Source organism: Amblyraja radiata, chromosome 10 (assembly GCF_010909765.2).
Source record: "Amblyraja radiata isolate CabotCenter1 chromosome 10, sAmbRad1.1.pri, whole genome shotgun sequence".
Lineage (NCBI taxonomy): Eukaryota > Metazoa > Chordata > Chondrichthyes > Rajiformes > Rajidae > Amblyraja > Amblyraja radiata.
Genome location: NC_045965.1, coordinates 45,469,391 through 45,541,479, shown reverse-complemented (window position 1 = coordinate 45,541,479; position 72,089 = coordinate 45,469,391). Strand labels below are relative to the sequence as shown.

Below are 72,089 nucleotides of genomic sequence, written 5' to 3'. Positions count from 1 at the left end.
ACTGAATTAATTGTGAAGCCCAAGTAGTCCATGATTGTGGATGGCTTCAACTTAGATTTATCTGGATGTAAGACAATCCCAGGGTTTCGAACAACTGTCGAACGAATACGCCACAGTCGTTACAGACTTCATAAAGAAATGTGTGGAGGACTGCATCCCTACAAAAACCTTCCGAGTGTTTCCCAATCAGAAACCTTGGATGAACTTTGAGATCCGCACTCTCCTGAAGTCCAGACACAGGGCATTCACCTCCGATGATACAGTGGCCTACATGAAGACCAGATACGACCTTGGTAAGGCCATCAGAAAGGCCAAAAGGGACTTCTGCTCCAAACTGGAGGACGAGACAGATGTTCGGCAGCTGTGGCAGGGTCTGAATGCAATCACCTCCTACAAGGCAAAACCAGGAGGCAGCTCGAATGCCGGTGTAACATCACTCCCTGACGAGCTCAATGCATTTTACGCACGCTTTGACAGGGAGAATACTGATGTGCCTTCCCGATCCCCCATTCGCTGCGATGGCATTTCAGTCTCAGTCACAGAGGCCGATGTCAGGAAATCCTTCAGAGGGGTGAACCCCCGAAAAGCACCTGGTCCTGATGGTATACCCGGCCGTGTTCTAAAAACCTGTGCGGACCAACTGGCGGGAGTTTTTACGGACATTTTCAATCTCTCACTTCTGAGGTCTGAGGTCCCCACCTGCTTTAAAAGGGCATCAATTATACCGGTGCCCAAGAAGAGTAAGGTGACATGCCTCAATGACTATCGACCAGTGGCACTAACGGCGGTGGTGATGAAGTGCTTTGAGAGGTTGATCATGGAGCAAATCAACTCCTACATCGACAAAAACCTGGACCCACTGCAGTTCGCGTACCGCCACAACAGATCAACGGTGGATGCGATCTCGCTGGCCCTCCACTCCGCACTGGACCACTTGGACAACAAAAACTCATATGTCAGGCTGTTATTCATTGATTACAGCTCGGCATTTAACACAATCATCCCCTCCAAACTGGTTACCAAACTCGCAGAACTGGGTCTCTGCGCATCCCTCTGCAACTGGATCCTCGACTTCCTCGTCCACAGACCACAGTCTGTTCGTATTGGTGGAAATGTGTCAGCCTCAATAACAATCAGCACGGGAGCACCTCAAGGCTGCGTGCTCAGCCCCCTGCTGTACTCACTCTATACCCATGACTGCGTAGCGAACCACAGTGCGAACTCCATCATCAAGTTCGCTGACGACACCACTATTGTGGGGCGTATCACTGATGGGGATGAGTCAGAGTACAGAAGAGAGATCGAGCAACTGTCCATATGGTGCCAGCGCAATAACCTGGCCCTCAACACCAGCAAAACCAAGGAACTGATTGTGGACTTTGGAAGGAGTAGGAGGGGGACCCACAGCCCCATTTATATCAACGGGTCGATGGTTGAAAGGGTCAAGAGCTTCAAATTCCTGGGCGTGCACATCTCTGAAGATCTTTCCTGGTCCGAGAACACTAATGCAATCATCAAAAAAGCACATCAGCGCCTCTACTTCCTGAGAAGATTACGGAGAGTCGGATTGTCAAGGAAGACTCTCTCTAATTTCTACAGGTGCACAGTCGAGAGCATGCTGACCGGTTGCATCGTGGCTTGGTTCGGCAATTTGAGCGCCCTGGAAAGGAAAAGACTACAAAAAGTAGTAAACACTGCCCAGTCCATCATCGGCTCTGACCTTCCTTCCATCGAGGGGATCTATCGCAGTCGCTGCCTCAAAAAGGCTGGGAGTATCATGAAAGACCCACACCATCCGGGCCACACACTCATCTCCCTGCTACCTTCAGGTAGAAGGTACAGGAGCCTGAAGACTGCAACAACCAGGTTCAGGAATAGTTACTTCCCCTCAGCCATCAGGCTATTAAACCTGGCTCGGACAAAACTCTGATTATTACCAACCACTTTCTGTTATTTGCACTATCAGTTTATTTATTCATGTGTGTATATATTTATATCATGGTATATGGACACATTTATCTGTTTTGTAGTAACTGCCTACTATTTTCTGTGTGCTTAAGCAAAGCAAGAATTTCATTGTCCTATACAGGGACACATGACAATAAACTAACTTGAACTTGAACTTGAACTGTTTGGTAGCTGATACAGCTGACGTAGTCAATTCCATGGTCTTGCCTACTATTAAGATATCATCAAGATATGCCATGACAATATGTTTTTGTCTTCTGAATATTGCCAGAGCTGGTTTTAGTATCTTGGTGAATAATCTTGGGCTGATGTTAACCCATTGGGTAACGCTTTAAACTGCCATAGCTCCCCATCCAGGTAAATTTCAGGTATTTGCGATGATCCTTGTGAATGGTACTGAATAGTAAACATCTTTAAGATCAATGCTTGCCATGAAGTATCCTTTGGAAATTAATTGTTTGGCAGTAACAAACGTTTCCATTTTGAAATGTATATACTTAACAAACATATTTAGTGAAGTTAAGTCAATGATGATGCGACATCCACCATTTTTTTGGGGGGGTTTAGTGAATATATTTGATACAAATTCCAAGGGTTCATGTTTTGTTTTCCCAATGATACCCTTTGTAATTAGTCTCACCAGTTCAGCTTGTCCCTCTCGTTTTTCTTTAACTGAGAGGGAAAATACCCTCTGGGGTGAATGTTGAACTGGTGGCAATTTTTCTAGTATGAATTGTATTTTGTATCCACTAATGCCAATGAGTATATACTGATCACTCGTGATAGACTCCCATGCTTCTTTAAACAGGTGTAATCTCCCCCCTGTTAGTATTAAGCCCCTACTTTCTATACGCTGGTAGGAATCAGACCCACCTACCTCCATGGTTATGGGTATTTCTTCTGTTTCCTGCTGGTCCAATTAGTCTTGCACGTTGTCTGACGTGGCGGTGATGTTGGGGGGTGGCGCATTTTCCATGGGGTCCGCTCTGGGCCCTGGTCTAAAGAAGACTTCCGGTGATAGAATGCGGACCCCGAGCTTTCACCAGTCCCATATGGTAGACGTCGACTGGTGGACGCGATGGGGTGCTGCTGCTTGGGAATTATTATTTTTGGTTTGCTCGTCCCGGGGCCTGCCCTCATGAGACCGAAAGTTTTTTAAGGCCTCTTCCATATCCTTCATATGCTTTGTGAGGTTTTTGCCAAAGAGCAGTGGGTCTGGCTCAGTGGCTGGGGTTTTGCACAACCCCGCAAATTTAGGATTTTATGGCAGATCTTATGATTTGTTTACGAAGGTTGTGGTCATCTCCGTATCTGTCCACGGAACGAGCAAACGATGTGATGGCTACCGTCAGGAGCCTGAGGATCCGCTGCAGTTTTAGCTCCTGGTTACGAATATTTGCCCCAACGTGCCCCCAGTTTTGGCTGTTTACAGCCGGCACTTTAAGGGACTCACAGTTCTCTGGAGCTGTATACGTTTCTAAGGCCTCATTGACCACCTGCTCCTGTAGGGGCCTGTTGGAGAGGTGGTTAATGTTGGCCGCTAGTTTGGCCTTTAACAGCCTCCTGCACGTGGGGCTGCCACATAGCGGTCCACCACACCCAGCAGCTCTTCCTGTTCCTGCACCCCTTGCATACTCCTGACATCTTCAGCCAGCGTCCCCTCTTCTTGACCAGCCCAGTCCTGGTCACCAAAGCTACCCTCGGGTAAGGAGGAAGCAATGGACAGTGCACAAGACACTGTGGAGGGAGTGCCTGAACTCCACCTGCGAGAGCGCCCCTCACGAAGCGCGTCTCGCTGGAGCTCCTGCTCCAGGAGCCGCTCCAAGCGACTCAGGCGGCTGTCTCCCCTCCCCGTGCGGGTGGAGAGACGTCCCCGTCCGACAAGTCGGAAGCCACCGGCCGGACGCTTCTTCGGTAGCTTTATTTCCAGCCCGCTGCTCAGGCGCTAGCGGGCTGGGGTCGGCACGGTGTCGGGGATAGCGGAGCGCCCGGTAAGCGGTCCTACCGCCTTGTTGCTGCCCCCCCCAGATGGAACGCTCCTCCGTGGAGTTGAGCGGGGGACAGGTTTGTCCAAGAACCTTTCTTCTCTGCCTGAAAGCAGAAGGCTCCCTGTGAAAGAAACCCCGACCTCAGGGTACTTACCTGACGGTCCGTTCTTTCACCTGTAGCGGGAGCGCCTGACTCCTGATGCGGCTGCTGTTGCACTGCTGAACGCAATGCCGCGCATGCGTGCTGAGCGGGCTCTTCACGTAGTCACTCACGTGACTCCGAAGTAAAATTCCAGATATTCACCACTCTCTTTGTGAAAAATGTTTTTCTCATCTCGGTCCTAAAAGATTTCCCCCCTATCCTTAAACTGTGACCCCTTGTTCTGGACTTCCCCAACATCGGGAACAATCTTCCTGCATCTAGCCTGTCCAACCCCTTAAGAATTTTGTAAGTTTCTATAAGATCCCCCCTCAATCTTCTAAATTCTAGCGAGTACAAGCCGAGTCTATCCAGTCTTTCTTCATATGGAAGTCCTGACATCCCAGGAATCAGTCTGGTGAACCTTCTCTGTACTCCCTCTATGGCAAGAATGTCTTTCCTCAGATTAGGAGACAAAACTATACGCAATACTCCAGGTGTGGTCTCACCAAAACCCTGTACAACTGCAGTAGAACCTCCCTGCTCCTATACTCAAATCCTTTTGCTATGAATGCTAACATACCATATCTCTGACTTCAATATTAAAATACCATTAAAGGGTTTAAAGCTCCCCTATTTTTAACTCAGTATTTCTCTTATGATAACAGAAAATAGTAATTGAATTAAATTAAGAAAATGTTTTGTAAACAAAAGAACATAGCTATAAGATGTATTTCTCTACTGCCATGCAGGCAAACAGTTTTCATGCTTAAACATAGAAACAAAGGACTGTACATGCTGGCTAATACACAAAAGGACACAAAGTGCTGGAGTAACTCAGCAGGCCAAGCAGCATCTCCGGAGAACATGGATAGGTGATGTTCTGGGTCGAGACCTTTCTAAAGAAGACGCAAAATGTCACCTATTCATATTCTCCAAAGATGCGGCCTGAACCTACTGAGTTACTTAAGCAGTTTGTATCCTATTGTGCATAGACAGACAGAACCTATTCTATCCTAAACTCTATGGCAATATAGATGCAGACAGCCGTTAGCCACATGGCACAGTTCTTAAAGGAAAACCAACCAATATTACAGTGTTCGTTATCTGCTGAAGGTTCTCACATGGAACATTAGCACTTCTTTCTAATTCTGATGGTTGGCAACTCACCTGCAGCAGGCAACATGTTACAAGGAGTCAAGTGCTACCGGGAGAATGATGTAATTGACTGTGAGGGAATGGAGTTTGGAGTTGGGGATGAAGACCATGACTTTGATCTTCTTGATGTTAAAATGGAAGAAACTGTTTCATTCATGGCTGACATCAGCCAGGAAGACCAAGGAAAAAAGATGGCGATGGTTCAAGAGAAGTAGCACTGAGGAACAGATGGGTGATCACAGCGTTTAGTTGGGACAAGATCCTTGCCTCCGGGTAATGATGCCAATGAGTAGTAAGTACACTAACAACATGAGGAGACCAGGGAACGGTGCTCAGAGAATGCCAGTGGGAAGAAAGAAGATATTTCAAAATTCAAGATTCAAGAGAGTTTATTGTCATGTGTCCCAGATAGGACAATGAAATTCTTGCTTTGCTTCAGCACAACAGAATATAGAAGGCATGAATACAGAACAGACCAGTGTGTCCATATACCATTATATAAATATATACACACATGAATAAATAAACAGATAAGGTGCAAATAAACAGATATTGGGCTATTAATGTTCAGAGTTTTGTTTGAGTTGAGTTCAATAGCCTGATGGCTGTGGGAAAGAAGCTGTTTCTGAACCTGGACATTGCAGTCTTCAGGCTCCTGTACCTTCTACCTGAAGGTAGCGGGGGGATGAGTATGTGGCCAGGATGGTGTGGGTCCTTGATGATGGTGCCAGCCTTTTTTGAGGCAGCAACTGCGATAGATCCCCTCGATGGAAGGGAGGTCAGAGCCGATGATGGACTGGGCAGTGTTTACAACTTTTTGTCGTCTTTTCCACCCCTGGGCGCTCAAGTTGCCGAACCAAGCCACGATGCAACCGGTCAGCATGCTCTCTACTGTGCACCTGTAGAAGGTAGAGAGAGTCCTCCTTGACATACCGACTCTCCGTAATCTTCTCAGGAAGTAGAGGCGCTGATGTGCTTTCTTCATGATTGCATTAGTGTTCTCAGACCAGGAGATATTTGAAAATAATTAGATATAAAACGTGAAAGCCAAAGGTCACTCGGAATAAATAGCTAAGAACGGGAATCATCACTTCCGTTCAAGACTGATCAGCTCGGCAATTGACATCTGTTTGATAATTTTTGCACAAGATTCTAACATCTGCAGTCTCTTGTGTCCCTGGTTGATGGTTGCTGAGGCAAGGGTAATGCCACAAGAGGTCTCTGTGGGGAAGATGTTTTCCTGCTGCTCTGTAATACTAGACCCACAGCTCTATATTGCAACATGCCTGAAAGACGTAGAGACTGGTGGAGCATCCAAACCTATCAATGACTAACTAGGCCATTGCTGGAGGGTATAGCAGGTGTTCTAGCACAACTTTGAGCCTGTCTTTCTGTTGCTTCTGAGTTTGCTAAAGCATGATAGATATTTCAGGGGATACGTGGTTATTTTAATTTAGTTTAGTTTAGAGGGAATGGGAATTGTGGTCAAGGGCTTGCAAGGTTTGGGAACAGGCAGGAAGATTCCGTTTCATGGGGGTAAATCACAGCAGAACAAGGTAATAACAAGTATGGTTGCCCTGGAAGGGATGACTGAATGCTATGATACGATATGATACGATAAAACTTTATTTATCCCAGGAGGGAAATAGATCTGTCAACAGTCATAAAACACAAAATACATGAAACATGAATTTAAAGTGACGTGGAAAGGATTGGGGATGTGCAAAGATTGGGGAAGGGGGGGTGACGATGGGAAGTGGAGTCAGTCTACCCCACAGAAAGGGGAGGAGTTGTAAATGTTGATAGCCGCGTTCGGTACTACATCTTGGTGGAACCAGTCTGTTGCTGAAGATACTCCTCAAGTAATATGCTCAGCTGCTCAGTGGACAACATATTCTAAACGCCCTATGAACTGCCCCAAAAGGAGACACAATGAAAAATGATCCCGCTACCATGCATTATCAATGCAGGAATTGATCTGAAAGGATTTCACTTGTGAAATCAACTTGGAATCCAATAATATTGAGAAAAAAAAAGTATTGTTTCTTTGAATTTCTAAGCCATTATCTCTTCAATATTTTTATACATCTATTCCCAGTGAAATGTCCACAGTGTGATATGAGTCCAAGGCTAAAAGCTACTACAAATCACAGACATAGCCTGTTTCTGGTCTCAGCCATGTCATTTAGGAGAAACCCTAAAGAAAGGAAATAAAATAGAGCAAGAATTATTTTGGGGTCATTCTCTTGTTACCTCCCCAAGCAATTGATTACTTAAACATTAATAAAATAAACTGCAGATGCAGAATATCTAAAATAAAAGCAGAAGCTGGAAACACTTAGTAAGTCACAAAGAAAAAAAGACGGAGTTAATGTTTCACGTTGAAGATACTTTTTCCCAGTTCCAACAAAGATCTCAAACATTAGCTCCTTTTCTCTTTCCATAAATGCTGACTGACGTACAGAGAGTTTCCATAATTTTCTGTTTTTATTTCAGTTGATTACTCATGTCAGGGAATTTTGGTTCAGTTCAGTTTAGTTTATTGTCACGTGTACTGAGGTACAGTGCAAAGCTTTTTGTTGTATGTTATCCAGTCAGCAGAAAGACAACACATGATCAGAATCGAGCCATTACAGTGTATATATTACGGGACGACAGATGGCACAATGGGCTGAGTGTTTGGCTGGCAACCGGAAGGTAGCCGGTTCGAATCCCGCTTGGAGTGCATACTGTCGTTGTGTCCTTGGGCAAGACACTTCACCCACCTTTGCCTGTGTGTGAATGTGTGTGAATGTGTGTGAGTGATTGGTGGTGGTCGGAGGGGCCGTAGGCGCAGATTGGCAGCCACGCTTCCGTCAGTCTGCCCCAGGGCAGCTGTGGCTACAGAAGTAACTTACCACCACCGAGTGTGACTGAGGAGTGAATGAATAATGTGATGTAAAGCGCCTTGAGTATTAGAAAGGCGCTATATAAATCCCATCCATTATTATTATTATTATTATAGACACATGATAAAGAGAATAGCGGAATAACGATTAGTGCAAGGTTAAACCAACAAATTCCGATCAATGAATTGTCTGAGGGTCACCAATGAGGTAGATAGCAGCTCAGCACTGCTCTCTGGTTGTGGTAGGATGATTCCGTTGGGAAGAAACTGTCCCCGAATCTGGAGATGCATTTTCACACTTTGCCCGAGTGGCCTAGGTGCGACTCGTCTGTTATTATGATGCTAGCCTTGTCGAGGTCATGGAAAGTTTATATGGAGGATGCTAGAAGTGATAGAATGTACAATTAATACCTTAGAGTAACACAACTGAACTTTTTTAAAAGGCGTGCAAATAAATATGTACAGAACAATAATCTATGAAAGTGTTGGATTAATTTTATCCTGCATAGAACTTTATCAGATTTCCCCCTCTTTCCCGAAGATACCAATGAACATAACAGACTGTTTCTCAAATGAAAACGTCAGATTCAATGACAAGGCCCTCCATTTACTTATTAATAATAAAATGGAGGCATATAACATGGAAGTGAAAAGATTCCACATGACGTTGAATCTGTTAAAAATTCATGGCAGCTATAAAAGGGATAGAAAATAGTGATAATACCAAAAACAGAAATGTAATCCAGAAGAATATAATAGAGACAAGAAGGAACCATAAGGAACGAGGAAATAATTGCCACTGTGCCTTGCCAACCCAAATATGGGGAAGTGTATAGTGACAACTAGTTGCTAATGATATATGCTATATTTGGAATGAAAAAGAATAATCTAATTATCCAGGATTTTCTGTCGTATATTACATAAATTGGAATTGTCAAAGAAAATTGCAATAAATAACAGAGCAACGATGTCTTAGAAATTAGGCCATTTAATTTCTAAGGCATATTAATTATTTCACTTGTAATATAATATACTTATGGGTCCAAGTAAGGGATGCAAATGAAACTATAAATAACACTGCTTTTTGAAGTGAATTGCAGGCACAAACTTTGAACAATTATGTTGTCAAAGGAAATCAAAGCAGAGATATAGTTGAAAAGTCAGAATCTGTATTTCTGAACAACTTTCAGTCTCCTAGAACTTCATAGAAAGTATTATAAGACCTGGCAATGGTAGACGAGCTCTTTTCAATTCTAAAAGAGCATGAAAGTTGTAATAATATGTTGAAAATTGGGTGGTTTGGTTGAGTTAAGAGAGCCTTTGAAGAATGCTTTTATTTGTTTGAAAAATATTCAATAGAATATGACTGCAAAGCGTGACCAGATCAAACTAAAGTAGCAAAGAGTACTATAATAGTCACATTAAGAATGCAGGTGGCTTTTGACATGAGGGAGCCCAGTAAAGAACAACATGACAAAACCCAGGCTCGGATCTTCTGTAGATAATGTAACAACAATATACACATGATTATGAAATATCTGGTTAAGAATGAGATTGATGTTATTTTGAAGATATATTAAGTTATATTACCTTTAAGATCAAATACTTTTGATCAAATACTCCTAAAAAGAACAAACATTTTTAATCACCGGTAGGATATAAAACTGAGTTTTGGTTAAATGTGGACCATTTCATTGAATCTGGTCTTATTGTTCGGCTTTTGTTTAGAGATAAAGCGCGGAGACAAGCCCTTCAGCCTACTGAGACCACACTGACTAGTGATCCCTGCACACTAACACAATTCTACCCACACAAGGGACAATTTGTGGGTTTATAGTTAAAGTTGAGTTTATAGTTATAGTTAAGGTTTCGCCTGCATATATCCAACCCATACACTTTAATTGTAATTGATTCTTCAACATAGGCAGCAAGAAGACTACCAGTAATTGAAATTGAATGTGTAGGAAAGAAATGCAGATGCTGGTTTAAATCGAATATAGACACAAAATGCTGGAGTAACTCTCCACCCGAAACATCACCCATTCCTTCTCTCCAGAGATGCTGCCTGTCATGCTGAGTTACTCCAGCATTTTATGTCTATCTTCAATTTGAAAGTGAAGGTCTTATTTAAATAAACATAAAACATTGATATATCAGGTCAAACTCACTACAAACAGATGTTAGGAAAAGTGTGTCTCAATCCCAAAGCCTGAAAAACTGGTAGCTATTAGTAAATCAGATCTTATTCAAGATATAGATGAAAAAGCTGATTGTCATCTGAGAAAACTGGCAACAATGCAACATTTGACTGAGTGTAATCAAAGGAATGTTAGCAAAGCCAAGAGTCGAAAGGAAAATCTTACCGGATTTTGACTCCTATCTGACACAACTGAAGATGCTTATGAAGATCCAGTCACTTTTCTGTGATTTCCATCTAGTGGGATGTTTCCAGTAGTTGGAGAGTCTAGGACCAGAGAGCACAGCCTCAGAATAAAAGGACATACCTTTAGAATGGAGATGAGGAGGAATTTTGTTATCCAGGGGGTGGTGAATCTGTGGAATGTATTGCCACAGACGGCTGGGTCATTGGGTATTCTTGATTAGTAAGGGTGTCAAAGGTTAAGGAGAGAAGACAGGAGAATGGGGTTGAGAGGGGAAAATTGATCAAGCATGATTGAATGGTAGAGGAGATTAGATTGGCCGAATGGCCTAATTTTGCTCCTATGTCTTATGGTTTATAGATACTGGAGACTAGTTTCAATATTGATACACACCGCGAGGAAGAGCAAGCATTGGACTATCCTGTTTAGAATACCCACATTAAAAGTGGTGCACACTCATATGAGGGAAGAAGCAAGGAGGAAAAGGGAATCTTGAAAATCAAGAACCAGTGATGTTTTAACATCCACACACCACTGACATCTACATGGAAGTATGTTTTGACTCCAGATTGGTCCAATCAGCCATCTCTGCACACTATAGACAAGATAGTCTTACTTGAGAGCAAATATTGTACCACAATGGTCCTGGGTAGGCATTGTAAGCTGGAGAGGTGCTACTGAGAAACCTGATGAAGTGTGGTATATAGTGCATCTTGTAAATTGCACTCACTTTAGTCGTAACACATAATTGGTGGAAGGAGAATTTGTTTTGTGCATTGTCAAGAGGATTATTGTGTTCCCAGAGCATTAGAAAGTGTGCAAAATTATCATAACATCTGCCCTGCATTATTCAGCAGCATTTACAAACTATTTCCGGGTCATGAACGGGTTCCGTTCTTAGACACGCATATGTCAATGTTGTCGGAAAGTTGGAAAAAACACAAAAATCACTCTATGATAATCATGCTTCCACAGTATTGTAATGAATGTCAACAAAAGCACATAAAACCATTAAGAAAGAACAATTACAAAAAGTGTAGGGAGGAAACTTGTTCCTCCAATTGCAGGTATGAACATATGTGTGTACATTGAAATACTGCATTTAATATAATCATGAGCTCAATCATAAGCAGAGGTGTCGTACGTCAGGCATTTATAACCCAGAGTTGTTTTATAATTGGAGGCTTCTTTGGATTATTTTCATATTCCTCAATTCTCTTGCTCTGAACAAAAACCTGGACAGGCTACTTAAGCAATCATTAGGAACAGTTATGGGTGAATAGAGTTGGCTCTACATAGCCTTTTACTTTTCGCCTCATCAGTCCGTGATAATAAGTCTTTGGCAGCAAGTTACAGGGTAGTATTTTATTTGTGCGGTTTTTATGAACATCAACAGCGCTGAGATTGAATTATTGCTCAATCTCTTTCTTTCCAAGGTCAGTTTATTTTACTTATAATTGTCGAACAAGTTCACAAAATGCAGTAAAAGCTGTATGACCTAGATGATGGCGATACATGACCTAAATGGCTGGAAAACCTTATGATTTACACGTTGGTAGTAGAAGTTTATTATTACTAGCAATAGATCATCGGTCAAATAGCCGATGGAATATGTACGCCAGATATTTATATGTGCATGCTAGTGAATAAATCCTATGTAAGGGCCACACATAATGTCTGCAAATTCTTGCCTCGTATCACAATTGTGGATCATACTATATTTGACAATATTTGACATTGTAAACATCTGTAATGAAAAACTTACTTTAAAAAATGGAAACATTTCCTATCTTGCTGTATTACATTTAGTCACCTGCCACTTACTGGCAAGGTGCAGGTAGTTTTCAAGAGTCGGGGTTTGGCTTTTTTCCCCAATTTTATTTCAAATTCAGGAAAATTCTTCACTTCTTATGTTTGATATTCAGAATTTTCTTTTTATTAATGATTCCTCTTTATTAAATTGCCTTTCCTATTTTCATATTGCATCCTGTTGGAGAAAAAAGCTTCTCCTTACCTCAGTTCCAAAAGGCCACCCTTCACCCTGAAACAATGCACTCCCTCATTATGTTTGACAGAACTCTCTTAACAGCCCCCTTTCAGGATGTTGATTTCTTCCATTCTTCTGTAAATCCGAAATTTTAGCCATATTTTCTCAATTATGCCTTTTAGAACAAACTCCTCAACAATCAATGTTGTGAGTCCCTGTAACAACATGCAAAGACAACTATAGTAAACTCCCCATTATAACAGACCATGGGGGAGGGGATTTGGTGTCTGTTATTGTCCATTGTCTGCTATAACTGAGTAAGGTGTTATCATTGTATAATTAGTAGCGAAGTGCAGTTGCCACCTGTACGCTGCTACCTGTACCAATACTACTTGTAACTTACTGCCAACTACTTACTATCCATGAATTGCAAAGTGCAGGAATAGCTCAGCAGGTCAAACAGGATCTTTGGAGAACATGGATAGGTGACATTTTGGGTCGAGACCCTTGTTCAGGCTCTCAGTGCGGAACTGGGCCTTGAATCCGGGTGAGTTGATGGTGTGGGGGCAGCCAGGGCTGTAAGTGACATGGGAGGCATTGGTAGGTCTGTCCACTATAACCAAAATCTGTAATAAAGAGGTCTGTTAAAACAAGGGTTTACTGTACATTCTTCCTTGGCTAAGGAGGCCAAAGCTGCCCAGGTGTGGAGTTACATCAGACCAAACAATTACATAAAAATGTCCTTGTTCTAACATGCCAAAAATAATGCAATACAGAGAAACATATATTTGCTCCATTCGTTGCTTCTTATTTCTGTTTGTTAGCTTATGATTTTGTTTTATTTTGTTTCATTTCAGGTGTACCGAGGTACAGGGAAAAGCTTTTTGTTGTGTGCTACCCAGTCAGCGGAACGACTATACATGATTACAATCGAACCATCCACAGTGTACAGCTGTTGGTGTAGAGCTTTAAAAGAGTGGAGCGATTATATTGAGTGATTGCAGATCCACTTCTGGGATCAGCTCGCAGAGAGTCACTTGGTTTAGGTAGACAGATATCAGGGTTCTTCCTGGCGTCACTATCAAATGTTTTCTCAACAATTTGCAATTGTAATAATAACAAAACTGCCAGAATTCATCATTATTGTGATGTGGAATTGCTCACTGTGTGCATGTCAAATTAATCGCAACACTCAGGAAGTTGCTCTCTGGATCAGATGATACATTTGTGGCTAAATGACAAAAGACAAAGAGGAGCGCTTAAATCCACTCCAACTGAATGATCCGTGCTTTCTCACATTCATTGATTGCCGATCACAGCAATTTCAATGTCTTTCATAAGATGGAAAAATTAACGTGTGAAACCAATTTCCTCAATCACAAAAACTCAACAAAAGCACAACTAAATGCTGGCCATTTGGGGAAGCAAACATGCTCACCACACACAGGGACGGCATCGCTGGTAGAGCTGCTGCCTCACAGCGCCAAAAGACCCTGGTTCGATCTTGACCTCAAGTGCAGTCTAAAATGGAATTTGCACGTTCTCCCTGTAACCGCATGAGTTTCCCTCAGGTGCTCCAGTTTTCTCCCACATCCCAAAGACGTGCGGGTTTATAGGTTAATAGGCCACTGTGAATTGCCATCAGTGTGTGGGGAGTGAATAAGAAAGTGAGATAACTTAGAACCAGTTAAATGGGTCATGGATTGTCAGTGCAGACTTGGTGGGCCAAAGAGCCTGTTTCCATGGTGTAGCTCTAAATCACAAACCCAAACCCATTATTCAGTTGGAAAGAATAATGGGCAGCATCCAAATCATTGTTGACCTTACTATTTGCAACAAATAGGATGCTTCTCACCAAATCATTTCCCTGTCTTATACAGATACAAAGTAGTTTAAAAGTTTGTAATGCAGATAATTACGTTGTTTTTCAGGTCCGGCAGCCCTAGCAGTGAATAAAAAGGAATTAGACTCTAGCCTAATTCAACCTCAGCCTCCAAGGGACCATTTTTATATATTAGTAGAAGATTTTATTATCTTAATTTATATTTATTTTCTACACTCTTTCTATTTTTGCCTCCTCCAGCAAATTTTTAAGCTCTATATAACTGATATTTGTTATTACTGTAACACTATATTCTATATTCTGTTCATTTTTCTCTTTGCACTACCTGCTGTACGTGTATGATTTGATTGTACTTATGTGTGGTATAATTTACTTGGCTAGCATGCAAACAAAGCATTTCCCTGTATCTCAACACATGTAACAATAATAAACCAATACCATTGCGAATACTATGCTTCATGGCTGCATTGTAAATTTATTTTTTGTTAAACAAATAATACCATCCTTATTCTCATCAGCAAGTTATGGATTGATCATTTTTCCTGCTAAATTATTATTTCTCAATGAAATGTACAAATAAATTAGAATTTTTTATTTTTTAACCTTTTAATCTAATTCACTAAAGATTGCTAAATTAATCTTGTTTTAGACTATGGTACATCATTGTTAAAAACAGTGTAAAATTCAAACATATTATGATCACTCTTCCCTGGATGGATCCCGAATGAAATTTCATGTTAGCTATGTTTCAATACTGAACTCAAAATAAAATGTTTCCTTAAGTGTTCGAGCAAACTCTTTTATCTGCAGCTGTAAACTCATCATGAAAAGAGATAAATAATTTTCTCGTGAAAAATATTGCCAAGTTGACCTGTTGAACCAGCCAAATAGGAATGGCTGATTTATATGGAAACACTGATCCATGAGCTATTGGCCATTTTACAGCAATAACAACATTTTCTTTCTGCTGAACGTTGACTTCAGGTCAGCCCAGAGTACACTGTAATCTTGGTGCTGCCCTCTCAGGTAACAAAAGATTGTGAAGGTACCTCTTCTGACATGTACACATCTGAGTCAAAAAATAAAATGCTTGAAGCAGGATACTTTTCTCTCCTCCCTCTCTCATGTCTAAATCTAAGGATCAAATCAAATCAAATCAACCTTTATTGTCATCTTGCAAAGCAACAATTGTACAGTGCAAAATAAGAAGACGTTTCCCAGGGAATACCAGAGCATCGCACATAAAATTTAAAAATTTCACACATAATAACAGTAAAAACAATCCAGTCCCTGATGAAACAGTATAAATAGTTAAAAGCAGGTAAAACCGCAACATTAAAATACAGTAAAAACAGTCATTAAAATGTCCAGGGAAGCTCATTTGAGTGGACAGTGCCAGAGTTATTAAAATGTCAGTGCCGCAGAATCAGGTGGAGTGACTGTTTAGCAGCCTCACAGCCTGTGGCAGGAAGCTGTTTAGCAGTCTGGTAGTCCGGGCTTTGATGCTACGGTATCTCTTGCCTGATGGCAGGAGATCCAGATGTGTGTGGAGGGGGTGCAGTTTGTCCTTAGCTATTCTCAGAGCTTTTTTCAGGCAGCGGCTCTGGAACAGTTCACACATAATTGAAATGCAAACTCTTGCAGATACAGGGATGGAAGCAACTCTTTAGGTGCTCAGTGTAAACCCACAGTGATATTAAAATGGGCACTGACAATTCTATAATTAAAACATAAAAGGTTGTGTTACGACTCCCGAATGCAAGTACTTCAGAGCCACGTAACACAAGTCAAAAACCAAGTTCAGGTTCAAAAAACAGTTTTAATTATTCATTGGAACACAAAACTCAAACCTGATTTAAACAACCCAGTCAGGGATATGGATAAACCGACAAACAATTTAACAATGCTCCAGCCAGCCACGCCATGGGCCGTCGAACCGGAGATTCCAAAACCTGCCCAAAGAGATACAACCCTGAAACCAAAATACACGAAAACTCTAAGGTCAGCCCTTATCCGTCCCAATTCAATATCTGTTAACAAGGAATGGTGAAAATACACAAAGTTCTATGCCATGTGGTCAGGCTTCCTCGGCCCCACACCAGCAGTCTGCTCATCAGTCAGAGTCTACGACGAAGAGATGAATCCTGGGAAGCTCTGGTATTTATACTTCAGATGAGTCACCCGTCACCTGACGCAGCTGGGCCAATCGGGTACAGGAGCCTTTAACCCCTCGATTCCAGACTCACAGCCACGAGGCCTGTACTTGGGATAGAAACAGAGAAAGGTAAGTACATAGCATTCACCAGGAGGGGGAAGCGCCTAACACCCCCACCCAAAGATACTGAATAAGTTTCTGAAAATGAACTAAAAAAACACCACCAAATTTCAGCAACTATTCAGTAACACAGACATCACTGGCGCGACAATGCATAAGCCAATACATCATCCTTGCCACGGATATGCCAGTCAAATGAGACAACCGCAAGGGAAGCGTCTCCAAAGCCTCAGAGTTACTCAGCTTTCCCTGCGTTACTGCCACAGACAACCGTGCCTCCCCCACATCACCACCCGTGTCAGGGGGCAGCACCACTGCAGCCAAAACAGGCTTAGAAGGACATAGCTCCGACCCATCAACCTCCACAGGCTCCTGCTCATGGTACTGTTTCATCATGTTAACATGACAGAGCTGAGTCTTACGCCTCCGATCAGGGGTACCAATAACGTAATCCCTCTCACCAACCTTCTTAACCACCTGATAGGGACCGCTATACCGAGCCTGCAGACTGGAACCAGGAATAGGCAACAACACCAGGACCTTGTCACCTGGAGAAAAATTCCTACTAGAAGCCTTCCTGTCGAACCAGTCCTTCATCCTAGACTGAGCAGAGGCAAGATTACCCATTGCCAGTTCGCATGCCCTCCTCAGTCTAGAGCGAAAAGTACAGACGTGGTCTAAAATACTACGTTTTGTATCCTCCTGCAACCATTTCTCCTTCAGGACCCTCAACGGACCACGTACAGTATGCGCGAACACCAGGTCAGCAGGACTGAACCCTAAAGACTCCTGCGCGACCTCACGCACCGCAAACATAACTAGATGAACTCCCTCATCCCAGTCTTTTTCAAACTCCAGGCAGTAAGTCCTCAACATAGATTTCAAAGTCTGGTGAAACCTCTCGAGAGCTCCCTGGCTCTCAGGATGATACGCACTGGAGTAACAATGCTTAATATCTAACAACTTCATTACCTGACCAAAAACCTTCGACATGAAGTTGGTACCTTGGTCACTCTGCACAACCTTGGGCAAACCGAACAACGAAAAAAACTTAGTGAGAGACTTAACAATTGCAGGGGCAGTAATTCTACGCAAAGGGACCACCTCCGGAAAGCGGGTAGTCGCACACATAATTGTTAATAAAAACTTGTTGCCCACCCTTGTCCGAGGTAGAGGACCCACACAATCAACTAGAATCCGCTCAAACGGCTCACCGACCACAGGGATTGGATATAAAGGCGCAGGAACAATCGATTGGTTCGGCTTTCCTGCCACCTGGCAAATGTGACAACACCTGCACTGCTGTTTCACGTCCTTTTTCAACCCTGGCCAAAAAAAATTCCGTAAGATGCGGTCATACGTCTTATTGACCCCCAAATGTCCACCCAGAGGACCATCATGAGCCAAACAGAGTATCTCGTCCCTATACCGACGAGGCATCACAATCTGATCAACCACGCTCCAATCATCATGCCCAGATATATCCAAGGGAGACCACTTTCGCATCAGTAAGCCATCCCTTAGAAAATACCCCTTTGCTGTGGAATCCATATCCCCCTCAGGCACTGCGCAGTCGAACAGATCAGATAAACCTGGATCACTCTTTTGCTCCTCAACCAGCCGGTCACGTGACAGTGACACCGGCACATTTCCAGACACTATCCCATCTAGAGATGGAGAAACACCCTTCACAACACAGGATCTATCATCCTGATCCCCAAAAATACTCTCACTCAGGTCCACCACATCCTCAAACTTCGCCTGGCTCTTAGCCATAGCCCTCGTGACAGCACAAGCTGCGAAGACCTTTGGATGCTGCATAGCCAATCTATCAGGACTCTGCACCATCGGAACAGCCGTCACCTCAGGAGTGACTAAAACTCTACCTCCTGCCAAGTCATTCCCCAAAATCACAGAAACTCCCCCAACGGGAAAACACGGCCGTAACCCATCAGTTACCCGGCCTGAAACCAACTCGGACTCGAGACGCACGGTATGCAAAGGCACTACCATGTCATCCATCCCGAATCCTACCACTGGGACACTTGACCCAACCGATGATTCCCCAGAAAACGGCAGTACACCATCCAATATAAAGGACTGAGTAGCACCAGTATCACGCAAGATGGATACTGGAACTCTATCACCCCCATCCTCTAGAGAAACAAAACGATTCATGATGAACGCAGAATAATTCCTACACTCATCAGACTCAGGCACCTCAGGTACGACAGGTGCCTTCTGTGCACCCACCAAAGCCACAGGCTTTGCATTTTTCTGCTTCAGAACGGGACACGACTTTAACATGTGCCCTCTCCTTCTACAATAGTAGCTCACAGGACCTTCATTAGTCCTCACATTTCCGTCAACCTTATCAGCTCGGACATCCCCCTGTATCAACGTGCTGCCACTTGCAGGCACAGAAACAGCTTTGACACTGCCGCCGGCGACACCACCACGATCAACCGGCCGTGCACCAAAACTATAGGATCGCCCAACAAAATCAGATTTATGAGTCAATACATACTCATCTGCCAACACCGCAGCCTTAGACACCTCATTCACCTTCTGCTCATTAAGGTAAGTAGTAACCCTCTCAGGGAGACAGTTCTTAAAGTCTTCCATAATCATCAAGGCCCGCAGTAGCTCAAAATCCTTCACTCCTTGAGAAGCGCACCACCTGTCAAAAAGTGCCTCCTTCTCCCTAGCAAACTCCACATAAGTCTGACTATCAAACTTCCTAAAGCGCCGGAACTTCTGCCGGTACGCCTCTGGAACTAATTCATAAGCCCTTAATACTGTAGACTTCACACACTCATAGTCCAGACTGCTTTCAACAGATAAAGACGAGTACACCTCCCGTGCTTTACCCACAAGGACACACTGCAATAGCAAGGTCCACACGTCCCTAGGCCACTTCAAGGACAAAGCCACCCGTTCAAACACTGTGAAGTACTTGTCCACATCCTCCTCACGAAATGGGGGAACCAGGCGGATGTTCTTGCTCATATCAAACTCCCGTTCCCTAGAAGAAACCCGGGAATTATCTATTTCTTTTTCCCGCAGCTGAAATTCAGCCCTTTTGGTTTCCTCCTCAAGCCGTTTCATTTCAAGAACATGCATGAGCTCTTTCTCTTTTAACAAAGAGGCAATTCTCTGTGACTCAAGCTCCATCTCCTTCAGTTTAATGACGGCCTCCATGTTCTGCACTGGCTGAACAGAAGGTGGGGGACTGTCTGCACCACCAGGCAAAACCCCAGCCTCCACCAACGCAGCCCACAACTCCGATTTAATGGAGTGTTTCTTTGAATGCTTGTCAATAGTCACGGCATAGTTCTCAGCCAGCAAAATCAAATGCTCCTTCGTACATCTATCAAACAACTCCCGACTAGGAGCCTCAACAAATTCTTTCACCTTAAATTCCATTTCTAATGTAGCCCCAAACCACCAGCTAAAACTTGGGCACTAATGCTACCACAAACAGGGAAGAAAAAACTTCCTCACAACACACAGACTTCCTCAGTCCAGAAGCCTACCAAAAAAAACCCCCCTAAAAACGTCTAGGGTCCTCAAAACTTAGGACGAGCCCCCATTTTGTTACGACTCCCGAATGCAAGTACTTCAGAGCCACGTAACACAAGTCAAAAACCAGGTTCAGGTTCAAAAAACAGTTTTAATTATTCATTGGAACACAAAACTCAAACCTGATTTAAACAACCCAGTCAGGGATATGGATAAACCGACAAACAATTTAACAATGCTCCAGCCAGCCACGCCATGGGCCGTCGAACCGGAGATTCCAAAACCTGCCCAAAGAGATACAACCCTGAAACCAAAATACACGAAAACTCTAAGGTCAGCCCTTATCCGTCCCAATTCAATATCTGTTAACAAGGAATGGTGAAAATACACAAAGTTCTATGCCATGTGGTCAGGCTTCCTCAGCCCCACACCAGCAGTCTGCTCATCAGTCAGAGTCTACGACGAAGAGATGAATCCTGGGAAGCTCTGGTATTTATACTTCAGATGAGTCACCCGTCACCTGACGCAGCTGGGCCAATCGGGTACAGGAGCCTTTAACCCCTCGATTCCAGACTCACAGCCACGAGGCCTGTACTTGGGATAGAAACAGAGAAAGGTAAGTACATAGCATTCACCAGGAGGGGGAAGCGCCTAACAGGTTGTTTGAATGCAACTTTCACTAATAAATAACCTTCCCTCTGATGATGAGATTCTTCAATAAAAAGCACGTAGGACGTCGGTAAATTAAAAGCTGTAATGCAAAGGGGGTCAACCTATAGACAATAGACAATAGACAATAGGTGCAGGAGTAGGTCATTTGGCCCTTTGAGCAAGCACCACCATTCACTGTGATCATGGCTGATCATCCACAATCAGTACCCCGTTCCTGCCTTTTCCCCATATCCCCTGACTCCGCTATCTTTAAGAGCTCTATCCAACTCTCTCTTGAAAGCATCCAGAGAATTGGCCTCCACTGACTTTTGAGCCCACAGATTCACAACCCTCTGTGTGGAAAGAATTTTCCTCATCTCCGTTCTAAATGGCTTACCCCTTATTCTTAAACTGTTCTGGACTCCCTGAAAATCGGGAAGTCCATCAGGAAGGAAACTTGATGGGATTTCACTTAATGATCTCATCACACTGACTCTGCAAATCCAAACTGTTTCCTACAGCAGACCTGAAAGTCCAATACCTAATACGCTGAAGCTTTACTTCCTGATTCTGGTGCAGGTCAGTGCTTCACTGAATTTCCTGAACATGTACTTGCCACTATATATACAGGGCTGCCAACATTGGGTGAGAGTTGGGAGTGAGAAATTGCAAGAGACCAAGCCCGAGGGCACACAGCGACTGAGGTGGAGGGGAGGGTGTGGGACAGGGTTGTCCCCCCTCCCATTGGTACGGAGCTTTTGCATTTTTCAGCTTGAAATTGTGCAATCTGGTGCATACTGTAGCGAATCTTTTAACCTACACTTGAATGCAATATTTATGCTTTAAATTGGATTAGCTATGAATAAGGTTAGGCTAAATTACATTCCTAATTACATTCCACAGTAGAGCCAGGCTCTGATCAACAGGTGCAGCACATGAATGATCTTAGTATATTCATGTATGGAAATCAGATTATAATCAAACACTTGGCCCATGTTGACCAACCTGGGTCTCACTGCACACCTGGTACTACTCCTGACCCTGACTCCAGGCTGATACATGGATAGGACAGGTTTTGGAGGGATATGCACCAAAAGAAGGTAGTGTAGCTGGGACATGTTGGTGGGTGTGGGCAAGTTGGGCCGAAGGGCCCGTTTTCACGCTGTATCACTCTATGACTACTTTATACCTCCACCATGCATGAATGCTTCAAAATCAAGCGGTTGAGTTTTATTGCCATATACTCAAGCATAAAAACATAGAAAATAGGTGCAGGAATAGGCCATTCGGTCCTTCGAGCCAGCACTGCCATTCAATATGATCATGGCTGTTCATCTAAAATCAGTACCGCTTTCCTGTTTTTTCCCCACATCCCTTGATTTTGCGAGCCTCAAGAGCTAAATGTAACTCTCCTGAAAACATCCAGTGAATTGGCCTCCACTGCCTTCTGTGGCAAATTCCACACATTCACAACTCTCTGCGTGAAGAAAGTTTGTCCTCGTCTCAGTCCTAACTGGCCTACCCTTTATTCTTAAACTGTGACCCCTGGTTCTGAAGTCCCCCAACATTGGGAACATTTTTCCTGCAGTTACAGTAAGTGAAAATCTAGCAGGCAAGCAAGATGCTTTCTCCAACCACTCCCATTTGAAGGTCACTATCTTCTACCGTTTCTACCCGGTGCTTGGTACCTACTTCCAGCAACCACTGGTTGTCCTCCAGGATGCACCAAGCCGCAGCCTGAAGGGCCTGTCGCACTTAGGCGATCTTTTGGGCGACTACAAGCGAAAGAGGCAACATTTTTGCTGTCGGAGGTTGGCGTAGGTTGTTGCGAGGTGTCGTAGGTGAATGCTAGTTAAACCAGTCCCTGACAGTCGCCTAAAGAGTCGCCTCAGTGGGACAGGCCCATAAGTGCATGGGAATAGCGTAGATGAGGGGAGCCACAACCAGCTGCGTCACTCGCTGTGCAGCCCTCTCTCCAAGTCGCCGATAGACACCAAAAGCCGGAGTAACGTCCAATTTCCTCTCTGTGTCTGTGGACCGACTCCAAGCATCAGAGGCCCATTGATCTGCGGCACTGCTCGATACGTGATTGGCTTTGTGGAGTTCAGAGCCAGATGTCACCGTGTCCTGCCACTCGGCCTTACGCAGCCCTGCTAGTCGGACAGGTTTCAATTTAGAGATACAGCACGGAAACACGCACTTCAGCCCACCGAGTTCGCACCAACCAGCGATCCCCGCACATTAACACTATCCTACACACACTAGGGACAATTTACACTTATACCAAGCCAATTAACCAGACCTTTGGGCTGAAGAAGAGTCTCGGCCCAAAACATCACCCATTCCTTCCCTCCAGAGATGCTGCCTGACCCGCTGAGTTACTCCAGCACTTTGTGTCTATTGGTTTAAACCCGCATCTGCAGTTCCTTCCTACACATGTACCTGTCCAAATGCCGTTTAAATGTCATTGGGGTAATTTCAAGTGTAGAATGAAGACAAGAGTGTTTAGTTGTCGCGTGCAGCGACATCAGAACAATGACATTCTCAGTTGCTGCACCTTAACAGACCGTTAAAGCAACAATACACAGATACATGTAAATAGATTGATTTCGTTTACTATTGCCACTTGTAGCGAGGTACAGGGAAAAGCTTTCATTGTGTGCTGTCCGGTAAATGCAAGCAAGCCGCTCACAATGTACAGATAAAGGAGAACGGGCGCAACATATATAATCAATCATACAATGGATTAATAATCAGTAATATTGAGTAATCATCGTGGCATATCAGCAGAGGCCAAAGTATTAGCATTACAATTAACGCCCCATAGTGCCGGAGACCCGGGTTCGATCCTGGTCTCATGTGCTGTCTGTGTGGAGTTTGCACGTTCTCCCTATGACCCCGTGGGTTTCCTCCGGGTGCTCCAGTTTCCTCCCACATCCCAAAGACGAGCAGGTTAATTGGCCCTCTGTAAATAGCCCCCTAGTGTGTTGGGAGTGGATGAGAAAGTGGGATAACATAGAACCAGTGTGTACGGGTGATGGTCGGCACGGACTCGAGGGGCCGAATGGACTGTTTCCACTCTGTATCTTTGAACAAATTATAATATTGAACAAATCAAGACTTACCTATCAGATTTGAACATGAACAATATTATCCCAAGGTTGCAGAGTATTTGAATGGCATTTACTGCATAATCCCTGAGGTTATTCTTTGTAAAGTGAAGGGCGAAGTTCATCTTTACATGTTTCATTTTCTGAAGTTAATTTGTATTTTATATTTATCATCTTGCCTTTGTTTATTTGTTCCCGCAATACATGTATCCAAGACTTACATTTAAAGATGAACAAAATATCAATTTAAAGACAGATATAAACTAATTTCCCCGATTGAGTTTGAATATCGATTTGTTTAACATCCTCTCTCTCTCCGTCACTCCCCCACCCGAGTGGTACTAGCTTCAAAGTCGTCTTGTTGGGTCTCATTGTGTGAGAAGGAACTGCAGATGCTGATTTAAACCAAAGAGAGACACAAAATGCTGGAGCAACTCAGCGGGACAGGCAGCATCTCTGGAGAGAAGGAATGATTGACGTTTTGGATCGAGACCTTTATAAAGGTTTCGGGTCGAGACCCTTAGAAGGGTCACGATCAGAAACGTCACCCATTCCTTCCCACCAGAGTCGCATCCTGATCCATGCTGGTCAACAGGGCGAATTTGGCATAGAGACTCTAACGGCAGCGGCGCAATGCCTCCGACGCCTCCGACGGTCCCGGGACTCTTGCACTTAGGCTGTTCTATGGCCAGAGTTGCAGCGAGCGACTCGCCAGCCCGGCAAACACTCGCCAGCCCCGACTCCCCATCCTCATCTGTCCCCGCCGCTGCTTCTGTTTCTATCCCTCCCTTAACCCCGGGTCTCCAACAGCCGCGGCCTATGCAGTTGATATTAGTTTTGAAATTCTGGTTGATCACAGAATTTCTCATGACAGAGCGTGAGAAATTTGTGATCAGCGTGAGAGCGTGAGAATTTATCAAAATGCGTGAGTCTCATGCTCAATGCGTGAGAGTTGGCAGCCCTGAATATATATAAAACACAGCAAGCATTAAATGATTAAAACCAATAAAAATATAATGTGATTCACAATATCCTATTCAGTCTAGTTGAAAGGTCTTGACCTGAAACACCAACTGTCTATTTCCCTCCATAGTTTAGTTTAGTTTCAAGATACATGTGGAAACAGGCCCTTCGGCCCAACGAGTTTGCGCCGAACAACAATCCCCGTACATTAGCACAATCCTACACACTAGGGACAATTTACAGAAGCCAATTAACTTACAAACCTGCATGTCTTTGGAATGTGGGAGGAAACTGGAGCACCTGGAGAAAAATCAGGGAGAATGTACAAACTCCATACCTACAGCACCCATAGTCAGGATTGAACCCGGGTGTCTGGCGCTTAGGGCAGCTGTACTGCCGTGCTACTGAGCCGCCCATGTTGCCTGATCCATGCAGTTCCTCCAGATGCACTCCTTTTTTTGCTACAAATTCCAACATCTGCACCTCTTCCAACATCTGTATCTCTACATTATCCATATTGATTTGATTTAAAATCTATTACATTTATTACTGCCGCATACATGTTGCACAATTATTGCTTTGTGACCAAGTATTTGATTTCACCCAATCCAATCTTAGGACTTTGCTCTTATACACTTCATATACTTCAGGATTTCATATATTTAAATGCTTAGTCTACAATGAAACAGGTTCTGAACCAACATCAACAGTTCCAGTTTCTTCAAACATGTAATTCATTAGAAATCCACAGGGCGCTGCTATTGCACTGTGGTTAACATAGCAGATTTTTAATTGTATTTTTAAACAACCATTTTTATAAAACGTACTGTCCATGGCAGGGAATTACTTATATCTAAATTATGTGTCTTAATTTATAATAAGATAATAGGATAATAGGATTCCCAGGTCTTTGTAAAATCTATAAACAGAATTGCATTGACAGTCCCATTGCTTTGGCCAGCTCCTACACACAGGATTAATCTCCAAATACCTTGACTCTATCTTGCCCCCCCTTGTCCAGCCTCTTCCGATTAACATCCGAGGCACCTCATACACCCTTCAATTCTTCAATAGCTTTCAATTCGTAGGCCTCCATTGACTCATCTTTATCATGGACATTCAGTCTCTTTACACCTCCATGCCCATCAGGAAGGTCTCAAGGCTGTCCGGGTCTTTCTTGATCAGAGACTCAATCCCTTTCCCTCTCCAAACACTCTTCCTTGCCTGGCAGAATGTCTTCATCCTCAACAGCTTCTTTTTTCACTCCTCACATTTTCTTCAAGTGCAAGTTGTAGCTACGGGCATTCGCATGAGCCCCAGCTATGCATGCCTTTTTGTTGGGTAGCTCCAGATGTACACTGGCACCATCTCCCAACTCTTTCTCCACTACATTGATTTCTGCATTGGGGCTGCCTTCAGCAACTGTGCCGAATTCATTGGTTTCCTTAACTGTACCATTAACTTCCACCCTGCCTTCAAACTCATTTGGACTATCTTTGGCATCTCTCTCCTATTGCTTGATCTACAGTATCTATCCATCACATGGGGAACTATTGTTGATTGACCTCCACTACAAACCCACAAACATCCACAGTTCTCCGGACTACACTTCCACCCACTCTGCCTGTTGCAATAATGATATCCTCTGCTCTCAATTTCTCTGTTTCCGCCACTGCTCCCAAGATGAGGTGTTCCATACTAGGACATCCGAGATGTCCTCATTCCTCATGGAATGTGGTTCCCCCCTTCTGTCATCTTCTCTGTGTCCCATAGTTCTGCTCCCACTCCCTCTCCCCCCAGATAGATCAAGCATAGTTTCCCTGGTCTTCACCTGTTCTAGCCTCCGCATCCAACATTCTCCGACATTTCCGTCACCTTCGGCGGGACTCCACCACCAGCCACATCTTCCATCCCCATCCTTTTCCACCTTCTGCAGGGACTGTTCCCTCCACAACTTCTTGGTTCATTCATCCTTTCCCACCCAAACCACCCCCTATTTAGGTTCTTTCCCATGCAACTGCAGGAGATGTAGGGCTCATTCCCATACCATTTGCCTGGCCGTCCAGGGACCCCAGCTGTCCTTCCAGGTGAGACAGAGATTCACGCTTCTTTACATCAGCGAGACCAAGTGTAGACTGGTCAACAATTTTGCCGAACATTTGAGCATGGTCCACCAAGGCTGGCTGGATGACCCTGTCACTAACCACTTTAACTCCCATTCCCATTGCCGTCCTGGGCCTTGTGCATTAGTAGAATGAGACCACATGCAAACTGGAAGAACAGAACCTCATGTTCCGCGTGGGTAGTTTGAGTAGTCCATATTAACAGCATGAACATTGAATTTACGAATTTCAGGTAACTAACCTGCAAACAACAACCTTTCCCCTTCTTCCCTCCCCTTTTTTCACCCCCCTCTCTTATCTGTTTCCCAGCTGGATTCACATTAATTTCTTCCCTTCCCCATCCGTCGGCTCTCTTCGACCTATATACCTTCCTCTGGATTTGCAATTCACATGTCTTCTATCCTGATCTCCTTATCTCAGGCTTTTGTATTTTCATCTCTGTCCTACCAATCACCCCCTTTTACCTGTTACTTGCCAGGCTTTGTCCTGCATCCACTTCTCTTCCAGCTTTTCCCCCTCCCCCCACAAGAATAAGTCGGAAGAAGGGTCTGGACGCGAAACATCACCTATCAATGTTCTCCAGAGATGCTGCCTGACCCGCTGAGTTACTCCAGCACTGTATGTCTTTCTCTGTAAGTTCTATTGTGCAATGTAGGAAAAAGTTGGGTGAGGTTACTGAAGTAAAATTACACTTAAAGCTTTCTTTTTCTGATGAGAAAGTACTTCAATTTGCTTATTGCTATGACAGCTCAATAGCAGATGCTTTCTCAATGGATCTCTACTATGCTCTGCACCATTGGATAACAGGAACACATAGATCAGACTGCTATTCATTGACTATAGTTCAACATTCAATGCATTTATCCCCTCCAAACCCACCAACCTCCAAGACCTGAAGCTCTGTACTTCCCCTTGCCAGTGGATCCTTGAACTTCTATCAGCAGTGCAGATTGGTAACATCTCTTCTTCACTGGCTATCAACACAGGTGCACCTTGAGACTGTGTGTGTAGCCTCATACCTTCCCAACAACGCCACTGTTATTGGTGGATGAGTGGTGACAAGTCAGTGGACAAAAGAAAAATAAAATACCTGGTTGAGTGATGCCATACCATCAACCTCTCGCTCAATGTCAACAAAACCAAGGGTCTAAACATTGACTTCAGAAAGGGAAATGTTGGGAAACCATGTTCCAGTTTCCTTTGGTGGCACAGCAGTTACAGTTACAGTCACAATTATTGTCACGTGTACCGAGGTACAGTGAAAAACTTTTGTTGCATGCTATCCAGTCAGCAGAAAGACAATACAGGATTCCAATTGAGCCATTTACAGTGTATAGATACATGATAAGGAATACAAAAGTGCTGGAGAAACTCAGCGGGTGCAGCAGCATCTATGGAGCGAAGGAAATAGGCAACGTTTAGGGCCGAAATCCATCTTCAGACTCATCAGAAAAAAGTCAGAATAACGTTTATTGCAGTGTAAACCCAGCAAAGTCCAATGCAGGATCGTCCAAGGGTCACCACAAAGGTAGAAGTAGCTTCGCACTGCTCTCTGGTTGTGGTAAGATGATTCAGTTGCCTGATAACAGCTGGGAAGGAACTGTCACTGAATCTGGAGGTGTGCGTTTCCACACTTCTATACCTTTTGCCTGATGGCAAAGAAGAGTTGGCAGCAACAAATTACTAGGTGTTAACAATTCAATTGATCTTTCCTGAATGTACGACATAGGTGTAAACCTGAAGCAGGTACGTCAACACCTTTACTTTTGTAGATTCAGCATGTCATTGAATACTCTAACAAATGTACTATAGAGAGCAACCTGACTGGTTGCATCATGGCCTGGAATGGCAATTCAAACAAATGTGAGCACAAGAAGTTGCAGAGAGTGGTGACACAGCCCAATCCATCATGGGGACAACCCTCCCTATCATCGAAACCTATAGGAACCGCTGCTTCCAAAAGGTGGCATCTATTATCAAGGATCACCGCTATCCAGGCCATGCCCTCTATTGCTGTATCTCGGGCAGAAGATACTGAAGTCCTACACCACCAGGCTCAGGAACATCTACTTCACTACAACCATCCAGTTCTTGAACTGACCTGCACAACCCTAATCCTACCCCAGCAACAGAACACAGGTTACCACGCCTTGCATTTCCATGGACTTGCTTTCTTTTTTTCTTTTTTTCTTTTATTTAAAAAAAAAATTTAAACTTTACCCTATAATAGAAAAAGAGAAAAGAAAAAAGAGAAAGAAGAAAAGAGTGAGGATAGTAGTGGAGTGTAGTCCGCAGTAGTTGGCGTTAAGTGAATGATAATGGTTAAGTAGACTGTGTGCTTGAAAATGTGAAAAGAAAAGAAGAAAAAAAAAGCCCCACAGAAAGGGGGGGCCTTAAGAAAAGAAAAAGAAAATAAGTAAGGAATCTAAAAAAGGTAAGGCTAAGCAAGAAGGAAAGGGAATGTGCCTAATTCATGGACTTGCTTTCTAATTGTGTTTTGCGCCAATATCTTGTTTTTGCACAACATTTTTATTTTCTCTCTGTTAGAATTCATGTATAAGTTATGTATATTGTACACTTTCATGTGCAAAGTTGATGCGCCTGTGATACTGCTGCAAGCAAATTTTTCATTGTATCTTTACCTCACCACACATATGTGTATGGCAATAAACTCAACTTGATTTGACTTCATTTGTATTGGCAGTTCTTAAAAAAAATCAACAAATGATGTCTGATGAATATTATTTACAGCATATTTTGGATTTCTAACATCTGTCGGGTTTCACTTTTGTGAATTTATTGGGTGGATAACTGTAGATAGTTTGTGATCCTGTCAGAACAGAAGGAGAAAAGATTAACTATTGAATGGTAAAACTTTTATAAATCTAATTTTGTATAAGCATTTTTTTAAATTGTTCTAATAATGATATAGTCCCAAACTATATAGAAGCAGTAGAAAGATGATTTAAGTATCTACTGGTTTAAGGAGAGTTAAGTATTAGAATCAGTTAAGCAAATGAGTGTTGAATGAACCACTATCAACTTCAATTCAGAAAGGACCTGATTCAAATGGGAATTTTACAGAAACATATAAAGTTCTTAAGGGATTGGACAGGCCAGATGCAGGAAATTTTTTCCCAATGTTGGGGGAGTCCAGAATCAAGGGTCACAGTTTAAGAATTAAAGGGTGGGCCATTTAGGACTGAGATGAGGAAATACATTTTCACCCAGACAGTTGGGAATCTGTGGACTCCACTGCCACAGAAGGCAGTGGAGGCCAATTCATTGGATGTTTTCAGGAGAGTTAGGTATAGCTCCTGGAGCTAATGGAATCAAGGGATATGGGGAGAAAGCAGGATCGGGGTACTGATTTTGGATGATCAGCCATGATCATATTGAATAGGGCCGAATGATTTACTCCTGCACCTGTTTTCTATGTTTTCCAAATCCTTGCATTTGCAAAGCTTGCTGTTCTGTTGGCAAGGTTGGGAGAACAGAAGATTCAAGCATGTTCTGTCGTTTAACTGAATCATGGCTGATCTGGATCTGAGTTCGAGTTTTTCATCTCGGTTCCCTCTGCTTTAATATCCTTGGCCAATAAAAGTCAATCTTTGTCAGATTTGAATTCTCCAACAGATAGTGGGGGAGGGAGGGAGTTCCAGACTGACAGCAATGTGCTCAGGGAGATACTGTCAATGAATTGACAACATACAGTGCTCTCCATAATGTTTGGGACAAAGACCCATCATTTATTTGTTTAAGAAGGAACTGCAGATGCTGGAAAATCGAAGGCACACAAAAATGCTGGAGAAACTCAGTGGGTGCAGCAGCATCTATGGAGCGAAGTAAATAGGCAACGTTTTGGGCCGACACCCTTCTTCAGACTGATGGGGGGTGGGGGGAGGCGGGGATAAGAAAGGAAAAAGGAGGCGGAGGAGCCCGAGGGCTGAGGGAGAGCTAGGAAGGGGAGGAGACAGGAATGGCTAACTGAATTGTGAGAATTCAATGTTCATGCCACCAGGCTGCAGGCTCCCCAATATGAGGTGCTGTTCCTCCAATTTCCGGTGTTGCTCACTCTGGCCGTGGAGGAGGCCCAGGACAGAGAGGTCGGATACGGAATGGGAGGGGGAGTTGAAGTGCTGAGCCACCGGGAGGTCAGGTTGGTTAATGCTGACTGAGTGGAGGTGTTCGGCGAAATGATCGCCAAGCCTATGCTTGGTCTCACCGATGTAGATCAGCTGACATCTAGAGCAGCGGATGCAATAGATGAGGTTGGAAGAGATCATTTATTTATTTATTTATTTATTTATTTGCCTCTGTACACCACAATTTGAGATTTGTAATAGAAAAAATCACGTTGTTAAAGAGCACATTGTCAGATTTTAATAAAGGCCATTTTTATACATTTCGGTTTCACCATGCAGAAATTACAGCTGTGCTTATACATAGTCCTCCCATTCCAGGGCATCATAATGTTTGGGACACAGCAATGTCATATTAATGAAAGTAGTCATGTTTAGTATTTTGTTGCATATCCTTTGCATGCAATGACTGTTTTAAGTCTGAGATTCGTGGACATGGGTGTCTTCTCTGGCGATGCTCTGCCAGGCCTGTATTGCAGCCATCTTTAGCTTATGCTTGTTTTGGGGACTAGTCCCCTTCAGTTTTCCCTTCAGTATTTAAAAGATCAATTGGGTTCAGATCGAGAGATTGACGGCCACAAAAGAATTGGCCATTTTATAGCTTTGAAAAACTCCTTTGTTGCTTTAGCAGTATGTTTGGGATCATTGTCTTACTGTAGCAATGTTACAAAATTTTGAGATTTTAAAAATCAAGTCTGTAATTTATCCCATCAGATAAAGCATAAAAATAAGTTTAATTTGACACTTAATTCACTTTCATATCTCAAGTATTTAAAAAGTTATGGCCATTTTCATACTGGGAAATGAGCATCTTGTTCCCTATTGATTTTCTATGGACATAACAAAAAAGCTGTGATCGTGAACAGTCAAAAGCCCATAACTTTCTTAAAAATCAAGAGAACTGAATGAAATTTTCAGTTATCATAGATTGAAGCATTCTGAAACAAATATAAAATAATCTTACTTGGATGACCTGAAATTAAAGCATATAATTAGTTAGTTACCTAATTGTAGCTAATTTCAGACTTCAATTACTAGATCTAAACATCTATCCATTTCTTAATAAATGATTAACATTTTTAAATAGCCTAAATGTCCAAATAATATTCACAAATAATTCACAATAAAACATGATTTTTAAATCTCATTTACATTAATTTATAGGCCAAATGGAAGGAATTTAGTGTTTAATTGCTGTAAATAAATGCCCATTTAAATCAGCTTTCCAGTGGGATCCTGTGGAACGCGCTGGTTTAGAACGTTCACATTGCGGTAGATTTGTGCCCCAAATGCCGAGAAAAATACTGCGCGATATAATGGGCCCAAATTGAGCTACTCGCAATATTAAACTTAGTATAAAGGGATCTTTAGAAGCCATTTTTAATGTAAAAATATACAACCTAACTTCTGCTATTTGCTTTATGAGACCCTGCGGTTGCTGGCGGTCGCGGGTTTAGAGATTGATTTTTAAACTACTATAACTATTATTCAAGGCCTTTAAACCTAATAATAGCTTTTGCGACGGGGTCTTCCAGCGATTTTTCGTTAATAATTAACTAGGCTGAACATTTTCGATTGGAACAGCTTAGAGAAAATCGCGTTTTAAACCCGCCCCCTCTAAACGGCGCCAAAATCGCGCACACCCTCAGCAGCAGATCTTCAACGACGCTTCAGGTAGGCTTTGCAACATACCTACTTACTGTAGAATGAACTGCTGGCCAATGAATTTTGAGGCATTTGTTTAAACTTGAGCAGATAGGATGTGTCTATGCACTTCAGAATTCATTATGCTACTACCATCAGCAGTTGTATCATCAATGAAGATAAGTGAGCCTGTACCTTCAGCAGCCATACATGCCCAGGCCATAACACCCCCACCACCGTGTTTCACAGATGAAGTGGTATGGTTTGGATCTTGGGCAGTTCCTTCTCTCCTCCATACTTTGCTCTTGCCATCACTCTGATATAAGTTAATCTTCCTCTCATTTGTCCACATGACCTTTTTTCCAAAACTGCGGTTGCTCTTTTAAGTACTTATTTGCAAACTGTAACCTAGCCATCCTATTTTTGCGGCTAACCAGTGGTTTGCATCTTGCAGTGTAGCCTCTGTATTTCTGTTCATTTCTGTTCTTCTGCGGATAGTGGTCAGTGACAAATCCACACCTGACTCCTGAAGAGTGTTTCTGAAGAGAGAAGGGGAGAGAAGGGGAGAGAAGGAGAGAGAAGGGGAGATAAGGAGAGATAAGGATTGTGAGAATTCAAAGGGGAGATAAGGAGAGATAAGGAGAGAGAAGGAGAGATAAGGAGAGAGAAGGGAGACAGAAGAGAGACAGAAGGGGAGGAGAAAGGAGAGAGAAGGGAAAAGAAGGGGAGGAGAAGGGGAGAGAAGGAGGGGGGTGAAGGAGTGGAGACATTTTTAAGAAGTTTAATAAAGTTTAGCGGGCATTTTACCTACCGGTAGGTCTTCCTAGGTCGTGAAACTCCAATGAACCAATCAAAATGTCCGGTCAGCGAAGGAGATTGCCTACGGCTACCCTTGAGTGCCTGTAAGTAAATAGCGACCCCACTCCACTGCACTACGAGTGAAAAAGACCCAGGTCAACCAAATTTTACTAGCGGAAATTTTTTCAATATGCTGAAAATTTTTCCGTGACCTAGCTGAGGCCTAGCTAGGCGGGAACCTCCCTCAAGCATAAAGGAGAGTTCCAGCCAACTCATACGACTGCCTAGGACCTCGTGTTGACCATGCTGCGAGTTTGAGTCCAGGGCAAACTCTTCCAAACTCGCAAATTAGGTTGCCCAAGTGGGACAGCCCCTTAAGGTTTGGCTGATGTCTCTAACAGTTTTATTCTTGTTTCTCAGTCTCATAATGGCTTATTTGACTTATATTGGCACAACTTTGGTCCTCGTGTTGATAAACAGCAATAAAAGTTTCCAAATGTGAAGGAAAGGCTGGAGGCACTGAGAGCTCTCTTATACCTGCATTAAGGAGGCATTTAAACACACCTGTGCAATTACAAACACCTGTGAAGCCATATGTTCCAAACATTATGGTGCCCTGAAATGGGGGGACTATGTATAAACACTGTATGGTGAAACCAAAATGTATAAAAATGGCCTTTATTAAAATCTGACAATGTGCATTTTAACATCATGTGATTTTTTTCTATTACAAATCTCAAATTGTGGAGCACAGAAGCAAATAAATAAATTATGAGTCTTTGTCCCAAACATTATGGAGGGCACTGTAAGAGCCCACATGGGGTGAAGGACTTGGAGGAACCTCTGTCCACTGAAGCAGGCCCTATCCATTAGTGGAAGAAAAAGAACAAATTTGTGAAGACAAATTGGTGAGCCTGTCTTAAACGTGACAACTAAAATTCAGAAAACTGCCTGAAAATAAAGCATTTAGAACGTTTGGTAGTAAAATTCTAAGAAATTACGGAGATTAGACATGAATAGACAATAGACAATAGCGAAGTTATGGTGAAGTCATTTATCATCATGGAAAGTCATTTACCTTGTAAATTATGGAAAATATAGAAATTAGATCTGTGACATTGTAGCACAATTTTAAATTATGTCTGAAGAATGGTCTCAACCTGAAACGTCACCTATTCCTTTTCTCCAGAGATGCTGCCTGATCCTCTGAGTTACTCCAGCATTTTGTGTCTATCTTCGGTGTAAAGCAGTGTCCGCAGTTCCTGCCTGCACATTAAATTATGCAAATTTAGTTTTAAAAATCTTTTATTATTTAAATTGCCACTTTTAAATTGAAATGTATTTTATTTTTCTCTACATATATTTAGCATAGATTATAGCATCGTGGATTAAGTGCAAGGGTATCTAACGATAACTTTCTTACGCGCTGCTGAACCTATGCATTTATGTATTACACATGGCGTGAGAACGGTCGAAACTTATACACAGCAACAAAGAACTTCATAGCCTGACACCAATATGGTTCGTTTCAATGAAAAGAAAATTGATGATCCTCTTGCAAAAGAAACATTCTGCGATCATTCTTAAACGAATGCAAAATAGTTGATTTGGATAAACCCATGGAGAACTATTTATGGCAATCCATAATTTTAAATGCAAAATGTTGTCGTTTACTTATTAATGGAATAAAGTAAGAAGAATTATATGGCTGTGTATGGATTTGATATTCACTGTAAGCGATAATTATGTTTAATGTGAACAATTTTATAGAGACGCACTGAATTCCTAAGAACATCCACGGTAGTTTTTAATAATAGTTGCACAACGGTAATTCCTTGCTTTTATCGTTGATTTAATTCCCACGCCTTTTAAAGATCAAAACATTAATTCCCGAGTAAGATGTTTGTTACTCTCTTAGGTTTCTATAATTCAGGAAGTGATTCTTGAAAAAGGAAGGCATCGGAAATCAAGCTTGTTCCAAAGCAAATAAAAAAATGGTTTCACTGCTGCGTTATAATAGTTGGCCGGGAGCTTAAAAGTTGTAAAAATGGCTTTTGTGTTCCACAATCACAGTACAGTCAGCTCGCACAAAACGTGCCCCGTCAATTGAAATATGATCACCCATCGCTCCGGTGACACGAAACACCGGCTCCCCGAAACAGCTGATCGAGAAAGCAGGGGAGGATTTTGATCTGTGTCGATATTCATTGCCCATTGCCTATGTTGCTGATCTGAGCTTTCGGCCTCAGGGGATGAGCTCCGATGTGCAAGTGCTCCTGTCCCAGCCACAGCAGGGTAGACAGAATGCAGCAGAATCTTATGTCCTTTTTGCTTGTTCTGATGGTCATTTTATTTTTATTTTGACTCTAGATGATTTAAAACACGACTGACTGTAAAAACGACTGCGTGCAGTTTGCCTTGTGCACACCCAAGAGTCCCAATGTGTTTTCACCCCTCAACAAGTGGCTAGTGATAATATACAAATAATTCAATATCTGTGCAATGTTTTAAAATATAAAAGCATTGTTACTTTCCCCACGTACGTTGGGAGGGACTTTATCATCACCAGCAGGTCAGTGTTCGGGGCTCAGCCGACGGGATGAGATCCAATATCAACCACCCCGTTTTCAACCGCCATGGATTTTCACCGGGATCTTTCAACCTTTCGGCTTTACTGCCGATCAAAATTGAAACATAAAGCTCGAAATGTTATCCTCTTAGGGTTCATCGCAACTTGGTTGCATCAGCAGGTTTACTGTTAACTCGTAGTCGAATCGATATATATGTTTTGCAAACCCACTACGTCGCCGCTTCCAGCTGGTTTTTTTTCATCGTGATATATATATTTTTTGTGTTATAGACACCGTTTCTTGTTTGCTTACTCACACGAATTAGATAAAGAAATAGATTATGTACGGAGCTTGACTTGTTAACACTTTTTAAAATATTTTTGTCACATCATATATACTTAGCAAAACAAGTGAAAATCCGATCACACAGTGAATGGCATTAGTTCTAGATCTGTTTGGAGCAGGAGGCAATGGCATTTTAGCAATTTGTGCGGTTACCACATTCTCTGCTCCCGTGGCAGTCGCCGGCACTTCTGGATCAAATGGTATGTAAATGTCTCGCCATCCACAAAACTAAAAGTAGACAAAAATGCTGGAGAAACTCAGCGGGTGAGGCAGCATCTATGGAGCGAAGGAAATAGGCAACGTTTCGGGTCGAGACCCTTCTTCAGACCGAATGGGAACTTAACGTGCAGAAAATCAGCGTAGGCTGATTTATATACATGTATGCACTATGTGGTTTATATACATGTATGCAATATTGCATTAAAAAAAAATATATATATATATTTTTTTTTTTTTAATGCAATATACATACTGACACATATTAATTTTAATCATACTAAAATAAAAACGAAGTGAGGGTTTTTCTTTGCTTCCTAGCTATTATTTAAGCTAGCTAATACAGTGCCTTTCTCTGCAATGGAGAAAATTTTAAAGAAAAAAGTTAACGATAATGGAGCCCTTGAGTAGGTAAAAATGTCTGGGACGTTTTCAAGACAAGAACCGTATAACAGATGTGCTTTAAACAGTTTATTTATAATATAAACAAAAGAAAGCGAATACAACGAATCCACTGGAGATATCCGATAATGATATCTTAATTGCTCGCTTTTGTATGACGACGAATCTCCCATCCATGCAACAGCAGTTAGTTCCAGTGTTTGTTAACTAAGTGTGTCAACAGAAGGACCCGATTCAAGATACACACACACATACACACACACATATATTGCACTTTGAACGGTTCTTTCGTTCTTTCAACTGTATCTGTGTACACCGCGTACTATTGCTTTCTTAATTAGGACTGTAACGATAAGGCGAGCCGTATTTTGAGGATATTTACTCATTTTTGTCGTTGTATTCACTTTAGGCTTTTTTTTTCAAGTATTTTTTATACAAAGCAAACAAAAAATAAAATATTCAACAACTCCATCTGAGGCAGTACCTGGGTCATTTCCTCATCAGAGATGGTGCCAATTTGAACCATCGCCCTGCCCAATCCAAATAGAAAGTTTCAAAACAAACGAACTTTGTAATTTAGCTTGTCCGGGTTAAGTGAACAGCTCACATAGTAAATATGCTCCTGTACTAGAGATTCTGCAATAATACATCTTAGAACTGCACTATATTTTTGCTTCATTTAAATCTGTTTACGCATTCTGTTTCAATCCAAACAATATAGGTTATATACACATTGAATGTACAACTGGGTCCGGCCCTGTTACCTTTGCATAAAAGCCTCCCCGCCCATTCCCCCTGCAGCTAATTTTATTGTCTTCAGTCCTAATACTTTTTTTTACTCTCTCTGGAAGACATATCTGGGTGACAAGAGATTTCGTTTTAAATACTGAGTAATAATTTAGTGCTTCTTTTTTTTTTTAAAAGATCCTTTATATATACATAAAATAGTCATTACCCAGTATCAAAATATTGTAAATAATATGCTCTGTATAAATAGTATGTCCTCGCTGTTTACATGTGCCTCTTCATGTGTAGGGCGAGATGGTCGGATCTGGAGAATGCCCTCTCACAGAGATGGCACTGGAAGGGGCGATGACCGGTGTGTTTGCGGTAGTGGCGGGTTAGCTCATCGGATCGCGCGAACTTCCAACCGCATCCTTCCCAGTTGCAATGATAGGGCTTCTCACCTGGGCGGCACACACAAGAACAAGGTTAGTTGTGAAACACTTCAGACATCCAATTCCCCCTAATCTTTACGCCATTAAAAAAAAACTCTTCGAACTCTCTATTAGAATTAGTTTTACTTCCCCATAAGCTAGTGGGTGTTATCTATCAACTGCCCCTGAAAGACATCAATATCTTTGTATTGTACACTGTCTCTGTACTGTACACTGCACAATGACAATAAAGTTTGAATCTGAATCTGAAATCTGAATCTGAATATCATATTCCCTGTTTATTTTTCAAAGCAGTTTTATTTGTTCAGTTCCGCAACGTAACCGCATATCTGAGATCGAGAAATCTCATTAAAAGATTTTTTAAGAATTTCAGATCTCCTTTTCCTATCGCTTTGTTATAAGTTATTGTGAGATTTGAATGGATAGCACAAAATACTTTTTTTTTTACAAATTGAGCAATACTTTTTTTTTAACTGTGTCTTGGTACACGTGACAATAATAAACCATTTTGATCGCTTTAAAGCGACGCGGCGCAGTGAGGGCTTTGAGCTCTCGCCGTGCGCTGCTCACCTGTGTGAGTCCTCATGTGCGCCTTGAGGTGGGAACTCTTGGTGTAGGTCTTGCCGCAGCCGGGGAACTCGCAATTGTGAGTGGCTGTGCGCTTCCTCGCCCAGGATCTGCGTCCTCGCTTGGGTTTACTGTCCTCGGGGGCGGTCACCGGGGGGAAGAAGTCCAGCAGGGGTGAGGATGGCGGGGTCAGCATCATGCCGTGCATGCCGGCAGCGTGGACCTTGCGGGGATCTCGGTAGACGTTGAACTGCCCGTGAAACTGCTGACCGTAATGGGGCGGGTAGACGGTGGCTCTCTGATACTGTTGTGGCACAGACAGGTTGGGGCGACGGTGCATGTCTGGGATTGCCTGGTAATCCTTGGGCATCAACTGGCCCGCGTGCGGGAGTCTGTGAATCCCAAAGGTTTGCCGGTGAAGTGGATGCTGCTGCTGCTGCTGTTGTTGGTGATGGTGATGGTGCAATGGAATCAAGTTCGGCTTTTGGTCAATCATTAGTCCTGAAGGGTTTCCCGCATGCATGCACGACTGATTGGTCTGTGGCTCCCGCTTCATTTTATGGCCCAGGTGCTGAATATTTATGGGGACGGACCTCTGCACGACGTTGCCCATGCCGGGAGATCGCAGCTCGGTGTATTCTCGTCTTTCCATCGCAACCTTGATCCCAAAGTCCTGAGCAATCTCGCAGGCGCTTGAAAAGTTGGTCGGCAAATCCGGTGTGAGCAGTTCAGCCACCAGGCTTTGGTTCGGGCTCCCTGCGAAGTTGCCATTGCTAAAGTTATTGGAGGTGGAGAAGGCGCCGTCGCTCTCGTACACTGTGCCGCAGCTTTCGGGAGTTTCTGGCAGGGGGTAGGCTGAATGATGCCCTCCCGCGCTCCTCGCCTCGGAGCTCATCGTGTTGGATAAAATAAACTCCAAATCTACGAAATTCCCCAAGTCGTCCTCTTCCTTTTTGATATTAGGGGTTTCAAGGGAGTGGATGGCGGCGAGGGTGGCGGGTCTTATCTGATAGATACACTTGGAGACAGGCTCGTCAACTTTCCACCTCTGTTAATACAAAAACAACGAAACAAAAAAATAGTGAGGCGACATGAAGGTAGCAACCGTGTTCTCCCACCACCGCGTCCTTCAACTCCACCACTCCCCCATCCCCTCCCAAAAAAAAAGTGTCCTCTCCACTTGCCATTCCAGAACGAACATCCGCAAATGCGATCATTTGATGCAAATGATTCCCCAAACGGCCAAACCAGTTTGGAGTTCTTCAAAGACTCGTTTATTTATTTGTACAATTCACGGGAGTGGAGATAAATGGCTGTCTGAGTTCACCCGATTCACGCTCTCGCTATAAGTTGATCGACAGCATTCCTAATGCTGAGTTAATTCGGATTAAAAGTTGGAAAGTTAAACTATATTGTGTGTTAGTGATCTTTAGGAACGAACACGGCACTACAGATATTTTGTTTTAGTTGTCACCAAATCGGCGACCATTCTTCTTTTCTAGGGGTGATTTCAGAATATGCCTAATTGTTTTTGGATGTTTCACAAGTGCTGACAGTGAGAAATGCTGATGACACCTTACATTGCCGACTGCGGGATAATTGAAACGTTTGCACGCAACTCTGCTAAATATTAAGCCACAGTTGGAAGTTAAAGACGGAATGAGAGTGCCACAGGCAACGCTGATTGCAAAATGCTTACCTGCAATGATTTACATGGAATGCTTTAAAATAACTCAAAACGGGAGTCGTTTAGCTTCTCCGTGACTTTATATAAAAGTAGTTATGTTTAAGACAGGACTAAGTATAATTTAGCAGGTGAACATGTCGCGGAACATGCCTGAATAGAATGCAACCTGATGTTTACTTTTGCGTGCAATAGAACCAGCAAATTGTTTCTACGGAGCCACGCACAAGTTTAAAATGACTTGTTACATTTCAGTTAAATTAACCCACACATTTGTCACAAGAAAGATAGAAATGTTGATCTCTCTCTCTCACACACACGCGAACATACACGCAACGAACACAAGTTTGTAAACTTACGTTGATCATCTCGGCTTGTTTTTGCACCAATGTTTCATGACTGGCAAAAGTAGCAATGGAAGGAAGCATGGTTTCTGCCAGTGCCATTGCTGCTTCCTTCACTGCGGAATGCCTTCACAACAAGATACAACGAAGAACGCAACTAGATTCTTGCTCTTTAAATCCAGTGTGTAAAGCCGTCTTTGGACAGAGAGTGTATGCGAAGTTTCTGTCAAAGTAATCAGTTCAAGAGTGTTTCACCAACTCTGGGAATGGGGCATGTTAACACTCTTCCTACCGTCTCATTGGCTGTGAAGTCAATCAATATAAGTAAGTGTGGTGACTTGCTAATAGGAAAGCATCCAATCCCGTAAGGCCAGCTTCCCTTCCCCACCCCCTCCAAGAGAGAGAGAAAAAAAAGTTTCACATTGCCTTCGGAACTGTAATTGGCGAAGCTCTGCTTCATGAATATGAAGGGTTGAAGTCGAAGGGGGAGAGGCCTTGGCGGGATTGGTTGTTTTCTACCCTTCCGTCTGCCATGAGTACAGAGGTTGTTGTTAGAAAGTTCTAGCTTTGTCCGATGGTGTCGCTAATGTCACAAAAAGAGAAACAAGACAATGATAGTGACGTGATCTAAATTTAGTGTTGGTATAAAAAGGGGCTTCGAGGGGGAAGCGGGGAGCGAGTCCACCCTCAAGCGCGGTTGGTTATGTCAGCAGAGCGGTTGCAACGGGTAGACCGCTCGCAATCACCGTCAAAGCTCACTCAAAGAGTCCGAGTCTGTGAGACGCACAGGTGACGTTCCAGAAACTTTACACGACATACCTTCAAACTGCGTGTGTGTGTGTGCAGATTGAAATGTACACCTTCACAACCAGATTTGTCTTACTGAGCCAAAGCGTCTGCATGCAAATAGACAGAAATACGTTTTCATTTAAACCCAAAGCATTGGGTCAGATTTAAGATAGTATTCGGTTACTTTTGTACCCGCCTCCCTAATCCGGGCTCAGAAAAACAAACGAAACCCTTATTTACCAACGCTGTAATTGGAATGTTATGTATCAACTACAATAATATTTACCTGAGTATATCGAACGTTCTTAGAGCTGCAGTTTTTGTTATCAGGCTGATTCCAATATGGCCTTACAAGACATACCCTGCAGCGTACAATTTATGCAGCATACACACTCATCTGTGTAGGGAGGAACTGGAAGGAGCAGATGCTGATTTACACCGAAGATAGACACACAATGCTAGAGTAACTCAGCGGGACAGGCAGCTTTTTTTTGGAGAGAATGAATGGGTGACGTTTCGGGTCGAGACCCTTCTTCAGACTCAACGCACTCATCTCTCGGCCGCACATTCATTGAGGGTTAGGTTTTTACTTGGGTCACAATGCACAAAGCTCACAAACCCCATACCAGATGGTTGAATTGGATAACTTAGTTGGTCTTTTGTTCTGCTTCTTGGTATTTGTTCAACAGTCTTAATATTCAAACGAAACAATAGCTAATGGTTGCAATGAAATGATTACATGAGCTAAATGGGGGGAAACAACTGCTGGATGGAGATTTTGATCCGGAGGACTATTGCGCTATTTCTTTTGGATATTTATGGTGGGATCGTTCTTAAAATGAGCAACAAAGGGAGACAACTAATATTGACAAGATTGTGTAGGAAGGAACTCCAAATGCTGGTTTACACCGATTGTACAAGAAGCGTTTCTTGGATGAATGACGTTAGCTGTTAAAAATACATTGATTTTATTGTGAATTTGGCAAACAAAACAGGGCAGATAAATACACCCTGTCAGGGTAAACTAAAGTAAAAATAAACGGACACTGAGCACAAGCAAATAAACAAACCTAGAGAACAAGAGAGAGATTCAATTATTTCTCAATCGAGAACAGTGCATCTTGGTAAGGTGGCAATCATGTAGCTAGCTAGATGTTGAAAGCGGGTTGAAAGATTCAAATTGCTTCCTGGAATTGCCAGACAGCTTATGTGGAGAGTAAAATGTATGAGACATACGTTAAATATGTTGATCACAGACAACTTTCTCCATGTTCCACTATTAAGGTTCAATAAGGAATGCTTGTAACGCTTTTACTTATAGTGGTTGTTTGTTCACAGTTTAATTTCAAATAATTGTACGTAGTTATTAGCTCCTTCTATCCAAGGGCCCAATTCCGATTTAATATCACAATCTTCCCTTCTCAATGCATGTTTTCGCTTTAGAGAGCAATCATAATTTGAAATAAAAGTTTAGTAAGTTTTGAGAATAATGTGAAATTAATAGGTGCGTGGGGAGTGCGTTTTCAAAGTACTGCCGCGAACTGACTGGCAAAGAACATATATACATACTCTACACTATGCGTGCTTATGTCACATAACACCATTCAAGATTTCGTTTATTTTCACAGTCTTTTAAGATCCGATCTCATTAATTGTCTGAAGAAGTGGCTGTTTTTTTTTCTAAAATATGTAACTTGACATTTCCTCCCATACTGCAAATTGTAGCAAAATTGGTTCATGATATCCTCAGAGTGTTTTCACTTCGGTGAAGAGTTATTTCATTTCGTGCCACTTACGATCGGTGCACCGCATAGGAATAATATAAGTTTTTTTTTACTGAGAGGTTTTAAAATCTGACACTTTAGAAACAAATCGGAACAGTTTCCCCCACGAGTTAGAAGCTGAGGCGAACCTGACGAGCCAGCAACGCGTCTAATTAGATGAATGGCATAAGTAGCTATTTCAGAAACTAATTCTAATTAACATTTTTCAATAGATTCAACGCGACACAGACATGTTTCAAGCTAACTAACCACGTGAAATTGTGCATGTTGCTGAAATTTAGTGCACTAATCATTTGGACCCACATTCAAGAAATTCAATAGGAAACTGCAATCTAATATCAAATGAAATATTTTATGTTTGTTTTTAACATTACTCAGCGAGGAATGGGGTGAAATTCCCACCATCTTGGCCCGGTTGATAAAGAGTAAGAATATTCAAGCATGACACAAAAGATTTCGACACGCAAAAGTTTGGACGTGGGGCTGAATGCACCGTGCAGACTGAACACACACACACACACACACACATATCCTCCTCAAACACCTGCACTCTGTCGACGTATCTGTTCATTCCCACGAGTGCTTTACGTATATAACGTGGTACTGGAAGAATGGAAAAACTGATAACTGGCCTTGACAGTTCGAGGGTGGGGTGGAGTGTGTTGGGGTCTTATTAACTAAACTGGGATATTAATTACCCCAGTACATAAATTCAGAAAATAGCAGTCATTAACCATCTATCAATGTTGTGTAAACGATTGGACAGCAACCAGTTATTACATAATATATATTTTCCCCTTTGAATAGTTAGAGTCACGAGTACTATAACCTGTAATATATTATTCGACCTGATCTGCTTCAGGTCTGTGAGTTCAGTTCTATTGTTGTGGAGAGCTCGAAAATACAAAGAATTGACTCGTAACCTCGAGGTAATTCATCCTTTTAAAAAAATTTGACAGTTCCCCAGAAGGACCCAAAAAATCGTATTAGGGCAAGAGTTCAAGATTAGAGTCGGGTGGAATTCGATCTGCGATCGTGGAAATACTACAGACTATAAGAGAAACAAACGGCCGATAGCAAAGTAAAACGTTTTCTGAATCCCGTGGTATTGTGGCTGTGCAAATCGCCTGCTAAATATCAAAATAATCTATTTTTTAGGACGAGGAAAGCATTGTAGATTTTCAGATGCATAACATTCAATAATGCGAGGCATAATGGGAATAAAACGAGTTAACATAACGGGAATTATCAAAGTTCTGTTGACACAATATTTTCAAGAAGATTTATAACTTTCTGTCGGAGAATATGATACATGGAATATGATACATAGGCTTGTCGTACAAATGTTTTAGTGGAGCTTATACGGCGAATCTACAGAACTCGATTGTTTTAAATCAATATCATTGCTTTTCATCAGAGAGAGGTTTTGTTCTTTTGATGCAATTTTCGCTGAATGTATACATTTTTAAATGGGCCGGTGTACTGTAACGAAAGCGAGGGTTTAGCTTGTAAATTGTAATATCACCCAATTATGGAACCAATTAAGTATTTATTTGCCATATCTAGTTCCTTGAAAAATCAACGGGATCAATAAATATTTTATTTGTTTGCAGAACTTTTTGCTGTACTGGCAAAGCGCTTTATTTGTATTTGTGGCCGGAGGTGCTGACGAAGAGGAAAGCAAATTCGCTTTAATGAACTTGTGAGAGGGATCAGCGAGCGCCGAGCTCCAAGCTGTGTTGTGGTCGGAGTTCCTCGCCTTCTCTTCTCTTTATATACCCGTGTTATTTTTAACCTAGCCACGCAAATCATAATCAGAATGCAGCATTGTTTCTCTTCGGGACCAGAAGGAAATGGGAACATTGCGAGTTTCCTGAAGGAGTTTGGACTACGGCGTGTGACAGAGACAGTGGCAGAACGAGGGAAAAGTTGGCCCAACTCCAGCTTTGAACTTTCACTGGTCAAGTACAACACAGAAAACCTAAGAGCAGTAGAGCGAATACAATCGGTACGGCTCAACTGACACTGTTCAAGGTACAGCAGCGATCACAAAGATATTTAATTGCAGAATGCTTTAAATTCATCTATGTCACAAAACTATCACGAGATCCGAAAATGTAAAACAAGAGGTTTTGGGGATTGTTAATGGTGTCAATAGCGACAGGTTGTGGACTTGGAGATAGCAAGACAAATCAAAGTTGACGCTGACAAATCTTTCTCCCCATCCGCTGCTCTTTGAATGTTATAACGATAGTAAACGACAGTGGCCATTCTCACTGGAACTTCATTCTTTGTAGCTTGAGTACCAGCGCACAAAGCAGCCCAGGTTAGCCATCATTGACTACACTTTCTGTACCTTGGGGTAATCATACCTTGCTTAGCATGATCACACTTATTACAGACTGCAGTGGTTCAAGGAGGCAACTCTGCACTACTTTCTCAAAGCATTTGGGAATATACTTTAAATATTGTGCATGCCTCCAATAGCCATGTCCGAATAGGATTTCTTCTCTAGGATTCACGTAATCATGAGAAATTCACACGTGTCCCTAGTAAATGCTGTGCATTAATTAAATCACAGCAATATACCGTATGTACTTTGTGGCCTATGTTATAGCTAAATAAATTAAACTGTTTTCAAAGAGTTGCATTGACCTCACAGTCTTGCTTGACCTGCTAAAAATCAATGCCTCATACTTATGGCCAAATGGGGGGGGGGGGGGGAATCGGGACAACTTAATATATTTAAATTGTGAGACCTACAAATAGTTTGGGCTTGCATTTACTAAAATAAATGGATCTGGACCATCTAATTAAGAATTTAAATATTAATGAGAAATAGAATTAGGCTTAAGAATCGTAAGAATGTCTAGTCACCAAGTACTTAAAGCTTGCACAAGAGTGTTATTCGTGCATTAGCTCAGGCAGGTGAAGAGAAGCTCCATATTCACAGGTGGAAACAGATGTTCATGGTGATACTCAGATATGTGGCTGAAGTCTCAGCTCGGAGGAAGCTGGGATGTTAAGACTATGAATTGCCTTGTTCAATCATGGATAGAAGCTAGGGCACAAAATAAAATCCATGGAAATAGAAAGGAGATTTTGCAGGGGGGTGGGGGGGGTGTAATAATAATGAAATTGATTTTCCAAATGCCTGCTTGGAAAAAAAAAAGATCTTCCTCACTGAATACTAGATGTTTGGCAAACACATGATCGATCTGGTGTACTGGATGGAGAGATAAAAATGACAGCAGGATAGAGCTGTGAGTTACAGCTCAAGAAGGCAGCCAGCATCATCACTACCCTGACCACACTCTCATTTCACTCCTGACATCGGGAAGATGATATAGGAGCCTGTAGGAGACATTAAGCTGTAATGTCCAGGATCGGGAACAGCTTCTTCCCTGCAGCCATCAGACTATTAAACAATACAACCTCATATATATACACACACACACACACACACACACACACACACACACACACACACACACACACACACACACACACACACACACACACACACACACACACACACACATTTATACATATACACACACAACTTTTTTTCATTTATTATATTGTTTATAGGGTATGATATTTACACATTCTATTATGTTGCTGCAAGTAAGAATTTCATTATTCTGTCTGGGACCTATGACAATAAAGCACCCTTGACTCTTCTTCTTATAAGGTTTCATCCGGGGACATCATGCAGATGAGAAAGAGGAGCGCACACTTATGAGGATTCTTGAGTTTAGAATTGGGATATATGGATGAAACTAAATGATGTCAGTTCCATTTATTTGGGTGACAAAGAAAAGACTGGAGGTGGGATGGGTGATGCACATAGCTCAAGAAGGAGTTGTGAGAAAATAAACAATATTAAACCAATATTGATCCTAGGAGGCAATACTATTTCTCATGGTGTTTGTTTTAGCTATAATCCAGGTATTTACTAAATTAACTTATTGAGATAGCTATCATTTTTTATCCAATGTTCAGTCATTTTAATTAATTACAACAAGAGCATGAAAATAACACATAGTTTTCTTCCTTTCTTGTTGTTCCCAAGTAAGTTAAGTTTAATGAACAGGAATTTATATGGCAATGGGAATAGTAATTAGTAAGATGTTTGTTTGTGAGGCAGACGTACACAAAGCAGAAGTCAGGCTATCATTCCATCAGTCTCCAGCCTTCCAAACACATTAAAGCAGCTCTCGTTTAACTAGCCTGATAACAGCAAACATTTGGTAAATCATATGAAAATATCTAAGGATTTCGTATGATGTGGTAAGACTTTAAAACTTATTTTTGTAAACATAAAAAAAACACAACCACCAGTATTATTTACAGAAAATATTACAGGGCATCTTAATAACGTTAAAACATTTGATCTGAATCTTCAATTTGTTTCTGAGAAGTTTAAATGCGTAATTGTGTAAATCCAAATGATAGATCTATCTTGATTACATTAAATCAGTAACTCAGGATTTGAACTGATATTTTCCCTCTTCAGATCAAGTTGCAGTATATCTTGTTCTTTTTCTGTTAATTTAGTTTTGAATGTGCAGACAAATTCATTTGTTGATGGTTCTCTTCTCCTTTGTCCCATGTTCCATCACCAACACATATGCACAAACAAATACATACTTACACACACCTATAGACACACTTATTCATTAGCTTTTCTTTGACAGAGACAAATCTGTATGCGCACATACTTGTAGGAAACTAAAACTCTTTGCTGCTATTCCTTTGTGATGCATTAGTTTCTTGAGTTTCTGTGTCATTCTGTACTGAGACCTTACTTTCCTGAAAACAAGTGGGGGCATCATTAGCTGTTTTCTGGTAGGTCATTGGTAGGAAACCAACAATGTGACAAAGAAGCTCCAGTTAAAGTTCCTTTTCAAGGGAAGCTCATGAAGACCTATTAAAGTGGAAGTGCACTGCAATGGGAACATGCACTGGAAGATTTTGTAATAATGAAATTGACTTGGATAACATTTAAAGATGGCAAAATGTTGAGGAAGCGGTCATCCAATATTTTCAAATGTTTCCAGAGGATGAGGGCTAGGTCACAAGCTATTACATCTCCCTCCATAACCACCATCCCCTTCCATGCATGAAGACCCCGGAGGAGGAGCCATCTTGGGGAACGGCTGCTAACCAGCAGCCGTCCGTTTAATTCACTTTTTTAAAAAGTTTTGAGTAAGTCCTGTGTTTCGTCCGTTGGAGAAATGGACTTTTTAATGTGGGGGGTAGGGGGCAATTCTACTTCTAAGTCCCTACCTGGTCGGTGAGGCAGCTTTTTCTCTGGGCTGCCCGTCGACCCGTCCTCGTGGCCTACCAGCGGGCTTGGAGCGCCGTTTCCTGGCGGGGACCGCCCAGCACCTCGGCTTTGGTGGCGGCACAGCGCTGGAGCGCCATCGTGGAGCGGAGCGGGCGATGCCTTGCCTGGGTCGCCGCGCTGGATCGACGCGCTGGAGCTCCGGTGAGCTGTGACCGCCGAGATCAACACCTCCGGGCTGCGGGTCTGCGGAGCGGAGCGGGCGGCGCCGACTTTAACATCGGGAGCCTGGGTGCTCCAAACCGGCACAGCCTTGTCGGCTTCGGAAGCCGCGGTCCCCAGTCAGGAAGCGGCCGTTCCAGGTGGCCCAGCCGCTGAGAGGACTCTCCCGACGCCGGGTCAACACCACCGGAGAACGGCCAGGAACATCGGGCCTCCGTAGAGGCAATTGCGGTGGCCTCAATAGGCCTGACTTTGGGTGAACTGGGGATGGGGACTGGACATTGTGTCTTCCCCCACAGTGGTAATCCATTGTGGGGGGATGATTTTTTTGTCTGTAAGTAAACCTGTTAGTCTTTGTCCAAGATGGCTGTCGGAAGGGAGAGTGGACGCTGGCGCGCTTTAGCTGTCGCTGCTCTCTCTTCACACTGTGTTTTTCATTTTTTTATTTTTGGACTGAATTCTGTTTTTAATTTGTGTCTCTGTGATGTTTTTATTATTTATTTTATTCTGATTATATGTTTTATTATTCTTGTTAATCTCTGTAAGGTGTCCTTGAGATTTCTGAAAGGCGCCCAAAAATAAAACGTATTATTATTATTATTATTATTATTGTGTGTGTTCAATATACTCATAAAACATGGTCAAATCCTTGAGCATGTATCTAGATATTCAAAGGCCTCTTGGAGCAGTTCAGAATGGAGGTTAGTATTAGGAAGGAACCTCTAATATATTAGATGTAGTCCCAAACGATATACAATGGCCAATACTAATAATCCAAAAGTTTGGTGGATTGTCATTCTTTTATAGAAAAGCAGCTTTAATCTTTATACAACCACAATTTGCTTATGTGTGAAATGTATTATGTTGATTTTGCTTAAACATTATGTCCATATATTATGTCATGCTGTATTGATTTTGTTTGATGTGAATAAAATAAAGATAAATATTTAGGTAGTCAACAATGTTTCTTCAGGAATATTTTGCAGATAAGTGATTAATCAAGCTTATTGCATTAATTTCATAAACCTGCAAAATTACTGGAACTCATTAAGTGAGAACTGAATGTAAGAGATTAAACAGTGTGGAAATATGTTTTTTGCTTTATTTTAGATTAGAAATATCATATAGAATGACTGATTCCTGGAAATTGTTTCTGAATATACGCCTTGCATTAATATTGATAATGTGCACACCCTGACAATCTAAGTTGAAGGCACACGATAGAAAGACCAAAATATTTCTTTTAAATGTTCAAATGTCGATCAAATGGAAATGAAAAGGACATTCATCCACAAATATCAATGATGCAACAAAAGCTGCCAATTTACAATACAATACAATACAATACAATTTTATTTGTCATTTGAACCTCATTGAAATGTTGTTTCTGCAGTCATACACACAAGAAAAAGACCCAAGACACAACACAATTTACACAAACATCCATCACAGCGCATCTCCTCCTCGCTGTGATGGAAGGCAAAAACTTATCCCTCCCCTGCACTGCCCATTCCCCTCCCGATGTCAGAGTCAAAGCCCCCGGCGGGCGATGGTAATTGTCCCGCGGCCATTAACGCCGCGCCGGGTGGTGCAAGGCCGCGCTCCGGGTCTTGTTGTTGGAGTCCCCGGCGGGCGCTAGCAAAGTCCCGCAGCCATTCCAAGCCGTGCGGGGCGGTGATGTAAGGCCCCGCTCCAGGTACTCTTCAACCCCGCAACTCGGGCGGGAGAAGTCGCCGTAGCGGAAGCCCCGAAAAGCGGTCTCCCAGCAGGGACCCGCGGGCTCCCGGTATTACTGTCCACCAGACCTGCGGTAAGCCTCCGAATCTCCGGGGGTCCGGTCGCAGCAGCGCGCCACCACCGCTCCTCCCGCTCCGAACTCGGCCAGCTCTACGATGGTGAGTAGGTCAGCTGCTCCGCGACTGGAGCCCCAGGTCGTTCCGGTTGGAGGCCGCTCCACGTTGCTCAGCCCCAACGACAACGGAGACCCGACAAGGAAAAGGTCGGGTTCTCCATGCAGGGGAAAGATTTTAAAAGTTTCCCCACCCCCCCACCCCCCGCCCCACACACACACATATCCCGTCAAAAAAAATAAAAACTACATTGAAACAAGACAAAAAATAATAAAAAGACAGACGGACTGCAGAGGCCGCTGCGACGTGAGTCGTGCCGCCCACCGGAATATTGCAGTACATTGTCAATATTGTGTAAGTAAAGACTAATGTCAGAGATGAAGATTTACATCAAGATGAAGAACACAATAGACATCAGTCAAATATGATGATATAAACATCAAACCATAGATTTCAGTCCTGAAGTATTTGCTGAAGATGTTATTGCTGATAAATGCTATTTGTTTTGAGCTCTGGTCATCCTGTGGCAAATTAGTCATAATTTCCTGGAAGATGATGGTCCATTTAGTGTGCGCATTATTATTAGTGTAATTAAGAATACACAGCAGTTTCTGGGATGGAAGAGATATATCATAAGTTGTGAATCTCTACCAATTGTAGACCATTTTGCATCACAGTGGTGCCGCAGTAGAGCTGCAGCATCACCTTGCTAGAGACCCTGGTTCGATCCTGTGCAGTTGCTGTGTGTATGGACTGTGTACGGTTTACCCTGTGACCATGTGGGCGTTCTCTGGGTCCTTTGGTTCCCTCCCATATTCCAAAGATGTGCACGTTTGTAGAAAAGCGGCCTCTGTAAATTTCCCCCATGTGTTAGATATGAAAGTGGGATAAGTGTATGGGTGATCGATGGTCAGTGGACTCGGTGGGCTGAAGGAGTTGTTTCAACGCTGTATCTGCAAACAATGCTAAACTATGCTAAACTATGCTAAACTAAACTAAACTAAACTAATGAAGGTTTTTAGAAAATATCTTCATAGAACCTTGTGTTTGTTGTTAACCTCCTGAATAATTTCAACAAATGATTGTATTGTGGACTATATGGCAGCAACAACACCATCACATTCATATCAAATCATATAAAGACTCAAACAACTCAGGTCAGATTGTTGGAATGACATTCATATGGACCACTGATGTAAATTAAGGTTTTCCATGATGTCAAGGAACCTTTTCCATGGTATGGCTACCCAGCCCTCTCAGTCTGAAGGCTACTATTCTCACACAAATAATAACTTTATTCACACTTCAAGGAAATAATTACAGTTAACATGATCTAGTAGTAAAGGGTTAAAGTGAGTGTCAAGAAAGTAACTATCTATTTGAGTTTCGTCAAGTATTATTTCAGATTTGTGGATGCTTTTCTTGGTAGCAAGTTGCTTGGCTTGAGTATAAATGAGGCACAAGAAAGTCAAAACGTACAGTATACAGAGATGCATCCATAGGTTTGTGCAAGCATTCTCTGAAAGTTTATTTGGGTAAGATATCTAAACACACAGAATTGCACAAACCGTACAAGCAAGGCTTAAATTTAAAGTGACACACATATTTAAAATGCTGTGGAGAAAATAAATATTTCTTTAGTCTGCAGCATTCTTGACTTTTCCAGGTAAAGGAGATACAGTTTTGCAGCCAACGTCAGGAGGAAAGAGGAGGAAATAGGGGAAAATAAGGAAGGCAAGGTGGTAAGGAAATAAGGAAGGCGCGGCATGGTGGTGCTGCCTTACAGCACTTACAGCACCGGAGACCCGGAACGATCCCAACTACGGGTGCTGTCTGTACGGAGTTTGTACGTTCTCCCCGTGACCTGCGTGGGTTTTCTCTAAGATCTTCGGTTTCCTCCCACACTCTAAAGACGTACATGTTTGTAGGTTAATTGGCTTGGTATAAGTTTAAATTGTCCCTAGTGTGCGTAGGATAGTGCTAATGTGCGGGGATCGCTGGTCGGTGCGGACTTGTTTGGCCAAAGAGCCTGTTTCCGCGCTGAGTCTCTAAAACTAAAACTAAAGCTTGGAATGAGGAAAACCAATTGCTTGACCATATACCATCTGCTCTATTATGGATTCTATCCAGTCCATTTAATTTCCTAAAGGAGGATTTTGCAAAGTTCCTCCCTTCCCTCTGAAGGGAAATTAAAACTGACGTCTCAAAATCTAACAAACCTACATCCTGTATTACACGCCCCAGAGCAGGTGCTTTCAAAAGTGCCAGAGCCAGCTCATCATTTCTACATATCATTCAATGATCAATTTTGGTGGTTACTTAATAATCCTTCTGGTTTTGCTTACTCCATCTGTTGTTTGTAAGCAGCACAATATCATATCAATGTTCAGTAGGCTAATGCAAATATTAGGAGAACAATTCTTTGTGTGTTTAATACAAAGGTATGTCCCCTATAAAAGCATCTTCCTTGACTTTGTTTTGCTGCACACTATGCACAATTCTTTACCCAGCATTGATACTTGAAATCATGTACAAAAATGTCAAACCTAAAATAGCCTGCTATGCTGTAAGTAACTAAATTAATTATAGCTTTTTTAATCTCTGGAACAAATCAACTGGACAGAAACCTGCAGAAGGTGTGTAACCAAGGTCAAGATTTAGGAAAGTCAAGGGTCAAGAGTGTTTAATTATCATTTGCACCGAAACGAACAACAAAATTCTTACCTGTAGCAGCATAACAGGTCTGCAAACACAGTATTTGCTTGATCAGATAATAAAACAAAAATCAACAAATTAAAAAGCCCTTTATCAGTGCAAAACAAAACAAAACCCAATGTCCCTAATGCAACCAAGACAGTTCTTAGTTCAAAGTTTAGTTGGTGTTTGTAGTCTTCAATAGCCTTGATAGGTTCATACAGTAAGTTGATTAGTTCTAGGTGCAGAATCAGGCCATTCGGCCCATAAAGTCTACTCCGACATTCAATCATAGCTGATCTATCTTCCCCTGTCAACCCCATTCACCTGCCTTCTCCCCATAACCCCTGACATCCTTACTAATCAATAATCTGTCAGTCTCTGCCTTAAAAATGTCAATTGACTTGGCACTCACAGCCGTCTATGGAAAGGAATTCCATAGATTCACCACCTTCTGACTAAAGAAATTCCTCCTCATCTACTTTCTAAAGATAAGTCCTTTCATTCTGATGCTATGATCTCTGGACCCAGACTCTCCCACTAGTGGGAACACCCTAGGTCTGTCTGTCTGTCTCTTTTCCTTCTTTGTCTTATCGTTAATATTAGATGTATGTAACAGTCTATTTTTAGTTGTGTATTATGTGGGGAGTGGGAACATTTTTTAAATCTCTTTCTTCAACGGAGATGCAACTTTTTTGCCATGGCCTATCTCCATTCAGGCTGCAGCCGAACATCGAGGAGCTGGGTGACCTCCAGCTGGGATTGACCTTGAGAGCTCCGGTCGCAGAGCCTGTGGACTTGCCGAGCTGGCTGACTTTCGGAGGCTGTGGAGGCGCTACGATTGCGGCTGCGACTCGATTTTCGGAGGTTTCGGAGGCTTTGACCGCGGGCCCTGCGGTCCATAACATCGGGAGCTCGCAGGTCCCTGAGTGGCGACTGACTTTTCGGGAGCTCCAGCCACAGCAGCTTCGTCCTCCCCGAATCGCAACGCTTGAGTTGGCCCGCTCACAAGACTTTTCATTACCTGGCGCGGCCCGGCTGTGGGATATGCCTTCGCCCGGCGGGCGCTTCAATATCGGGAGTCTTGATCGTCTTGACGCAGCAGTTTGACTGAGAAGAAGCAAGGAAGAGATAATACTTTTTTTACCTTCCATCAGAGTGAGGAGGTGCCTGGAGGAGAGTCACTGTGATGGATGTTTATGATAAATTTATGTAATTGTGTGTTTTGTTTGCTTTTTAATGTTATGACTGTAAGGTAACGACATTTCGTTCAAATTTTCTTTTGAATGACGAATACATTTAATTTCAAGAAACTATTGCTGAACCTGGAGGTCACAGTTTTCAACTGAAATATACTTGCTCACTTGATATCCATTTTCAGGTTGCAGCCATGTCACATTTTCGAGGAGGGGAATAATCATTTAATTGGTCAGAAATTATCATGTCAGGTGCTGCAGACAAATGCTATCCCACTCGAATCTAGCACAGAATCTTACGCTGGGAAAGAACAATATGGTGATGCATTAATGACAATTGTTTGGTGCTGGTTTTTCATTATCTATTGTATGTGGTGGAAGGCGCTTGGCCAGATAGTGTGACTCAAAATGCTTGTGGTACGAGCATATGCACACTCTCTCCCAATCAGGACAACCACAACGTTTGTTTGTATAATGTCTTTGGTGTAAGAAAGCTTCCCACTGCCACTCCCCGGTTCTTCACGAGGAAGAAAGAAAGATTAGGCTGTGGCCTAAAATTATGAAGGAAAGTTATGAGCATCATGAAGAAGTAGATTCGTGATCCGGGAGAGCTTTAAAGTGATCTATCTATCTATCTATCTATCTATCTATCTATCTATCTATCTATCTATCTATCTATCTATCTATCTATCTATCTATCTATCTATCTATCTATCTATCTATCTATCTATCTATCTATCTATCTATCTATCTATCTATCTATCTATCTATCTCTGTTTTTCTGTCTGTCTCTCTGTCTGTTTGTCTACCAACCAATCTATCTATCCTCTATACAAAACTAAAGCTCTGATCTTGGGCTCTTCCGGTTGGTGTGGTTTTTCTATTTGCGCGTAAACAGTATATGATAGCGCCACCTTACTCACAATTCTACTGTGCACCACATGCAACAAGGTTTGTTCTGACCGATGGTATATTTTAAAAGTTATTAAGGCTTAAAAATCTTAAAAACCGTGCATGCGCAAATTGGTTTCTTCTCCTGTCAGTCAGCGCCATGCAGATTGGTCTCGTCTCCTGTCAGTCAACGTCAAGGCCGGGATGACGACATCCTTTCCTGCAACGCGGCCTCTCCCGCCTCACTCACAAGTTCCTCTCTCCCCTCCTCACAGTAACTTGTCTACCATCTCCCCCACCACCGGTGGTGGCGCGGGGGGTTCAGTGGAGGCCCTGGTCCCTTCGCTCTCCCTCACTCACCCCCCTCTCCCCTGCCTGCACTCTGCGGCAATGGCGGTCCTGTCTACCCGTCCCCCGGGTGAATGGCTGCGACCGTCCGTCCGTCATCTCCGCCACCGCCGCCGTAACTCACCCTCACGGCCCTCTCGGAGGAGATCTCCTTCACTAGCTCGTCAAAACTTGTGGTACCCACCGTGATGAACGCCGACTCCATCCCCCTCCTGAAGCCCGACCTGCCCCAGTGGGGGCAGCAAATAGGCAGGCAGGTAGGCAGGGACGAGCGGCAGCAGCGGGCGGTCCGGCAGGACAGGGATGGGCTGAGGTGAGGCGGTTGAGCTGGAGTGGGCAGAGGGAGGGAGGGAGAGCCGGGTTGCAGGGTGGCCGAGCAGTAGGAGCGGCCTTTGAGTAACACACACACACACACGATGCAAACTGGTCCAATCGTCAAGTCAACGGGATGTAAAGCACAGCTAACAATGAATGACCTGTGGAGGAAGGAACTGCAGATACTGCTTTTTATGGAGGGAGGGACTGAGGGTAGGGGAAAGGAGAGGGAGGGAGAGGTGAGGGAGGAATTGGGGGAGGGGAGGAGGAGAGGGGAAAGATCCCGGGGAGGTGAGGATGGAGAGTGGGGGGTTTGAGGGAGAGGAGGGGGTAGGGAGGGAGAGGGGGGAAAGTGGGGGAGGGAGAGGGGGGAGAGTGGGGGAGGAGGGGGAATAGAGGGAGAGGAGGGGGGAGTGAGGGAGGTAGGGCGTGGGAAATAGGGGGAGAGGAGGGCAGTGGGGGCGGTCAGGAGGGATAGTGGGAGGGATAGGGGGTGGTGAGGAGTGGGGGATAGAGGGATATGTGGGGGGTAGGGTGGGGAGAGCAGTTGTGGAGGGAGGGAGGGGGAGGTGAGAGAGGGATTAAGGGAGGAGGGGAGGGGAAAGAAGAGGGAGGGTGAAGAGGAGTGGGTTGGAGTGCTGGGGGATGAGGGGAAATGAGCCGTGTCTGTGCAATTGGGGGCTATGAGTGAGTGGTGGAATATTTCGTTGGGGGAACGGGTTGCGTTGGGGGAATGGCTGAGTGGTGGATTATTGCGTTGGGGGAGCTGACCCAACAGGTCTGCACTTAGTCTAGTTAAGATTAAAATGCAAAAGTTGTGAATGAAGCTTTCTGAAACTATTTTGTAGAATAGAATATGGATATGTGTCATTCCATGGGAATGGAAGCAATGATCTTGGTTCTTTGATGTCAAATGTGAATGTTTTGTCCTGAATATATATTGATCGGAGTCCTGAATATATATTGATATGTCAAGTTTAAGAATAAGAAGTAAGCCATTTAGAACGGAGACGAGGAAACACTTTTTCTCACAGAAAGTTGTGAGTCCGTGGAATTCTCTGCCTCAGAGGACGGTGGAGGCAGGTTCTCTGGATGTTTTCAAGAGAGAGCTAGATAGGGGATATGGGGAGGAACGGGGTACTGATTGGGGGATGATCAGCCATGATCGCATTGAATGGCTCGAAGGGCCGAATGGCCTACTCCTGTTCCTATTGTCTAATGTCTATTGTATCTTGTCTAAGTTGGAACCCAGAGCATGATATTTTTTTATTGTTGATATAAAATTATTAACGAATATTTATCTTGTCTGAAAAAAATCCATTAGAAAGATATCTTTCTAATCTTTTGAGCAGGTTCACTTCAGGTTTTACAATGTTAAACTTACATGTGGAGTTTTCCTCGTCTCTTAGGGGCCGTGTGGATTTTCCCTGGTGGTTTGCTTTCCACCAACATTCCAAACGTACTAGTGGGTTAATTGAATACTGCAAATTATTGCTTAATATAAATAACAGACAATAATTAAAGAGAGTTGATGGCCATGACAGAGACTAACTTGCAGGGCTACAGGGAAAATCAGGAAGGTAAATTAGATTGTTGGGAGATGGCATGGATTCAGTATGGACTCCTTCACACCAACGTCTTTACTTCCTTCAAAGGTTGAGGAAGTTCGGCACGTCCCAACAACTCTCACCAACTTCTACGGTTGCGCCTTGGAAAGCATTTTGTCAGGATGCATCATAGCATGGTTTGGAAACTGCTCCATCCAAGACAGCAATTGCAGAGAATTGTGGACACAGTCCAGACAATCACGCAAACTAACCTCCCTTCCATTGACTCCATCTACACAGTAAGGCCACCAGCAGAATCAAGGACGAGTCTCACCCCAAACACTTCCTCTTCACCCCTCTCCCATCAGGCAAGAGGTAGAGAAGTGCGAAAATGCGGACCTTCAGATTCAGGGACAGTTTCTTCCCAGCTGTCATCAGGCAACTGAATCATCCTATCACCATGTAGATAGTGGTACTGATCTACCATCTACCTTATTGATGTCCGTCAGACTATCTTTAATTGGATTTTTCTGGACTTCACCTTGAACTAAACATTATTCCCTTTACCCTGTATCTGTACAATGTTGTCGGCTTGATTGTAATAATATATATTTTCGCTAACTGGATAGCATGCAACAAAAAAGCTTTTCATTGTACCTCGGCTTCAGCTCTAACTTCCTAGAGATGAGAATTTCACAACCACCTTAGACCTCCCAGCTTTCAGAAGAACTCTCCCATAATATTCAAAACTTCTTGCCTTCAACTCCATAACTATCAAAACCTACAATTATTGTGTTCTCTTTCCCAGATCATATCATTCAGCATATCATGTGACTGCCGATTAGTGTAGCAGATAGCTACAACAAAAGAAATTACATCATGCTTTGAGCAATTAAACATATCAGACAAATCTCACCACATGCAGAAAGAGGAAATGTACATTTTTCTTTGTGGAGCTATGAACACAATTCACATATGCAAGTCTTCAGAATAGTAATAAACATTTTTTTTTTATCAAAGGAACTAACTATTCATTAAATCAATGAACTAAACTGATCTGAGATCAAAGATCTCTTTGAACATTTAGGGCAAACAATATTGACATTGTTATGGACACCATAATCTAACGGACATGCCGCATACTATATTTTTACTGATTGTGAGTTTGCTGTAAAATCTAAGAATTTGGTTCAGAAAGTTTGCTAAATTTAAAGTGTGTAACAGTGAGAATCTTTTTCATCTGAATGAAGATGCCTGATAATGGAGGTGACAGACATTCTATGATTATGAGATACATTGACCACAACCAAAGAATGAAATATTACTTCTCAGTTTTTTGTAAAATGATTTGGAAGTTATTTTATAAAGCTTGAATCCCATAACATTAAGAAACATAATTGGAAAATTGTAATATTGTTGGTTTAGCCCATGCAACACTGACTGAACATGATTAGGCTTCACTGCTGTAAATTGATGCTCGACAATTTGTTGTTCTATTTTTGGCCAACATTCAAACTGTGTCAAAGATCTCGCCTTAAGTTTGATCTGATTTAATTTTGTTAAATACCGAATCGTTCACATTATTAGAAAAAGACAAGTAGAATAAGACTCTACATGCATTTTGTAGGTGGTTGTCATTTTCATTAAACTACACCTAATATCTAATTCCCAGTTGGTGAGCCCTATACTGTATATTATTCTGCTTTTATTAACAGGTGTGGTTGTATAGAAAGTGCCAAAGCTAACAGACGTAGACAGGAAAACCCAACAGTTGAGGGATGGACTTAAAAAGTTCTAAGCAATATCTAATTGCAAAAAGATAAGAACAAGTATTTAACAATAACGTGATTACATGTGGACTATGGATGGTCAGGGGTCACCAGAGATGTGGTTGGGGGTGGGGGGCAGAATTGGTGTTAAGCCAAAATGTATATCAGCATCAAAAAAAACTTTGCGATATGAGCCAAAACTAACAAAGTCCTGCTGCCCAGACAACACCCCTAACTAATTTGCAGGACAGCTGCCATATTGTATATCTGGTCAAAGTATTTGAAAACAGTGTTTCCATTCAAGTGAAGATGACTGAATTAGCATTATCATAGTCCATGCCATCATTCAAGAAGGAAGACATTTAGGTCCAAGAGTAATTTCTGTCATTCACTAAGATGTATAATGTAACTCTGCATGTTCCTCTTCCCTTTGCTCTACCGAGCAAGTCTCACTCATCCAACAGAGCAATGTGAATCAAACCAGCCGTAAAAGGAAATATCATGAAAGAAACATATTGTTTGTGCATTGAAAACGAACGCAGGGAAGCAAAATTTGTTAACACAACAATCAGGGTACAAAAGCTGTAACGTTCTGCAAATCAAACTGAAATTATATTTCAAAGATAGATGCACCTTCAGCAACCTGCCTTAATGAAACACTGTTGAGATCAACAATCAAGAACTCAGTCTGTGACTAAAAATATGTGCAGACCATCAACCAAGATTGCAAAATTTAATCTGGGTAAAGTTTTGAATGTGCTTGGCATTTAAATGAGACACAAACCTGGCCTCCTCTGAACCCTACATCTGATCACATCCCAACATGCATTTGCTACCAAGAGGTTTCACAGCACTGCAGGTCACAAACAGCTGTGATGGCTAATCTACTTTTGCCTCTCATGTATTTTCCCCAATTTGCTCTGCTTTAAATGACCTACATAGCTGAGAATACATTAAAAAAACGATGGGAATAATTTTATCATCGTTGACTCATCACCACTTTACACTTCTCTTGATTAAACAACCCTTAGTCTCAAAATTTCCGTGATTGTTTTCAAATCACTCCGTGGGCTTCTCCATCGCCATCACCGTTACCTTCTCAACTTCTTGAAGTAAAGTGTGTGCACATCAAGTAGTTGAATATTTATTGTCATATGCACAAGTGCAGAGATGTACTGGTACAATGAAAATCTTGCATGCAGAAGCATCTCAGGCATGTAGAATCAGATGAGGCATAAGAATGCAAATCATGGATAAATTATCCAAGGCAGGAAAAAGAACACCTACAAAGAGATAATTAGTAATTAAAATATAATTAGTGCATAACCAGAATTTGAAAACAGGTTTGTAGCAGTACATGGTGTTATGTTGCTAAGGGAGGATCAGTTCAAGAACCCGATTGGTGTAAGAAAGTAGCTGATTCTGAGCATGATGGGGTGGGACATCAGGCTTCTGTACCTCCTGCTTGATGGTAGCAGCAAAAAGAGGACATGGCCCAGCTAGTGAGGACCCTTGATGAAATATGTTGCTTTTTTGAAACAGGTTTTCGTGTAGATGCTTTAGATGGCAGGGAGGGCAGTGTCCTTGATGGGCCAGGCTGAGCTCATTGTTCTCTGCAGCCTCTTGTATTCTTGCGTATTGGAATTTCTGTACCAGTCCACGATGCAACCAGTCTACAATGCATCCGCAGACGTTTGTTAGAGGGTTTGTCGGCATGCCAAATCTTTTTTAAATTCTAGGAAAGTAGAAGTGCTGACATGTCTTCTTCGTAATTACATCAAAGTACTGGGTCCAGGGAAAGCCATCTGAGATGTTAACGCCCAGGAATTTGAAGCTGTTGACTCTCCCCACTACAATGAAAACTCACATGCAGTCTCCTGACTTACTCCTTCTGAATTCAATGAATAGTTCCTTGGTTTTGTTGACATTGAGCAAGAGATTGTTGTGGCACCACTCAACCGGGTGGTCTAGCTCTCTCCTGTATGCTGACTCATCATCATCTATAGGACTTAGGCTAGGCCACATCTGAAGTATTGCATGCAGTTCTGGTCACCCCATGACAGGAAAGATGGGGAGGCCATGGGGAGACTGCTGAGGAGGTTTACCAGAATGCTGCCTGGATTAGAGGGTTTCAGCCACAGGTTGGATAGACGTGGATTGTTTTCTCTGGAACATCTGAGGTTGAGCGGACACGTGATAGTTTTGTAGTAAATGCCTACTATGTTCTGTGTGCTGAAGCAAAGCAAGAATTTCATTGTCCTATACAGGGACACATGACAATAAATTCACTTGAACTTGAACTTGAACTTGATAGAAGTATATAAAACTTTGAGAGGCATAGATAGGGTCAGAACCTTTTTCCCAGATGGAAATGTCCAAAACCTGAGCCCATGGCTATAATGTGACAGGAGAAAGTTTAATGGAGATGTACAGAGCAAATTATTTACGCAGAGAGCAGTGCGGCTTGGAACGCACTGCCAGGGGTAGTGATGGAGGCAGATACAACAGTGGATAGTGTGTAGGCACATGGAAGTGCAGGGAATAGAGTGATATGGATCATGTACAGGCACATGAGATCAGTTTAACTCGCCATCATGTTCAGCACAAAGATTGTGGGCAGAAGGGCCCAATCCTGCTCTGTACATGATCCTATGGTGTTCTGTTTCAGCCAACAACAATTATGTCATTGGCAAATTTATAGATGGCATTGTAGCTGTATTTAGCCACACAGTCATGGGTGTAGAGTGAGTAGAGCAGAGAGTCTAAGCATGCAGTTCTGTGGTGCACCTGTGTCGATGACCAGTGAGGAGGAGATGTTGTTATCCACACCGATTGATTTATGTCAAAAAGAAAGGTTAGGATCCGGTTACGAATCTCTTTATTTTCTAAAAAAGTAGAAGCGCTGACATGTCTTCTTCATGATTACCTCATTGTGCTGGGCCCAAGCCAAGACACCTAAGATGTTAACAACCACAAATTTGAAGCAGGTGACTCTTTCCACCGCAATGAAAACAGGTATGTCTTCTTCTGACTTCCCCTTACTGATGTCAATGATTAGTTCCTTGGTTTTGTTGACGTTGAGCAAGAGGATGTACATAGGCCCAGATGTTGGAACTCGGTGATAAGTTTGGAGGGGATTATTGCGTTGAATGCTGAACGGTCCAATGGCTCAATGGTCAATGGTTACATTTATTATCACATGTACAGAGCTACAGTGAATTTTTCTTTTGCATACAGTTCAGTAAAGTATTACTATACATACGTACAATCCCCAGTTAAGTACAAAGTGTATTGAAATAGTCCATTGAGATCGTATTCACGAGTCGCCAAGTTTTGGTGCCATTTTGAAAGTCCAAGTTGCTTTAGATGCAGCTGGCCATAATGGGCCATGGTGCAGGCAGCATTGCAGGGTTGGTTTGGCCAAGCAAAGCTCTAGGCTTCCTGCACTGCTGCTGCACCACTCTGTGCCCCTGCAGGCCACGTCCGGTCCACACGCTCGGTCACCTGGAGCATCACCCGATCCAGTCGAGCCCCAGGCTGCTGCATGGCCTCCAGCCATCGCTTCCATCCAGATCTATCAGCGAACTGTCATTCCTCTCCTCGCCCTGCCACCATTCAGCCTTGGTGTCCCAGGGCGCCTCTGACAGCTAACCTTAAGGGCGCAGAAGGTACGACCCCAGTTTCTATTATCTGTCCCCTGTCGCCAACTGAACAGCAGTGTGATGAATCTTTTCCTGTGATCAGGTGGTGTCTACACATGAGCCCTTCAATGCGTGAGCATCACTACAAATATAAGGCGTGGAGGATGGACTAGCAGATCTTAGAGATGACCATTGACCATGACAAGAAAGGAGATTCTCCTCAATGTTTGACACAGTCAAAAGTCCGCCTCAATTATCTCTACATTGCGACTGAAAAGTTGATCTCAAGTTGCACAATGGATTCCATCCATTTGGGGCCACAGTGAGAAATGTACTAATTAGGCAAGTGGATAGTGTTTCCTCGTGTTCTGGCCTGTGCCTCAATGGATGTGTAAAGATATCAGAATCCAATAATTAAAAATCATCACCATGGATACCCAAATTAGTCATAAAATCATACAGTTATACAGTACAAACATGCCCTTTGGCTCAGCTCATCCATGCTGACCAAATTGTCTAACTGAGCTTGGTTCATCTCTCTAAATGTGTCCTATTCATGCACTCGACCAAATGTCTTTTAAACATTGTAATTGTACCCATCATATGACAAAGCCTACAGATCTTCCTCAACATTTTGTGAACCCACCAGTCAGAAATAGTACTTCCCTAAGACCGGCCATTTTCCTTTGGACTGTGTAAGAAGGAACTGCTGGTTTAAACGAAGATAGACACAAAATAGCTGGAGTAACTCAGCGGGACTGTAGGTTTACATGTTTAATTCCCGGGATGGCGGGACTGTCATATGCTGAGACAATGGAGCAGCTGGGCTTGTACACTCTGGAGTTTAGAAGGATGAGAGGGTATCTCATTGAAACATATAAGATTGTTAAGGGCTTGGACATGCTAGAGGCAGGAAACATGTTCCCGATGTTGGGGGAGTCCAGAACCAGGGGACACAGTTTAAGAATAAGGAGTAAGCCATTTAGAACGGAGACGAGGAAACACTTTTTCTCACAGAGAGTGGTGAGTCTGTGGAATTCTCTGCCTCAGGGCGGTGGAGGCAGGTTCTCTGGATGCTTTCAAGAGAGAGCAAGATAGGGGTCTTAAAAATAGCGGAGTCAGAGGATATGGGGAGAAGGCAGGAACGGGGTACTGATTGGGGATGATCAGCAATGATCACATTGAATGGCGGTGCTGGCTCGAAGGGCCAAATGGCCTACTCCTGCACCTATTGTCTATTGTCTATTGTCTATTGGGACAGGCAGTATCTCTGGAGAGAAGGAATGGGTGACATTTCGGGTCAAAACGTCTGAAGAAGGGTCTCGACCCGAAACGTCACCCATTCCTTCTCTCCAGAGATGCTGCTTGTCCCGCTGAGTTACTCCTGCTTTTTGTGTCTATCTTTCTTTGGACTCTCACAGTCAGGCAGGTGGGGATCTGCTTCACTGTATGTGTCTGTGGTGGCAAGTGCAAAGTATTCCTCTAAAACAGGTAAGGTTCTGTACAGATAACAGAAATATGAAAACTTGCAATTCACAATTTTTCAATTGCTTAAACTTTGCCTGTGTCCACGAATACATCTGTTAATATAAACTGGAAAATTTGGCATCAACAAACCCACGTTATATGAAGGAACTACTGCCCTGGACTATAGGTGGAGTATCACTTTCCTCAGGAAACAGGTTGCAGCTGATTCCATTAACACCCATTCCGTCTGTTTCTTCATGCTCGCTCAGCATGCAGCTGAGTGGAATATTTTATTGCCTAGTATAGGCTTAATAGTGCCTGGTTCTGGCACAGTGCTCAGGCTCTTTATCCCCCATGGCACGTGTAGGAAGCACACAGCTGAAGGAGGCCCTTGCACGGCCGAACCCAAGCCCCAGTTCGGTGGATCACGGTTTCAAGGGAGCCCACAGAGCGGGTCGCCCGAGGCCGAACGGAAGACCTGGCAGATCGCAGCTTCAGTGGGAGCCTGCTGAGCAAGTCCCCTGCTTGTTGGCCCTGGCGAACCGCTGGCTTAGAATGGGGAAGCCATTTACTTTACAGGTGCTGCCTGACCCACTGAGTTACTCCAGCACTTTGTATCTTTTAACTTTAGTTGGGCCTCTTTGGTGCTATCACTTGTAGAACAAACCAAAGAGGATTTAGTGTTCTCTGTCATCAGTGTTCAGCAAAAGCAATTGGAGGTCTATGAATATCACAAGAACACAAATTTTGTTTAAAATGAGGTATCTTCCCAAAGTGCGGATTTTGTCACACAGTGAGTGTTGCCTTAAAATGGCCCCCTTCTGCAATGTGCGGTAATGTACTATTGCCCCAAGCTCATGCACCTCCAGAGTTGAAGCTGGTGTAGGTAAGCTTAAGCCAAAGGCAAGTCTGCTTTGCTATTATCTGGGACGGCATAGTGGTAGAGATGCTGCCTTACAGCACCAAAGACCAGTGTTCGATCCTGACAACAGGTGCTGTCTGTATGGAATTTGTACGTTCTCCTCGTGACCGCGTGGGTTTTCGCCCGGTGCTCTGGTTTCCCTCCACACTCCAAAGACGTAGAGGTTTGTAGCTTAATTTGGTTTTGGTCAAAATTGTAAATTGCCCCTGTGCAGGATAATGTTAATGTACGGGCATCGTTGGTCGGTGCTCACTCGGTGGGGCGAAGGACTTGTTTCCACACTATATCTCTAAACTAAACTAAACTTGAGATAGGAAGCAGAGTAATGGAAAGCACCACTGTCTTACACCTTCTGACCTTCAAGCAGTGCCATGAGGCCTCTTACCGAGTGAATGCTCATACCTCATAAGGATTACCTTATAAATGCTGCAGCTTTCCTTGACCACTTTTACATGCTAAATCTTCTAAGGCCAATAGTCATTAAAAGTTAATGGTTTTCTAAAAATAGAGGCACACAACCACGTTAATTTTTTTTACCATGTGTTGGAGTAATTCAGTGGCTCAGGCAGCAGCTCTGAACCGCTGAATTACTTCAGCACTTAATGTTTTTCTTGCAAAACAGAATCTACAGTACCTTGTATTATCAAACAACTTGCTTGCTGAAAGCACCTTTAAAGTCATTACTTAAATACTATTTATCATGTCAAACTGTTGGATGGGAATAAAGGAATTCTGACGTTTAAAAGGCTTTCAGAAAGGCATGTGGATATGCAGGGAATGAAGGGATATGGATCATGTGCAGGCAGGTAAGATTAGTTTATCTTGGCATTGTATTCAACACAGATATTATGGGCATGAGGGCCTGATCTTGTGCTGGATTTTTCTATGTTTGATGCTCTAGAAAAATAATAGGTTAATATTGTTTGTGCAAAACTCTAAGCTTCATTGGCATAAGCAAATTATGTCTCTTTTATCATAAATTTTGATCACCAATTTACCACAAAGGGCCATTTCCTAAAATGTGTCATGTTTTTGTCCACACGGCTTTGCCTGAAATTTTTTTAAACGTTTATTCTTATGCTTAAATTTTGCAAGGAGGTGGATTGTTTCAGTTTTGTTTTACTGCCAGTGATATAATTCAGTGTGATCTCAAGGGTATGTGCCTGTACATGCTCAGGAAACAGAGCGCTGTGTATATGAAGTAAGTGGAAGCAGAAGGAATCAGGAAAAGCAGATTCAATTGAAAGAAGTAACTCGGTGTAAATATATAATTGGGAATGTATGCATTGGGAGTGCAGAGATAATCATAGGTATGGCTCCCTCCCACTCCATTGAATAATCGCCCAAAAACAAATATATAGGAATAGTTTGGGGATATGTGTGTCAACATTTGCTCCATAACATTACGTGCACATATGTCAATCCAAAGGAAACAAAGTTCTGAGAACTTTCTGCACACACAGACATTTAAAGAAATGATGAAAAAGTGAAAAGTAGAGAAGATCGGAGAACAAAGACCAAAGCCCAAGTGAGAAAGAACTAGATGGATTTAGAAACATCTAGAATAAAGAAGCCAATGCCAAATGTTATGCTTCATATGAAAGAACAAGATCTCAAAATAAAAAAGTGGATTGATAAAGTCATATTAAAATACCATGTACGATCAGAGAATATTGATAACAATTGGATGGGGAGTTAATTTTTTTTAAATTGATAACCAATCCAAAAAACATTGCCTGATTATTAACATGCCATTTTAAAGTTGGTGGATTTTGGTCTTGAGGGGATTCCACTTTTGAGATGCAGGTGATCTCTTCATAGTATTTAAGAGCGAAGGTTCGCAAGGTTAATTCCCGGGATGGCGGGACTGTCATGTGCTGCGAGAATGGAGCGGCTGGGCTTGTTTCCTCTGGAGTTTAGAAGGATGAGAGGAGATCTTATTGAACCATATAAGATAATTAAAGGTTTGGACACACTAGAGGCAGGAAACATGATCCCGATGTTGAAGGAGTCCAGAACCAGAGCCCACTGTTTAAGAATAAGGGGTAAGCCATTTAGAACGGAGACGAGGAAACACTTTTTCACACAGAGAGTTGTGAGTCTGTGGAATTCTCTGCCTCAGAGGGTGGTGGAGGCCGGTTCTCTGGATACTTTCAAGAGAGAGCTAGATAGGGCTCGTAAAGATAGTGGAGTCAGGGGATATGGGGAGAAGGCAGCATGGCCGTCTGAAGGGGCGGTGCGTCGGGTACGACCGCACCCCCCTTTTTCCCCCCAGAGTAAGAAAACATCCCGAGGGGAAAAAAAAAATCGGAAAAAAAAAATTGGAAAAAAAATCTGACCCACGGGATAAGGGAGTGCCCATTTCTCCAGGCTCGGGGAGGGGGTGGTGCGGTGTCTGCCTGCCCGGTCCAGCATCTCCATTCGCGGCGTCGGAGCCTCACCAACGACGAGTCCGTCCTCCCGGGCGGGAGTGGCTGAATCTGAACCCAGCGGCTGTAACCCCAACACCAGACGCTGTGGCAGGGCCCAAGCCATCTTCCCCCCACGCCACCCCCGTTGGGCCCACGCCACCCCTGCTGGCCCACGCCACCCCCGCTGGGTCCAAGCCACCCCCGCTGGGCCCAAGCCACCCCTGCTGGGCCCACACCACCCCCACTGGGCCCACACCACCCCCGCTGGGCCCACGCTACCCCCACTGGGCCCAAGCCACCCCCGTTGGGCCCACGCCACCCCTGCTGGCCCACGCCACCCCCGCTGGGCCCACGCCACCCCCACTGACCCCCGCCACCCCCGCTGGGCCCAAGCCACCCCTGCTGGGCCCACACCACCCCCGCTGGGCCCACGCCACCCCCACTGGGCCTAAGCCACCCCCGCTGGGCCCACACCACCTCTGCTGGGCCCACGCCACCCCCGCTGACCCCCGCTGGGCCCATGCCACCCCCGCTGACCCCCACTGGGCCCACGCCACCCCCGCTGGGCCCACGCCACCCCCGCTGGGTCCAATCCACCCCCGCTGGGCCCAATCCACCCCTGCTGGGCCCACACCACCCCCGCTGGGCCCACGCCACCCCCACTGGGCCCAAGCCACCCCCGCTGGGCACAAGCCACCCCCACTGGGCCCAAGCCACCCTCGCTGGGCCCACACCACCCTTGCTGGGCCCACGCCACCCCCGCTGACACCCGCTGGGCCCACACCACTCCCGCTGGGCCCACGCCACCCCATTATATACAGAACTAACATTTCCATTTCAACTTCGGGGGGGGGGGGGGGGGTTGGGGGCAAATATGCATCAAGCCGATAGCCTAATCGTTAAAGAGTTAAAAGATAGCCTAACCAATAAAGAGCTGAGAAGAGGAATCAGAGCTGCCAAGGAAAGGTACTCTGAGAAGTTGAGGAGCAAGTTCTCAGCTAGTGACTCTTCTTCAGTTTGGAAGGGCATGCAAGAAATCACCAGCTATAAGGGGAAAGCCCCCCGCTCTTTGGACAATTGTTAGCTGACGAACTACCTGAATGAGTTTTACTGCAAGTTTGAAAATCAGAAACGTAACCCTGGTACCCCCTCCCCAACAAACACAGCCAGACCCCAGTCTGCAAAGAATGGACCCTGCACCCTCTCCTTCCCATTCACCACCTCACACCTACTTAAGGCAAGACCAGTATGAAAAGAGTGGGCCCTTTCCCACCCCAACCAACACTTCACACCCAATTACTCATTTTTAACCAGTCCCTGCAAAGATGTACTGACCCTGCCAGCTTAAAAGTCTCCACTATTGTCCCTGTACCCCAAAAGGTAAGGATTACTGATCTTAATGACTACAGGCTTGTCGCACTGACGTCTGTAGTCATAGAGACCGTTGAAAGGCTTGTGCTGGCCAATCCGAAAAATATCACAATCCCTCTGCTGGACCCTCTGCATTTTGCATATTGGGCCAATAGATCTGTGGATGATGCAGTCAATCTGGGCCTGCACTTCATCCTCCAGCACCTAGATTGCCAGGGGACCTATGCGATGATTTTCTTTGTTGATTTTAGCTCTGCATTCAACACCATTGTGCCAGAGCAACTACGCTCCAAACTTTCTGAGTTGACTGTGCCTGAACCCCTCTGTCGGTGGATCACCAGCTTTCTGACTGACAGGAAGCAGCATGTGAGACGCAAAAGCATATCTCGGACCCGCAAACGCTCAGCATAGGAGCACCGCAAGATGCGTACTCTCCCCTCTCCTCTACTCTCGCCACACCAATGACTGCACCTCCACAGACACCTCTATCAAGCTTCTCAAGTTTGCGAACGACACAACCCTGATTGGACTGATCCAGGATGGGGATCTCCGTACTCTTTTCAATTTGACATCTTTCCTATAACATGGTGCCCAGAACTGAACACAATTTTCTAAATGCGGTCTCACCAACGTCTTATACAACTGCAATATGACCTCACAACTTCTATACTCAATACTCTGACTGATGAAGGCCAAAGTGCCAAAATACTTTTTGACCACCTGATATACCTGCGACACGACCTTCAAGGAACCATACAACCATCAACCTGCCCACCTGGCTAATTGATCCAGATCCTGCTGCAATCTTTCACAACCATCTTTACTATATGCAAAACCACTCACATCTGTATCATCAGCAAACTTGCTAATCTTGCCCTGTTCTGTGATGTTTCACAGAGTGTTGGAGTAACTCAGCGGGTCAGGCTGAGTATGGAGATTGGGAGGTCATTTTGCAGTTGCATAAGAAGGTGGTGAGGCCGCATTCAGAGTATTGCATTCAGTTCTGGGCACTATTTTATAGGAAAGATGTCATCAATCTGGAAAGGGTACAGTGAAGATTTATGAGGATGTTGCCAGCACTAGAGGGCCAGAGCTATAGGGAGAGGTTGAGTGGGCTGGGACTCTATTTCATGGAGCACAAGAGGATGAGGGGCGATCTAATTGAGGTGTATAAAATCATGATTTGAATAGATATGGTTGAGTCTTTTGCCCAGAGTAGGTGAATCGAGGAGCAGAGGACATAAGTTTAAGGTGAACGGCAAAAGATTTAATAGGAATCTGAGGGGTATGTTTTTCACACAAAGGGTGGTAGGTGTATGGAACAAGCTGCCAGAGGAGGTGGTTGAGGCGGGGACTATCGCAACATTTAAGAAAAAGTTAGACAGGTACATGGATAGGACAGGTTCGGAGGGATATGGATCAAACGTGGGCAGGTGGGACTAGTGCAGATGGGACATGCTGGGCCGAAGGGCCTGTTTCCACACTGTATCACTCTATGACTCTATCTTTCCCTCTCAAACACATTCTCCTGCCTTCTCCCCATTACATCTGACACCCGTATCAATCAAGAATCTATCAATCTCCTCCTGAAAAATGTCCATTGACCTCCACAGCTGTCTGTGGAAATGAATTCCACAGTTCACCACCCTCTGACTTAAGAAATTCCTGCTCATCTCCTTCCTAAAGGAATGTCTTTTAATTCCGAGGCTGTGGCCACTGGGCTTAGACTCTCCCACTAGTGGAAACATCCTCTCCACATCCACTCCATCCAGGTTTTACCAGGCTGGGACAGACTGCAACAGCTTCACACCATGTCCCAAAGCTCGCGTCCTGTCCTGCATCACCCAAGGCAGCAGAGACATTATAGGAGAGGGCAAGCACCGTAACAAAGTAGCTCACGATGGTTTGGGTAACATTCAGGAATGTCTATGCATGCCACATCATGAATATTACTGAAGAACGGACTTGACCCGAAATATAATCTCCAGAGATGCTGCCTGACTCACTGAGTTACTCCAGCACTCTGTGACATGTCATCTATCCATGTTCTCCAGAGATGCTGCCTAACCCGCTGAGTTACTCCAGCACTCTGTGAAACGTCGCCTATTCATATTCTCCGCAGATGCTGCCTGACCCACTGTTACTCCAGCACTTTGTGTCTATTTTCCCTTCACCCATCTGCCCAAGCCCACTCTCCCCCCTCCTTTCCTATGTTCCTTTCCACCCATAAACCTCTCTCTGCCTTTACATTTCACTCCTCTTTCAAATCTGCTCTACTTATCTACATTCATTTTTCTTCTTAACTTTTTAGTCATAGAATGATGCAGTGTGGAAACAGGCCCTTCAGCCCAAGTTGCCCACACCGACCAACATGTCCCATCTAAACTAGTCCCACTCACACGCGTTTGGCCCATATATCCATCTAAATCTGTCCTATCCATGTACGTGTCCAAATGTCTCTTAAACATTAGGATAGTCCCAGCCTTAACTACCTCCTCTGGCAGCTCGTTCCATACACCCAGCACCCTTTGTGTGAAAAAGCTACCTCAGATTCCTGTTAATTTCTGAAATATTGGTCATAGATTTGGTGCAAAAATGCTCCAAAATAAGGCTCAGAATGCATCAGAGAGCATCTAAAACCCCAGAGCTTCCAGGGCCCGCTTAAGCGGGCCCTGGACCCTGGCATTGAGGGACTTC

At 43.3% G+C, this 72,089-nt stretch overlaps 1 protein-coding gene and 1 long non-coding RNA gene across 2 annotated transcripts; both read right to left on the bottom strand.

The window, feature by feature from the left end:
• Positions 1-37,168: 37,168 nt before the first annotated feature.
• Positions 37,169-41,320, bottom strand: LOC116977866 (Krueppel-like factor 4). The gene is made up of 3 exons (XM_033028716.1): positions 40,901-41,320; positions 38,861-39,905; positions 37,169-38,299 (listed from the first exon to the last, which is right to left on the bottom strand). Exons 1-3 carry the CDS (start codon positions 40,985-40,987, stop codon positions 38,124-38,126), a joined length of 1,308 nt encoding a protein of 435 aa, XP_032884607.1. The 5' UTR covers positions 40,988-41,320; the 3' UTR covers positions 37,169-38,123.
• Positions 41,321-47,405: 6,085 nt separating this feature from the next.
• Positions 47,406-56,106, bottom strand: LOC116978146. The gene is made up of 3 exons (XR_004413388.1): positions 56,074-56,106; positions 55,001-55,005; positions 47,406-47,416 (listed from the first exon to the last, which is right to left on the bottom strand). It is a non-coding gene; the product is annotated as an uncharacterized LOC116978146 (long non-coding RNA).
• Between the last annotated feature and the right edge of the window lie 15,983 nt (positions 56,107-72,089).

Bases quoted from the DNA above. Each gene is read 5' to 3' on its own strand.
- LOC116977866 (XM_033028716.1), bottom strand. From the start codon at position 40,987: ATGGCACTGGCAGAAACCATGCTTCCTTCCATTGCTACTTTTGCCAGT. The intron at 39,906-40,900 runs GTAAGTTTACAA...TTGTATTAACAG, and splicing joins AACAAGCCGAGATGATCAAC to AGGTGGAAAGTTGACGAGCC. The intron at 38,300-38,860 runs GTGAGCAGCGCA...TGTGCCGCCCAG, and splicing joins GCACATGAGGACTCACACAG to GTGAGAAGCCCTATCATTGC.